At 35.7% G+C, this 72089-nt stretch overlaps 3 protein-coding genes across 9 annotated transcripts in view; all 3 read left to right on the top strand.

Annotated features, from left to right (window-relative positions):
- The first annotated feature begins 14862 nt into the window (after positions 1 to 14862).
- On the top strand, positions 14863 to 48867 carry CROT (Carnitine O-octanoyltransferase). 7 transcript variants are annotated; one of them, XM_067761341.1, is made up of 10 exons: positions 14863 to 14931; positions 16239 to 16430; positions 20282 to 20671; positions 20732 to 20915; positions 25294 to 25499; positions 26651 to 26866; positions 29855 to 30046; positions 30112 to 30242; positions 46690 to 47106; positions 48652 to 48867. In XM_067761341.1, the coding sequence occupies exons 3-10, from the start codon at positions 20294 to 20296 to the stop codon at positions 48779 to 48781; spliced, it is 1854 nt and encodes a 617-aa protein (XP_067617442.1). In that variant the 5' UTR covers positions 14863 to 14931; positions 16239 to 16430; positions 20282 to 20293; the 3' UTR covers positions 48782 to 48867. The 7 variants fall into 7 exon arrangements, with proteins under 7 accessions (XP_067617442.1, XP_067617445.1, XP_067617443.1 ...); XM_067761344.1 differs by having other exon boundaries at positions 14894 to 14996; XM_067761342.1 differs by having other exon boundaries at positions 14903 to 15038.
- LOC137237571 (uncharacterized) lies at positions 41227 to 46682 on the top strand. The gene is made up of 2 exons (XM_067761348.1): positions 41227 to 45611; positions 46241 to 46682. Exon 1 carries the CDS (start codon positions 43126 to 43128, stop codon positions 44422 to 44424), a length of 1299 nt encoding a protein of 432 aa, XP_067617449.1. The 5' UTR covers positions 41227 to 43125; the 3' UTR covers positions 44425 to 45611; positions 46241 to 46682.
- Positions 48868 to 65668: 16801 nt separating the features above from the next.
- TBC1D5 (TBC1 domain family member 5) overlaps positions 65669 to 72089 on the top strand; it is a 22174-nt gene continuing 15753 nt past the window's right edge. Inside the window, exons 1-6 of the mRNA XM_067761339.1 lie at positions 65669 to 66117; positions 67891 to 68070; positions 68146 to 68230; positions 68309 to 68425; positions 68518 to 68669; positions 68727 to 68777. Of these exons, the coding sequence (XP_067617440.1) occupies positions 65981 to 66117; positions 67891 to 68070; positions 68146 to 68230; positions 68309 to 68425; positions 68518 to 68669; positions 68727 to 68777 (722 nt within the window). The 5' untranslated portion in view covers positions 65669 to 65980. The remainder of the gene's footprint in view (positions 66118 to 67890; positions 68071 to 68145; positions 68231 to 68308; positions 68426 to 68517; positions 68670 to 68726; positions 68778 to 72089) is intronic.

Genomic DNA, 72089 nt, shown 5'->3' with positions numbered 1-72089 from the left:
TCCGCATTGCTGCGATTCAAGAGACTAAACTCACAGCACGATCTGCATTGCAGTCCTGCTCTGGGTATTATGTCCACAGAAAAGATCGCGAGAGCGGAAATGGAGGCGGCCTCGCGTTTATAATACACCACTCTGTGCAATATCACATATTTGATCCTGGCATCGACCGCAGGGACAACGTCTTAGAACGTCAAGGCCTATCTGTCCGGTCAGGCGATGCAAACCTAGAAATCATCAACATCTACATCCCCCCTGCCACCTGTTGCCCCGGTGGATACCACCCTAATATTAGAGCCTTACTCACTGGAAACAATCGCATTATTTTAGGCGACTTCAATGCCCATCATGATCTATGGCATTCAAATTTGCGGGCGGACAGTAGGGGCGAGATGTTGGCGGATCAAATAGAAGAAACGACGTTCTGCACAATAAACGGAGACGCCCCCACACGTATGGTAGGAAGCTGTCACAGTTCGCCAGATATCTCAATCGTGAGCGCAGAACTCGTAAACTGCGTCAACTGGCAGCCGATGGTATCATTGGCATCCGACCACCTGCCTATACTTGTTTCGCTCGAGCGTACCGCCGACTTCATCGTCACCGAAAAACGCACTTTCATAAACTTTAAAAAAGGAAAGTGGGGAGAATATAAATCCTTTACAGACAACCTCTTTGCTGCCCTCCCTATCCCGACTGATGCCCGCCAAGGGGAGCGTGCCTTTCGCAAGGTCATTGAATCCGCCTCGGCACGTTTCATTCCCGCCGGGAGAATTCCCGAAATCCGGCCCCACTTCCCGGCGGAGGCCGCAAACTTAGCGAGAGAACGGGACCTTATAAGGCAGCTTGATCCAGGCGACCCCCAAATAAGGGATATAAACCAACGCATCAGATTGCTTGTGGATGAACACAAGCGGGCGAAATGGGAGGAGCACCTAAGAGGTTGTAACCTCTCTACCGGTGTGGGTAAACTTTGGTCCACCGTAAAGTCCCTATCGAATCCGACTAAGCACAAAGACAAAGTTTCCATCGCCTTTGGCGACAAAGTGCTGTCGGATGCGAAAAAATGCGCGAGCGCTTTCTGCCGACAATATATAATGCATTCCACGGTCGACAAAGTTAGACGGAGGGCCAACAGACACGCACATAAACACAAATTCAGCGCGTCACCAATCACCATCACCGCTAAAGAGGTTGAGGACGCCATTGGTCGCGCTAAACCATCCAAAGCAGTGGGCCCAGACGGCATAGCCATGCCGATGCTTAAAAGCCTAGGGAAAGAGGGTTTCAAATATTTAGCGCAGGTCTTCAACCTGTCTCTTTCCACCTTTGTCATACCCGAGAAATGGAGAATGGCCAAGGTGGTCCCGCTACTAAAGCCTGGTAAACCAGCTAACATAGGAGAGTCGTATCGTCCGATATCTCTCCTATCGCCAGTAGCAAAGACGCTCGAAGCCATTTTGCTCCCTTATTTCCAAGCAAATTTGCAACTAGCCTCCCATCAGCATGGCTTCAGAAAACTCCATAGCACTACCTCCGCGCTAAATGCCATTAGTACCCAGATAAATTGCGGTTTAAATCAAAACCCCCACCATAGAACAGTACTCGTAGCGCTAGACCTATCAAAAGCTTTTGATACGGTCAACCACGGCTCGTTACTGCAAGACCTGGAAGGGTCTACCCTTCCCCCATGTCTTAAAAGGTGGACCGCAAATTATCTGGGTGGTCGGCAGGCATCGGTGCTATTTAGAAACGAAACATCAAAGCCAAGGAGAATTAAACAAGGGGTGCCACAGGGTGGTGTCCTATCCCCACTTTTGTTTAATTTCTACATATCTAAACTACCTTCACCACCGGAAGGAGTCACAATCGTTTCCTACGCCGATGACTGCACAGTAATGGCCACAGGCCCAGGCCCACAGATCGATGAGCTATGCAATAAAATAAACGGCTACCTCCCTGATCTCTCCAGTTTTTTCGCCTCGCGAAACCTGGCATTATCACCGACTAAATCTTCCGCGACCTTATTTACAACATGGACGTCCCAAATGTCGACCATTTTGAACATCCACGTCGATGGCTCTACGCTACCGACTGTCCTACACCCCAAAATCTTGGGTGTGACGTTTGATCAGGATCTACATTTTGGTGAGCACGCAGCCGCAATTGTTCCGAGAATTCAGAGCCGTAACAAAATCCTCAAATCCCTTGCTGGCAGTACCTGGGGAAAAGATAAAGAAACGCTCATGACTACATACTAAGCAATTAGCCAGCCGATTACGTGCTACGCGTCACCCATATGGTCGCCAAGCCTAAAAATTACCCACTGGAAGAAGCTACAGGCCTGCCAAAATACTGCTCTCAGAATTGCAACGGGCTGTCTTCTTATGTCCCCAGAACACCATCTACATAATGAGGCGAGAATACTCCCCATCAGGGAAAGAAACGAGATGCTGACCAAACAGTTCCTGTTGAATACCCAGAAACCTGGGCATCCCAACAGACATCTGATTGACGAGCCAGCACCGCCTAGGGGCTTAAGGAGTCATCTCCGTAAGCATTTTGAGGAAATACGGCATCTGAGAACACAGCCGTATGAAGCGAAAAAACACAAGCAGGTCCTTGGTGTACTCCACATACAGGCGTCGGACCTTTATGCCGGGAATTGCCCGGTGAACCCAGTACTCAAAGTAAAGTATCCAAAACTTGCGGAAGAGGAACGCATACTCCCCAGGGAAACGCGTGTCACTCTGGCTCAACTTCGTTCTGGATACTGTAACAGGTTAAACTCTTACATATCCAGAATCAACCCCGACATACAAAATGTATGCCCCGCTTGCAATGTGTCCCCACATGACACCAACCATCTCTTTAATTGTAATGTGGAACCAACGCCTCTAACACCCCTTTCCCTATGGTCCACCCCTGTTGAAACAGCAAGTTTCCTTGGACTCCCGTTAGAGAATATTGATGACAGTTTGTGATCGGTCGCGTCTGTTAGGTGGGGCGAAGCACTGCTACAACAACAACAACAACAGCAGCTACCCCAAGTTCAGTAGACACACAAGAGCCAATCACGCGCCTCCGTGAACGCCTATGATTGTTATTAACATTATTGTTGTTGTTACCGACATTGTTGTTGTTGTTGGCATTCTTGTTATTATTATTATTATTGTCATTAGGCGAGCTAGGTTGGATGTCCAATCCCGACGATGTACTTGATTGCAGCAAATTAGGAATCCCACCACTAGCAGTAATATTTAACTCATCAGGGTTAACAGCAATTGCAGCAGGTTTTTCCTTAAGTGTGCGCTTCTTTGTAGATTTTGACGCTTTAGCATTAGCAGTATCAGCAGCATCTGATTTAACAGGATTCGTAGAAGTATAAATAGCATTGTTATGCGGCAGTTAGCCACCAACGTGTGCCGTACGTACGGACGTTTGTATACGAAGCACGTTTGACCAAACTCTCAAGCCCGTAGGAATCAATGTGTGCGTCTGTGTACATGTACATAACATATTTGTGTGTATTGTTTACAGATAAGCACTGTTACCATTGACCATTTTGCATGCATGCTTATGGAAACATCAACTTTTCAAATTTAATTTTTGATGTTGTAAAAGGCTGGAATTAATATTAAATAAATATAAATAGATCATATTTATAATCTGCACTTTTACATAATTATTTCGAATTATTTTTACAATCTTAACAACTTTAATTAGGTGTTTTTGCATAAAACTGCAAACGGTCAAAAATTAGCGCACAAAAGTTTACTAGGCAACTCTGTCTAGTGAGAGAGCGATCAGCTGACACGTTCTTACGGAAAAAATCAAAATTGTTTTGATTTCTACGTTCCGGGCTACGTACGTACGGGCGTTGCACGTCGGTGAGTTTTCGTTTACATTGCACACTCATAAGATAGGTCGTGTCAGCTGACAGGTTTTTGGTACGTACGTTCGTGAGTAACTGCCGCATTACGATTATAAACATCGTCAGCTGAAGAAGCCAATGCATTCACACTGTTAGCAACAACAGAGGCAAACGTTTGAGCACCAGTCGAAGCAATAACAGTCCCATCGGCAGTAGGTACGTTGCTCACGATATCACGATAGCATTATTAACAGACATTGCATGACCCTTAGTAACATCTGTTAAAGAACATGTATTTTGCCCACTCACAACATTTGACTGTACAAATGGCGAAGTGCCGATGACATTGCAAAAAACAGGTGATAACATCGTAGGTATAGGGTAAACAGAAGATGTAAAAGACAACGGCAAAGACGAAAGCGCAGCTGCAGCAGACCCATGGTTATTGTTGTTTGTATCCTCCCGCACACTAACACAAGATGGACTGACGGCACTATGTAAGAATTGTAGGCCATTGGCATTGTTAAAGTTTTGAGGTTGCTTATCTGATTTGATGAGCGATTTCAGCCTCTCAACTTCCTTCATCAAATCCTCGAATTTAGAGCTGAACAGATCTTTTAAAAAATCTATGCCAAGCCTCTGCGAAGCAACAATAGAGTCCAAAGAAGATATAAAGCGCTCAGGCAAGTTAACACACCCTTGACATAAGTATACGATGTTACGATTAAGCTTAAATAATTTCACATCATATTCTGAAATCTGGCCATCACAACAGTTTCTATGAAATCTTTTTTGGCAAAAACCCGAACATGGCACAACAAGTGAGTCATTTCTCGCAAAGGCTTTATTGCACTTAGCATATAAGCCAATCCATACATAGAAATACACGTCTGCATACAATTATATTGGATGTAGTTATATGTATGAGCAAGCATATATATACCTATAAGTGCACATGTATGCAAGGACATATACATACATGCGTGTATACTTATAGTAAATATAGTTGTAGGTATACATAAGCAGATACATACGTAAAATTACCTGTATGTGTACAGCAACATACAAATACATACTTGGGTGCTTATGTTAAATATAGTTATATACATATATAAGCATATACATACGTAAAATTATCCGTATGTGTACAACAACATACAAATACATACCTAGGTGCTTATATTAAATATAGTTATATACATATGTATATAAGCATATACATACGTAAAATTAGCCGTATGTGCACCACCACATACAAATGCATACTTTGGGCGTATATTAAATATAGTTATATACGTATATAAGCATATACATACGTAAAATTGCACATATGTGTACGCTGACATGAAAATACATACTTAGGAGCTTTTATATTAGATATGGTTATCTATAAGTATATATAAGCAGATACATACGTAAATTTACACATATACATACAGCAACATAGAAATATATACATGTATACTTATATTAGATATAGCTGTATATAAGCAAATACCTACATGGAAATGCACGTATGGATATGCATACCCTTATGTAGAATATAATTATATGGATATATAAGCATATACGTATCTATGAACCCGCCTGTATGCACTGACGTATACATACTTACGTATAGACTTATAGTTAAATATAATTATATACCTATATAATCATTTCAAACATACAAATAATAAATACCAGGGATGCACCTTAACGTTAAGCTAATCGTTTATCAAAAAATTTCCACCGTTTCCGTTGAAACACTTCGAAATATTATCGATAAAGAAATTATCAAGATAAATTGTATCTCGTTTTTAACCGAAACGAAAAGCTTTCGTTAACGTTAAAAACGTTAACGAAAACGTGATACTTTATGTTTGAATTGTGCTGGCAATGCTATAGCCATGGTGAAGCCGTAAGGTGGCAACAACGAGCGCACATACACACACAAACTCTATGTAATTTGTTTGTGTAATTCGTTGGTGGTAATGTCAAAAATACTCTGAGAAATGTTCGTACTGTCAAAATTCATGAGAAAAGTTGAATCAGCTTGGCTAATGCTTTCACCTTTAATGACTCCGCCATCAATCAGCTTTGCCAGCATAGTTTGAAATTAATAATCAACATAAACGATTTGATTTCGTTTTGATATGGCAGAAAACGAAACGAAATCATTTCGTTAATTTGACGATCTTATCGTTAATAAACGAAACGAAATGACTTCGTTTCGTTTATTAACGTTGATTATCGTAACGAAATGATATCGTTTCGTTGGTTCAGCATGCCTGATAAATACATTCAGGCACATATACTTGCATCGAGTACCTATATATATATATATATATATATATATATATGTATAAGCATTCAACTACCTAGAATTAACCGGTCATATACAAGGAAACAATTTTGAATAATGAATTGTAATTAAGATGGGAATGTTGAGATGTCTATTTATTTAGAAGACACTTGGTAGGACAGGTAAGGGGCCACCGAAATACAGGTGAGTCCAGGCATGCTTAACCAACGAACCGATATCATTTCGTTACGATAATTAACGTTAATAAACGAAACAAAGTCATTTCGTTTCGTTTATTTTTGTTAAAAACGTCAAATTAGCGAAATGATTTCGTTTCGTTTTCTGCCATATCAAAACGAAATCAAATCGTTTATGTTGATTATTAATTTAAAACTATGCTGGCAAAGCTGATTGATGGCGGAGTCATTAAAGGTGAAAGCATTCGCCAAGCTGATTGCAACTTTTCTCATGAATTTTGACAGTACGAACATTTCTCAGAGTATTTTTGACATTACCACCAACGAATTACACAAACAAATTACATGGAGTTTGTGTGTGTATGTGCCCTCGTTGTTACCACCTTACGGCTTCACCATGGCTATAGCATTGCCAGCACAATTCAAACATAAAGTATCACGTTTTTGTTAACGTTTTTAACGTAAACGAAAGCTTTTCGTTTCGGTTAAAAACGAGATACAATTTATCTTGATAATTTCTTTATCGATAATATTTCGAAGTGTTTCAACGGAAACGGTGGAAATTTTTTGATAAACGATTAGCTTAACGTTAAGGTGCATCCCTGGGTGAGTCGGTGGCCATGGTTTTGAGGGTGGGACAAGCACCGGGCGTCGCAACAACACCCGCGGCGCCCCTCTATATATTCGGCCTTTTGTATTTATTCCTTTTCAGGTTTTTTATTTTAATTTTCAGCCGTTTTTTTTTTTTATTTTGATTTCAGAGTTAGTAACCGGTCATGTCCGGTTCGGTAATTTTTGTTGCGTTTAGTTTTTTTTTTGAATTTAAATTTTTGAATGTCTAACGGTCTGTCCGTGGCATCCGGTCTACCGGATGTCGTTTTAGTTTGAATTTATAAGCGTTTTGAGTCGGCTCTGCGCTTCTGTCAGTTTTTTTTTGAATTTGACAGCTGTTAGTTTTGAAAGGCATGATAGGAACTTTTTTTTTGTTATGGCGCAGGACAGCAAGGTTGGCAAGAACCCAGCCCAGCCGACATGACTAGCCACTGTGCACCACAATATCATGCCGACTGCCTTCCTTGCTGCTCCCCTTGTAGATGCGATTCCATAACAAAGCATTTGGGCTTGCGTACCATTAGAGCTGTTGTTATTGTTGTAGCGATAAGGTTGCTCCCCGAAGGCTTTGGGAAGTGTAATCGATGTAATGGTCCACAGCACCATTAAGGTGCTAGCCCGGCCATTTCGGGAACGATTTATGTGGCCACATTAAACCTTCAGGCCATTCCCTCCCTCCCCACCACCAAGTTCCATGCGGAGCTTGGGGTCCCCAGAGCGTCGTCTGTTAGTGAAACAGGATTCGCCGCGGAGAGGTGAGGTTGACAATTGGGTTTGGAGAAGTTATATATTGCGCTGGCAACCTGAAGGGTTGCGCTACACAGCCCTTGAATCTGGTATTTTAGTCGCCTCTTACGACAGGCTACCTACCGCGGGAATATTCTGACCCCCTAACCCGCTGGGGTACCATTAGAGCTCATGTTGGTTGATAACTAGGCATACTTCTAAAATCTCAAAAGTTGTTTCGAAACAGTGGCTCAACTCGAGCATCATAGCTTACTCAGCAAAAGAGGGAACTTTTTATAAAGCAAAATATTTATTACTTAAGTTGAAAAAAAGTAATTTACAACTTGCGGTTCTCTAACTGGACTCAAATGTATGATCCAATGATGTTGATGTAGGATTTTCGGTGTGACAGGCCGAGCACGCTACCATAACACTACGGCGGCCGCCTATATAATTTATTCTTGATTAATTACGCTTCATTACTGCTACCAACCAGGTGTTTATTTCTCACAATAAACAGCTGTTGGTTTTGGTGGTCCCACCTTGGAGATTTTTTTCAACTCCACCTCAACTCGATAGATACTGTAAGATATCAACTGGAAAAATGGGTTGAATATTCAGTTGAGAACTGTACATTCCTCAAAATCCCTCGAAATTAGGATAATAATTGGAAAATATTAATGACGTTGGAGATCAACTGGAAAACTTATAATTTAACAAAATTTCTCAAAGGTTGGATAGTGACTGGAGAATGAAGTTGCATATCAACTCGAAAACTATTTGGTTTAAGAATAATTAAATAATGATGTTGGATATCACTTCCAGAACTAGATATATATTTCGCCGGAGAATTTTTTTCCATGTTTGTTGGGTAAACAAACTCCAGCTGTTGCCGTATCTACAAATTATCTACATAGATAATTAAAAAACCAATGTTGCCGCACAAAACAGCATTCCCCAAAGGCGGCCTTAAACTGTGACTGAAAATTGGCTCAGTATTTTAACTGGAATTTAAATTTGACTAGAGCTTAAGCAGGCTTAGTTTAACCCTCTAGCCGGCAAGCCCGCCTTTAGGCGGGGTTAGATTAAACTGGTAAAACATGTGTACCCCCAATTTTTTCGTACAATTTTTAATGCATCATGTTCGCTAATTATTAGATCAATGCGGCTGCCTTGATTTTAAAGCTGTAAGTGTTAGCAGGGTGCCGTTATAATCATTCTAGTTGGAAAAATAGAGTGCACTGACTACAAATATTATTTTTGCAAGAAGTGGTTTTGGTAACTATAATATAAGTGATAAAACATGTTTCGATCGTCAAAAAAAAATTATTGGTAAGTAGACTAATTGTTAAAGATTGAAATATGTGAATATGATGTGGAATTATAAAAAAAGATTATAGTATTATTGGCCAAAACGTATAGTCTGCCTAAAGGCGGAGCTGCCTGTTCCGCTGTTTTTTTTTTATAGCGAAAATCATACTAACCATACGTTTGTTCTTCAGTAGACGAACTTATATTACTGAAATGGATTACTCCAAAAGGCTCAAGTTGTCACAGTTGGCTGATGAAGAAATTGCAGAATTCATGGAAGCTTTAGGTGACGACGATGGCCGTTCTGAAGATGAGATAAGCGAAGACGGGAGTGAAACTGAAGAGTAAGTTATATCAGATAGGGATTTTGAGCGAATTGATAATTACATTCAGGAACTACGAAGTGCTTCTACTAGCGACTTTCTCGCAAAAACTACTAACCGAATGCAGCTCATATAAAGATGATGTGTGCTTTGCGACAATACATGCCAGCTAAACCACACAAATATGGAAAAAAGTTATTTGCCCAGGCGACTCATACGGGTTCGCGTACAGCTTTGAAGTTTGTAAAGGTGCAGGCGACAATGATGTATTTGAAGGCGTCCCTGATTTGGGGGCAACCTCAAATGCCGTTGTTCGTTTGTCACAAACGATCCCTGATTTTAAGAACTACAAATTGTATTTTGATAACTTTTACACATCGCTTCCACTTTTGGGTTACTTGCGAAGTCGAGGAATTCTATCCCTAGGTAGGAAGGTGCCAATCGAATTCCAACCTGCAAGCTGTTTAAGGATAAAGATGTTTGCAAAAAAGATCGAGGTTATTCAGAAGAGTTTCTGGGTACTGCTTATGGTATTGAAATAACTACTGTTGTATGGAAGGACACAAAGCCGTTGTCTTGGCTTCAACATACGCAGGTGTAAAGCAGTTTAGAGAGGCATCTGATGAAACGCCACCAAGAAAGACAATTAGATACGACAGGAAGGATAAGCAATATATTTAAATGGCCTGCCCTAATATTATTACACAACTATCATATGGGGGGAGTTGATCTCATGGGCGCTTTACTAGGACGCTATTCGGATGAAAACGAGGAAGTGGACGCTAAATATATTTTATCATCTTATAGATATGGCAATGGTATAGGCATACCTGCTCTATCGTCGAATTACCGCAAATCATCAGCTTACAAATGTGAAACTCCCGGATTTTCGAGTTGAAGTAGCTAAGATACTTTGTAGCTCTCAAAAACTTTTAAGGAGACCAGTGGGGCGACCAGCTAGTGCTTCTCCAAGTGACCAATGGAAGCCAAATAAAAAAACCAACGCATCACAGATTGATATTCTTTTTGATGGCAGTGATCATATAGCTGATTCTTTGGATCGGAGCAATAAAGGATGTGCAAAATGCCTTGTTGTAAATCAGAAACTGAAATATTTTGCACAAAATGTAATCTTACGTATGCTTATCAGCTAAAAATAAATATTTCCAACTATTCCATAAACAATAATTCAATACTCTTTTAACTTTTTTTGTTAATAAAAATACATAAGAATATTCTTTCTTGTTCATTTCAAGTACCCGTAAACAGGCAGGTCCGCCTAAAGGCGGGGTGGGGTTTTTCAGCCCTGGGGGGAAAATTATTAACTGTTTTGGCAATCTGACATCAAATTTGAGTTTATCGCACTAGAATTAATAGGTATGAATTTTTTCATTGAAAACAAAAATTGGCCGGTTAGAGGGTTAAGCTTAGCTTAACCAACCACTGAAAAACCGGGCCTAAGTTGACCAGTGTTTAAATTGTCACCGTGATTAATAATTAAACCATGATACCTCTACCTTAGACTTCAAGAACGCCTTTATTTGAAGACAATATTTTCTACGTTAGAAATTTAAGACAGCTAAGTTCTCGAGAGGTCTAAATATTTTCCTAACTTGTTCAATTCAAATTTTTTAATCTTCGTTAAGAAATTTGTTTTGCAGAAGTCATCTGAGGGAAGCCATTGAAATCTATATTTGAGAGTGTTGGACGAAAAATGATATTACAAGGGCCGGGTTAAAACTTCGAAAATATGTCCTGATTTCAGGCACGGAGTTAAGAAACTAGGGAAGCATTGATGTATGCTGCTAACTCTGAATAAGCGGTAGTTGAAAAGCGTATAAGTCTTTGCTAAATGAGGTTGACCTATGGCTTCAGCTACTCAAGGATTGACGAAGACCTTTCAGAGCCATTTAGCTCAGATGAGAAGAAGAAAATGTCTGTCTTGCGACGAATGAGGGCAAAATGGAGTAGCTACTATCTGCATATTCACGACTTGGCAGCCACGCCAGTGTTGGAGGATATAAATTCGAGGACTTCGCCTATTTGAGAGCCATAACTCGAGTAAAAGATGGGTATTTATTTATTGCTCAAATTTCAATCAGTTTCTGCAACCCTTCTGTAAATTCATGTTTGTGTTGCCACAATTAAGGGATGCGGCCAACCTTTTCAACTGGGAGGTGTCACACCGCCGTGATATTTTTTTATCTAGCAAAACCATTGCTCGTTTTTATGGATAAGCCTCAATTTCACGCAAGAAATCGAAGAATCACTCGTATCATTCTTGGCGAGTACATTACTTGATATACGTATCCATTGTAAAGTAAAACATAGATAGATAAGAAAACAAATACTTGTTGGAAATTTATTGCTTTATTTAACAGTTTATTTATTACCTAGTATAATGACAAAAAATTAAGATCTACGATAAGATTACAAACAAATATCACTTACATAGCTACATGAATATCTTTTTTTTTTAGCTTAGCGTTTAGTAAAACAAAAAAATATTAAAAGGAGTGTTGAGTTTTACGAACACAAGCGATTGCAAAGAGATTTTACATCTTATACTAGGTTTAAACACACACCAAATTGGCAATTTATACTATTTGGGCAATTTATTACGCAATTTATCATATAATAAATTGTAATAATAAATTGCCAATTTAAAAAAAATTGCGTAATAAATTGTTTCAAACTGCCAATACAACCTTGTAAAGTGTGTTTATTGAGTAGATTTCAACGTCAGTTGCGCATGGCTGAACTATATGGTTGGCTCATCTCATCAGCTGATATTATGTCTTTCATTTCACTGGAGTAGGGTTTGTTAAAAGAAGATGGCAAACTCAAAATGAAACCAAAACATTGAACACATTTTCTTACAACACACAAAATTTTCAAAGTTTTTTTGTTTTCATTCCATTTCATTCGCCTAATACCAACACGCACATTTTGACAGTCTGAACAAAGGTATGTTCTTGCTGTAGAGATGAGCCAACCAGCTATCAAATTACTATTGTGTAAGCTAAATCGAGTTGTATGAACAGCATTCAATTCAAATCGAAATTTCCTCAATTTATTTTTATGTTTGAACATAGTATTAGGTCACTTAGCATCAAACTCAATGCAGAGAGTGCTCCACACTGACCTGAGTTGCTGCTGCCACATGAACAATATCTGTCAGTTGCTTCAGAAACGGGAACGTACTTTTTTCCACCCAGTACTCTAAAAGTTTGTCAACCCTTCGTTTAAGCCTTCCGAATCCTCGTTTGTTGCTTCATCGTCAGAAGATGAGTTAACTTCCAAGTAGGGCTGGGACTATCCGCATATTCGAATATCCGGATATCCATACGGATATCCGTTGAGACGTATAAAATCCGGACGGCATGGATATCCGGTTAATATTCGTTTGAGAAACTATTCGGATATCCGGATTTATGAAGATCCGGTTAAAGCAACAAATTGATGTATATATGTTTATTTAACATTAATAACAAAAACAAAAAAAAACAAAAAAAAAAAAAAGATTTTGATGTTTGTAAAATTGTAGCTTTTTTATTTTTGACGTACATTTAATAATCTACAAACATATTTTGTGAATAATTTTTCGATGTTTACTTCGTTCAATTCATATGCAGATACTCAGCTTTTATATTCCAGTATACGGACATACGGATATCCGGAGTTTCCGTTTACGTATCCGCATATCCGAACAGCTGATATCTGGATTTTCCATTCACGAATCCGGATATCCGGATAGTCGTATTTTTTGCTTAGCTATCCGGTTATTCGAATATCCGGATAGTTGAAAAATCCGGATGAAGTTCACAGCCCTATTTCCAAGTTTCTTATAGTTTGACGAACCAATGAAGATGTGGGCACGTTTTTGTCATAAGTTGGCCTCAATACGACAAGTAAGTCAAAATTATAATGAATAATTGTTAATTTTGTAGACTAATAAATGAATTAATAAACTCCATGAAAAAAAAAACAATATTTTGCGTTTTCCCAAAAATATAAAATTTTGGAAAACATTTAATTACAATAAAACGTGCGATACATAAAAATGTAAAACTAACTACAGAATTTAAAGATTCCAATCGATTCAACGAGCTCGAATATAAGGCACATTTGATGTTATGAAATTGCGGGTATAAGCTAAAAATATGTACGTTGTATTGATACTAATAACAAAAAAAAACAACAAAAATTCGATTTTGTCTACGCAACCAAAAAATGCTTAATTATAACAAAAATAGTTTTGGTTACTATATACTGATTTTGGAAGGCCCATAATGAATTTTGATTGATGTAATGTTTATTTGTCACAAAAAATTTTTTTCTTACGAGAATGGTTCCCAATTCCCTAAAAATGTTAAGGTTGTTTTCTTGCAACCTTTTCAAACATATGAAAAAAATAACCAGCGTTTTCCGTCCCTGTTTAAAACCTATGTTATTTTCACTACGACTATGCGCCATTGACTTTAAGTTGATTGGCGCATATAAGTTATGGGTTGAGTGGAAACGGGTTTCAGTCACTGTTCGTTAACCGTAATATGGGCCCTGATTTCAAACGAAATAGATATTTTTTTATGCGGTCGATCTCCTCATGGTGTGTATTTATAAATGGTGTTTAATATGTTATTGAAAATTTCCCCTATTAGTGTGGGGTCTGAAAGATTTTTTTCAACTGCCTATTATAAAGCTTTTCGATGATACTTTAGATGCTCAAATATTTTTAGGATATTGGAGTTGATTGAACTTTTATAGGAAATATAGGTGTGTTAAAATATACGATGCAAATTCTTTTTTTTTATTCCTTATTTTTTATTTCGTTTAGAAAAAAATTGTAATTGAAAGGCAACATCAAACTAAGCAACATAGTCATAGTTCTGCTCTCTAAATCTGTTTTTGTTTCTCACTTGAAATTTGCTAATGAGCAAGCAGAATAAATTTAGAAGCGATAGAAAAGAAGCCCTAATATTTGTACTGAACTGTTTTTAAAACATTGGACTGAGCTAAATGTCTCTTGTTAAACTACTGTTACGTTACATATTAATTTTCAAAGCTAACAATCTTTGGGTAGCCCGAATATCCCGAAATTCCAGGATCGCGAGAGGTCTTCGGGATTCATTGCCTTACTTAATATTTATAACACACTCTTTAAATCGGAGAATGGATTTTGGCACGCACTTTATCAACCATATTTAAATATATGCGCATTAGGGTGGGTCAAATTTATTGTTGAAAAGGCCAGTTTCTGAATCCGAATTTGACATTTATTTTCATGTATTTTATTTGTGAGAGCCGCTATTCGGATTGGGATATAAAATTTTCTAACAAAATTAGGGAGGCTCGAAATTCATTTCAGACCTATGGTCCCATGGACAATATTACTCAGTCTGACCCATAGATTCTGAAACTGGATGTGCACCTGCAGTTTTTTCCCACATACAATTTGACCCTCCCTAATGTGCATATTAGCAACCACTGAAACCGACTGATGAGTAGGTCAACGCATTTTAAATAAATTCTATATTAAAAAAGTTGATGCGCTTAGTTGTTTGATAACATTTTACTAGAACGGTTGTTTCGCGTAATGTAACAAGTGTATGTTCGGGGGATCGTTTTATATATATATATTTTTTTTGGGTTTTGTTAATAGCCTTATAAGTGTATTTTAACTTTCTGGTTAATTATTGAGCTCAAGGCCGCAAGTATAAATAAAACACCATGTATTTTGTGGTATTATAATTTATATAATTGGTCGATATTTCGGTTTCAATCTCAAACCATCATCAGGACTAAAAAACACAAAATATGATAACAAACATTAGGCACACATAAAAATAGCATGTGGATATTTTACATATGGGCATATTTCATAAACAAATACAACTTACACAAATGAATGTACTTGATCGACTGATCATATGTTCGAACAAATGAATGAACAAAGACAAAACAGGAGAAGAGGTAAACAAAATTAAAGTACAGTAAGTATACATACTTTATACTTACATTATACTTTGTTACGGCAGTAATAATGAGCGAACGAAAATAAAAACAACGCATATCATAACATGCCATTTATTGTGTACATCAAAGTTTTAATATCTATAAGATAACATATGGTATAATAAAGAAAAGGTTTTGGCAAAACTAGAAAACTTACTCTTCGTTTGATTCCTTCGCACGTTCGTTATAAAATGAAATTAAATTTATGGAATACATATGTATAAGTGATGCTTCGTTAAATTTTATACATTAACGAAACTAACTATAGTGATGCCATCTTAAAATAATCAAAGTTTTCAAAGTATACTATCTTAGCAAATATCGATAGAGAAATGTTAATAAAATGTAAATGTAAGTTTAATCGGCAACATACTTACTGTAGTTTAATTTTGTTTACCTTTTCTCCTGTTTTGTCTTTACAACTTACACAAATGAATGTACTTGATCGACTGATCATATATTCGAACAGATGAATGAACAAAGACAAAACAGGAGAAAAGGTAAACAAAATTAAAGTACAGTAAGTATACTTACTTTATACTTACTGTAGTTTAATTTTGTTTACCTTTTCTCCTGTTTTGTCTTTGTTCATTCATCTGTTCGAACATATGATCAGTCGATCAAGTACATTCATTTGTGTAAGTTGTATTTGTTTATGAAATATGCCCATATGTAAAATATCCACCTGCTATTTTTATGTGTGCCTAATGTTTGTTATCATATTTTGTGTTTTTTAGTCCTGATGATGGTTTCATATTGAAACCGAAATATCGACCAAGTATATAAATTATAATACCACAAAATACATGGTGTTTTATTTATCCTTGCGGCCTTGAGCTCAATAATTAACCAGAAAGTTAGTATATATGTATATACATACAATATGTACAATCGATTAGATGCAAAAGCACATATAGCATATCTGCAAACTTCGTTATCAACATCTGCGTCAAACATTTTTTGAGGTTCCAGCCATCAAGATCTCTGAGAGTTTGGAGAGAGTACCTACACGTATATTCAATTTTAACAGAAGTTTGTGCCATAAAATAACTGGTCTTTTTGAAGTTTATAATTTTCAGTCACTAAACCGCGTAAGTAGTGAGCAGTTTGACGATATATGTATATGCATATGTAGTTTATTTTCATCTTTGGTCATATATATATACCACATCCATATGCATCGAACGTACTGTTGTTTTAACAGTCGCTTTCACGCTGCGTTCTACGAGTAGATTTATTCATTTATTAATGTGCCGCTAATCAAAGGTCAACCACGTCTGGATGTGTTTGTGTTAAGAATCGAAATTAATGGTTTTAAACATATAATAAAAGATAAATAGGTATACATCTATATATGAAGATTTACAGCCAATAAATAAAAGTGTGTGCATTTCCTATTCACTAAAAAATGTGGTTTTTCTTAAATAAAAAATAAAAAACAATAAATGTACGAATCCGACCAAATTATAATATTAATATTAAATTATATTAAGAGGCCATTACTCATACATAGCACAGGCTTATGGGCGAGACACAATGAAGTTTTTTATGATGGCTTTAATCTACCTGTGTGCACACATTATAGGGATGTAACGAGAGTGAGTTAAGCTGCAGACATTGGTGCTTTATCGGTAACCTTATAACAGCTGAATCGACCAACCTTATGAGAATCAATGCAATCGATTATTGGTGCCTCTAAGGTCGTAACCGTATCGTAGCCAACCAACCCTGCAAAAATTGTTGGATTACGTGTTCCATTTTCTTCATGTTGGAGTACTCTAACAATACTGCTTTGCAATGCGTTTGCGGACCACCATCAGCCGATTATTGCTCGTTTTTTAGCGACCGTGATCACGAAACGATGACGATCGAACAGAGTTGCCAAAAGTAAAATATTGCATACAAATAACTGATAATAATATTTTACTATGCAACTCTGATAAAATGCAACCGCGCACTGGTTTTATGTATACATACTATAGTATAGAGAAATATTAGTTTCTTTACTCACGCAAATGCTAAATAACATAAGAATATTCGTAGTAAAAAATATAAAAGTTGTATTGCCCCCTTCATTTGCTCTCATTTTAAATTAAATTCACTCCGATAATTCTTTCCCACACAATTCATCTTTAGTACTTTGGCATATGATCCTCTGTCGGTGCTCCATGGAGTACTACAGTCAAAGTACTTTGGAAAGTACTCTCACGTATGTACTCTATGGAATACTCACAAACAAAGCGAGAGGGGGACCACCTACTCCTCTCCTAGGCCATCGCAATGTTAATTGGAGCACACTTTTTGTATGAATACAGATTAGTTTTGGAACACTCCTATACTCCCAAAGGAGTATTCCTTACATTATTTATGGAGTACTCGCGTTTTTTGAAGGGAATTGGTTTTTGGTTTACCGTCGTAACGATAAACATCTGATTACGTTGGGGATGCGACTACAGCGATACGACAAACGGCACCAATGACTACAGCTTTATCCGCCAGCATACGATCGAGGCATTCAGTTTTTTTAACATTGTAATTTTATAAATTCATATTACGAAAATTAGAATTAACAATTTTGCCATTATTTTGATAGTGGTCCAAGTCTGTTCGAGCTCGTGGTCTTAAATGCATTCTTATTCCTTCACTCCGTTTTTTGATGTCGGAAGTAATTTAATGGCTGGTTGGCTCATCTCTACAGTAATAGCATACCTTTGTTCAGACTGTCAAAATGTGCATGTTGGTATTAGGCGAATGGAATGGAATAAAAACATAAAACTTTGAAAATTTTTTATGTTGTTAGAAAATGTGTTCAATGTTTTGGTTTCATTTTGAGTTTGCTATCTTCTTTTGGCAATCCCTACTCCAGTGAAATGAATAAAATAAAATCAACTGATGAGATGAGCCAACATACTCAATAAACACACTTTACAAGGTTGCATTTGCAGTTTGAAGCAATTTATTACGCAATTTTTTTTTTTTAATTGGCAATTTATTATTACAATTTATTATATAATAAATTGCGTAATAAATTGCCCAAATGGTATAAATTTCTAATTTGGTGTGTGTTTGTACATAGTATTAAAAAGCTGCAACTAGGTAAATGCCAAATAAACACCAAACAATGAACTCCGAAAATATATGCACATTTACATATATGTAATACTCCTATATTGCCACTATAGGCTAGGTAACCATCAGAGTGCCGATATATTGCTGTTTAAATGTTTTTGTTTTTGTATTCAATAATCTAATGCCCCTAAATTAAAATTTTTTTGTCGACTTATGCTGCTACAATCACAAAAATTTTGTAGGCTGTCTTGTTTTGATTTCGAATTTAAAACTCATTGTGATCATTTTCTATTAGCAATATAGGAGTATTACATACACATATAGACAAAAGTGTTCGTCATTTAACGTATGTGCTCTTTAATAATATGCCACGCCCATAAATTTATTGAAATATTTTTAATTCAAATCATATTACTTATTACAATGTATTAGCTTTGTTATAGTACCGCAAAGCTTTTAATCAACGCTGCAATATTTTAAATAAATACGATTTAAGTAAAATAGGTACTAAATTATGTGGACAAAAGTGTTCGTCACCTTGAATTTATTAATAAAAATAATGAAATATACTAGTTTCTGATATTTGGTTTTTCTTCCTTTGGACTTTTCGGCTTCTTGAAGCCTATTAGACATTGAGTGTACCAATTTTTTTGTAACATCAGGACCGATTTTTGATTGTTGTTTTTAAGGTGTGGGGAGTGTTATATAAGATCCACAATCGAACAATTTCGGCAGTTTGATTGGGGACGTTGTCGTGCTGAAAGTGATAATCGGATTCTATGCCTAGCTTTCGCACGCTCTTTGCCAAATTTTCTTTAGTATACTCAAGTAGGCATATTTATCCATTGTATAAATACCGAGTTCTCCGAACCCAGCAGACGACATACAACCCCATACCATAACTCCACCGCCACGGTGTTTAACCGTAGTTAGAATATTCTTTGAATGTAATGTGGTATTCTGCCTTCTCCAAACCAAAGTACGCCCATCTGATCGTTAAACACAGAACTCACACTCATCGGAAAATATCACCTTGTCCCAAAACTCAACTTTCTTGCATACATGCTCTTGAGCAAATAAAAGCCGCTTATCTCGTTGGCGGTGGAGTTATGGTATGGGGTTGTATGTCGTCTGCTGGGTTCGGAGAACTCGGTATTTATAGAAAATACAAAGGATAAGTATGCCTACTTGAGTATACTAAAAGAAAATTTGGCAAAGAGCGCGCGAAAGACATAGAATCCGATTATCACTTTCAGCACGACAACGTCCCCAATCAAACTGCCGAAATTGTTCGGTTGTGGATCTTATATAACACTCCCCACACCTTAAAAACAACCCACAATCACCGGACTTAAATCCCATAGAACATCTATGGGATCATCTTGACAGAAAGATCAGAGAACGCCATATAACATCAAATAACTTACTAAAGGAATTTTTTAAGGAAGGATTTGGAAAAATCGGTTCTGATGTTACAAAAAAATTGGTACACTCAATGTCTAATAGGCTTCAAGAAGCCGAAAAGTCCAAAGGAAGACAAGCCAAATATCAGAAACTAGTATATTTCATTATTTTTATTAATTAATTCAAGGTGACGAACACTTTTGCCCACATAATTTAGTGCCTATTTTACTTAAATCGTATTTATTTAAAATATTGCAGCGTTGATTAAAAGCTTTTCAGGACTATAACAAAGCTAATACATTGTAATAACTAATGGGATTTGAATTAAGAATATTTCAATAAATTTATGGGCGTGGCATATTACTAAAGAGCGCATATGTTAAATGACGAACACTTTTGTCTATATGTGTATATGCACATTTATACATAACTTTTTTTTTATCCTTAAAAATTTCTTCTCAAATTGTAGGGTTTTACAGTGATGGACCGAGCTAGTATTTACTTTTTAAAAGATGGTGAGCCGAATACTTATGACTTTGATGAAACATTACCACCATTACCTCTACCAGAGTTACATGATACGCTCCAACGCTATTATGAATCTCTAAAACCATTTGGTACAGCCAAAGAGCTTAATAACTCAAGAAACATTATTTTAAAATTTGAAACGGGAGCAGGGGCTTTGTTGCATGAGAAATTAAAAAATCGTGCTGCAGTTCACAAAAATTGGATAAATGAATGGTGGGATAAATATGGCTATCATATGCTACGATTACCACTTAATCCTTATATTGTAATGGCAATGCCTGCCAATTTCGATATGATCAATATTCCAGAAACACCGGCATATTTGCTGAAGGTTCGTTATCAACTTTTTTATAAGAAATATCTAATTAAATATCTCCTCATGTTTGTACAGAATTTATCACGTATCATATATCATACCCTTGAGTTTTGGGATTTATCTCGTAAGGCAACCATGAAACCGCTATCTTCTAGTGGGGGTAAAGTTAAATACTCATCTGCATTATATAAACGATTCTTTTCTACAACAAGAGTACCTGGCGTGGAATTTGATCACATAAGAAATTACTTTAGAACAGGTAAATTTTTAAAAAATATTTTGGACGTGAACCAGATAAATGGTGTTATAGATAAAAAGAAATTTAAGACATTTGCCGTCTTTCAGTGAGTTTTACAGCTCCGGCTCACGCTCAATTCTCACGGGAATACTCTGGATCATTGAGAGACTTGAGAAGCAGATGTCGTGGAATTTTCGCACACGTGAAATATGATAGGCAGATGTCGCCGCTGTTTTTCATTTAACTCATACGGCGAAAGGCTAAGCAGCGACATCTATTTTTGAAAAAGTAGATTTATTAAAGGCGCGTTGCCAAACTAAAAATAAGTAATTAACAAATTATCTGGCTCACAAATTGAACCAGACTTCTATCTGGATTTATCTGGCTCACATCGTTGTTGTTGCATTGACATGCAAAATTATTTATCTGGCTCAGGATTTTGCCACCGGCTGATAGCTATTGGTACGATAGTAAAGAAAAATTTTGATATGTGTGTTATATAAACAAAATCGCTTGTACTAAAACCCTGTGGTAACTTAACATTTACCTCAATAACTGATGAAACCGAAGCATACAATTGTTTCACTTAATGATTTGATCGTCATGTTAGCCATTTGACATTTTCTGGCATTTTGTCATCTGATACAAAATCGTCTTATTTTGTAGTGCTTTTACAGCATTTTTGCATTCTTCTGGGGATTTCGCCCAACGAACTTTCAAAGACATACATATGTATATAAAAAATTAAAATTGTCTTTGAGGAAAGTAATCATAGTTTTTTAATTTCTACTCAGATAATGGCGTTGGATATCAACTCTATATCTCTCGCAGGCTGGAGAAATATATTTCCGATGTTTATTGGGTTACAACAGAAAATTAAAAAAATCAAACATTTTTAAAAAGGGCGTGGCATCGCGCTTGATGATGTAAAATAGGTTATTATTTCCAAAGATATTGCTTATTATATGTATTTAATTAGCGAGCTTTGCTCATATTGCTTTATACAATGGTTTTTGTAATTGATATTAGAGAAAAATTGTAAGTTTACAAACGGCGATGGTTACAAGGACATGTTTCTGAATTTCACTTCTTCATCAGCTAGCTTTTCGGGAGCTGAGCGTTGAACTCCGAACAAATGTTGCTAAGCTTTCGAAAGCGCGCCTAAAAATCATATCCACACCATTAGGAATAAACTACATACAGAGTGTATGTGCCTACATGGTGATCAAAAGGAATATAAACAAAAAGGCAACTCTTAGAGACCAATTGTACAGCGAACAATGGGACATTCATATGGCTTAGCAGCTAAAGGCTTGCACTGATATGAATGTTGGAGATTCGAGTTCAACGCTCAGCTCACGAAAAGCTAGCTGATGAAGGGGTGATATTGCTTATTGTTTTCATCTACGGCCCTCTTAAAAATATTTTATATACAATGACCTTGACCGGTTTCATTAATTTTTTTCAGTCATATTTCTTATTATGGGAAAAATCTGGTTGACGAGTTTTGTGATGATAGCTTACGGTTATTGATCTGTAAACAATAAAAGTTAGCGAAATAAATTTTTTTATAAGTGGGCGGTGCCACTTCTCTTTTAGAAAATTTTGATTAATCAACTTATGTATGAACTTTGGTTATTGTAGGTGCATTATTTACCAAATGATCAGGTTTTTTTGGCGTTGTCCATAATTATATATATATATAAAATATGAAGGTTGGCGTCTCGAAGAACCTACGTACCGAATTTCTTTAAGATACCTAAAAATTAACTGAAGTTATCGTGTTCACGGATACGGACAGACATGGCTTAGTGAATTTCTATTCTCACCCGGATCATTTTGATATAAGGAGATGTCTATTTATCTCGTTAATTTTTACCGTTATGCTGTGAGTAAAAAAAAAACAAATTAAGAAAAAACAATTGATCTTTTAATACAAATATTTCATATTTAGCTTAGAAAATTTTTCAAAAAACAACTAACTGAAAAAAATGTTCGAGGGAATTTTCTGGAGTGGAAAGTCCCACAGGTATTTATAACGCTAAATGCGAGTATGCGAAACTACATCCATCCTTAGACAACGAAATAAAATAGAGAAATCCCATACTCGTAATAGGATCTCCCTCACACCCGGCACTTGTCGGAAAGAGGTTTATAACTTTGATGGAATAACGGTTGTTTGTAATGGCATAGAAGAATCGAGAAAAATAAAGATTTCCTTATATCAGCATCGAAAAATATTTTGATTGAGCCTTGTCCATCCGTCTGTTCACATAATAACTTGGACAAAAATTGAGATATATTTACGAAATTCGGTATACTGGATTATCTGAAACCAGAGTAGATTGTAGAATTGATATCGTGGAGGAAAGTACAAGAATTAAAAACCTGTTGAAAATGTCCGCCCCCTTTTTCTGTTTATCTGTCTTAATGCCATGAATCGGACAAAAATTTAGCAACCCTAACTAAATTCGGTAAAAGCATTATTTTTACGACAAAAATTGTTTCTCGTAAAAAGAGCGATATCGATTGGAGCCAACGCCTTCTTTTTATACTACACCGTCCGTTTTTCCTTGCGTTTGTCCGCCCGTAAACATTATAGCTTGAGAAAAAATTGAAATATCTTCAGCACAAGAGCTTATATAACTCAAAAGATATTAGTATTCAAAATGGTCGAAATTAGAATATAAGACCATCCATTATTCGATATTGATAACACTGATAAAGCGAGTAGATTAGTTTAACCATGAAAAATAGAAATTTAGAAACATTTTAATAAATGGGCGTGACAACTTCCACATTTAGTAGAAGAAAATCTGAAAGTTTTGCAAGTCATAAATCAAAAGCTGTTAGTATAACTTTGAAATTGGGCAGAAGTATGGTTCTTGGTATTATTTGATACAACTGTGGTTGCTTCACTTCCAAAAAAAAAACTTGGACAAGCAAGCAGGTTCAAGAATACTTGTTTGAATATTTCCCAAAAATATTTACGTGTGAGTTAGCTTGGTGGTTAGAGCACTCGACTATGAAGTTGAGCATCTAAGACTTGAAATCCACAATTTAATGTTTCAATTTTTTTTAAATAAAATTTTCTCCATTCTTAAAAAAATTTTCCCATAACAAAGGAAAAATGTATCTTAATTTTAAGAAAATGACTTGCACAGATTAAGGGAAAGATTTCTATGCCGAAAAACCATCTCTTTTTAAACGGTTTTATTTAGCTTGGCTAGTTGGCTGGCTGGCACGAATTTTGTAATTGAAATTTAAGTAACTTCCCGATAAGGTACAAGCTTGAAACTTGGAATATAGTTCAGAACCCGATGACAATGCAATAATAAGAAAAAAGCTCCGATAGGTGGCACATGGAAAAATCGTATTTGTGGTCCGATTTTTCATATTTGGAACACATAATAAATATGTACATGAATAGAAAGCGACCTATAAAAAATCGTCGCTAGGTGGCGCAAGGATAGAGATATTCAAAAAAATCTTATTTGTGGTCCCATTTGGCTAATATTTGGAACACATAACACATACATGAATAGAAAGCGACCTATGATGTCCGATTTGGCTCATATTTAGAACAAATATTACATATAGTCCGGTAGAAGTGATATCAAAATATTTTGGAGTTCGAGCAGGGACAAGCATACGTGGCGCAGAGTCGAGTAAAGTCTTTGGAACGATTGTGTATTGAGGACTTAAATTGTAACAAATTGTCAGGAAAGAGTCCGTGTAATAATGAGTCACTAAATGAACTAAATAGAATGAGAAATAATAGGCAATTAAATAAAGACTAAAAACTTGAAAATAAAATAATTAAAAAAAAAAATTTTAAGTTAAACGGTTTTATTGAAAACAATACTACATTAAATAATAATAATACTAAAAGCTAGAAAATAATTAGGTAGGTCCTAAGTACTAGTTATCACACTCCTCATCAATCTAGGGCGTTGATCAGACAAATAAAAGCGTTGGACGCGTCAAATTTCTATTGATAGTCATACATATATAAGACAAACTGAGCCTTAATAAGGTTATGCTACGCCTCACATTTTTAGAAATTTCACGCGCCCAACGCTTTTATTTGTCTAATCAACGCCCTAGATTGATGATGAGTGTGATAACTAGTACTTAGGACCTACCTAATTATTTTCTAACTCTTAGTATTATTATTACTTAAGGTAGTATTGTTTGCAATAAAACCGTCTAAATTAAAATTTTTTTTTAAATTATATTTTGTTATTTTAATAGCTGTTTAGCTAATTTTTTAATTTGGCTGTTCAAAAGAAAAAAAGTTAAGTAGTTTCAAAGTCGGCCCACGTTCTTGATAAGCATCCATATTTAAATAAAACAATACTACAGTCGAACATAAAGCCTTCTTTCTACACATTTTTAGTTAAGGATGGTTCATCACCATCTCATGTGATTATTTCCGGTAAAGGCCGTATTTTCGTTTTCGAGTGCTTGCATGCTGATGGAACACTCATTACGCCGGAAGAAATTCACATCGTTTTACAGCGTGTTCGTAGTACTATGGATTATGAACCAATGGGCGATTGCGTTCCTGTGCTAACCCATGATGACCGAACTACTTGGGCGAATGTAATAATACAAATAAAGCTATAGGGGAGTACAGGATTTTGTGCAAAGGGACTAGCAGCATGCATTGCAAACTTGTGTAACATTTTTTTTTACAAACGCACTAACAAAATACATGGATACCTAAAGTATTGCAAGTAAGCATCATCACTTAATCAGCAACTGTCAACATAATACCAAATCTATAAATACAAAATTTTTAATCGAAAAGTTGTTCATTATCCCTAGCTTATATTTGCTTTAGTATAAAATTCCTATATAAATGCACAAAATTCTGAACTTCCTTTTATGTAACATATTCAGAATCATTTTGGGTTATTGGAAATAGTTTTGCAAATGAAAATATTTCTTCATTGAACGGTAATACTCGACTTCCAAGCGAATAATCTGATTCGAGCACTCAACCAAGAATTTTAGGATCTATTACGAAAGCTCCTATTGATTTCAGTTTCCTAAACCAATGGAATTCCACAACCACCCCGTTTGTTTGTGAATATAAATATTCAAGTTTATGGCGAAATAGCCAATGACAAGGGCATGTAGAGGTTATAGGGTTAAACATTTTTCGAACTATGTCGATGTCTGCTCAAAACTCCCTCAGGAAAAAACAAAAAAATCTCACGAGTTCTTTGAATGCCTCTGCACCTTCATTTGTCATCGTTCTCGACTCCGAAGCTTACATGCAATAGAACATCCAGGCAGTTATTATAATTGATTTATATAGCGTGAGGTTTTTTATAGGAAGATGTCTTTACTCTTGTATATATTTTTTTCTAGTAATTGAGACAAAAGTAAAGAAGACATTCAATACATATGGTGCTAGTAGTGAGCTGACAGTTTCACTCCATATAAATCCCATTTCCACTGGCTGAATGGTTCCTCTTAACGAACTGAAACTTTCTTGATAATGGGGTATTAGGTTCATCACTATCTTCCTCGGTATTGGGCAATGCGGTAGGTTCTTTTCTCCATAACTCAATTAATTTCAAGAAGGGCAGCTACAATCTTACACCAGTACAAAGTTGTACTAGATTTAAGGATAGGTACAGTCTTAATGTAAAAAGATCGTTATGAATAACTCCGTCCCCAAAATGATTCTTGCTTTATACTATATTTACTTAAAGTTTAGTTAGTTATAATTCTAATATTTATAGAATTATATGCATCTTCAAGAAATTTCAAAAAATAATGTCGAAACTTTAAGAACAGTTGAGAGTTCCTGTGTTGTTGCTGTTTTCGACGAAAATGAGCCACGAAATTGTGAAGAAGTTTCCCTTATATGTACCAATGGTGATTACCATTCAAAATGGGGAGATCGCAGCAGTACTATAGTTGCGTATAAAAATGGAAGATTTGCATATGTTGGAGAGGTAAGGTGTTTTAGAAAATACAGATGTATACAATGTTTTTAGCTCGTTTTCTCATATTGCATATAATAGCTTGACCGACATACAAACGTAACTACGTACACCTCCACTCCGCTGCAAAATGAAACAAAATTCAAAATTTTATAGTAAAGAATTCGACTCATAGCCAAAACCCTTTTCATAGCAGCTACACAGAATATTCTTTACTGAAAACTAATAAAATTACCGTATTTACAAGTAGCTGCATATTAGAGCGGGTCAAATTGTATGGATGGATTTTTTTTCATCAGAAGTATAGCAAAAACGTAATCTACAGATTATTCTAAGAAAAATTGCTGAAGACACCATAGCTCTAAGTCCGATTTCGAGGTCCCGATTTTTGCAAAATAGATATTTTGGCATATGAATGTAGGGTTTGGCCAAGAAATCTTCTGATAGAATTATAGGAAAAATATCATATTGGGCTTACTTTAAAGGTATTTTACGTACATTTCAGAATCTATAGTGCTTTTGAATTTTAGTAGAGATATGAGGCTTAAATTATGAGAAATTTGCTAAAATGAACTTTTAACTATTATATTATCATTTTTAACAAATTTCTTATTTGAAAATTTTTTTCTTTACAGCTAAAATAAGTTCAAAATATTTCCAAAAACTTTCATTCAGACAGTTTTTCTTTTTTCGAATTCGTTTTAGTAGAAAAAAATTTTCAAAAAAAACTAATTTTTCAAGTAATAAGCAAAAAAACACAATTTTTGTAATTTTAATGTAATTTATTTAAAAAAATTATTTTTTTACGTAGAATTGACCATTTTAACGTATTTTTCAAAATAAAAGTAATGATATGTTATTATTTTTTTAAATCTTTTTTGCTCTCCATTCGTGGGTGTTTTTCACTACTTTCTGCTGTAATAGCCATAACACCTTCACGTGTTTTTTCTATAACACGTTTGGAAACTGGTGTTAACAACTGTACATATCTTTCTGTTCCTTGTACACCTACCCCCCGATTTACACGGAAGATCGGTTCCAGACAAAACCGTGTAAAGTGAAATCTTCGTTTTCCTATACAAAAACCGTGTAAAGTGAAAAAACTACCCAATTCAGTCATTTATTTAAATAAAATAAAACTAAAACATCTTAACGAAGGTTAACGAAAAGATAATTCAATCGATAACTTACCAGCTCAAACCAAAAAAACTTGCAATAATAGTGAAAATTATGGCTTTTTGTTCAAATTTTCATCAAACGATTTTCCTTCCACATGAACTACATATGTACTCTGCATTTGGTTATGTACATACATATTCACAATAAGGGGAATCCCTCAATATTGCAATCAGTGTTGCCAAGGGGACTCAAAAAGGTTTTTAATGATTTGTGAATCTTCGGAGTTTTTCAAATTTTGCTGATTTATGAACCGTGTAACAGCGAAATCGTGTAAAACAAGTACCGTGAAATCGGGGGATAGGTGCATATGCATTGGAATATTAGGATCATCTAGTGTTGGCTCATCATATGCCGGTTCAGATAGTAAATTATCGTCATTCAGATCATTCATATCAGTACAATCTAAAGCATTAAAATTGATATTATATTTTTTATAAAATCTGAGTTTAGTTGGATCAAATATTTTTTCTCTATAATATAATATTCTTTTGATAGCTCTATCACGTATGGCTTTTCTATCATCAAATAACATTGTTAAAAAAATGTTTTCTGGATGAGCGTAATATGAATTATTTTGGATTACACCATCTACAATATTCAGTAAATTACGTGGTAGGTATCGTGTCCAACGAATAAACTTTTATAAAAGTACACTGCCGTATACAACAGAATTATAGTATTTTACATTGAAATACATTGACACATAAATTTTAATAATATAAACTGCTAGAGTTTTCAAATTTTCCGATGGTGTATTAGTTGTTGTATATAGACGTAATACCCTGCTTGCTTTGGTTAGCCATCGAGAATGTACAGTTGTTAACATCTGTTTCCAAACGTGATATAGAAAAAAAAACGTGAAGGTATTATGGCTGTTACAGCAGCAAGTCGGGAAAAACAACCACGAATGGAGAGCAAAAAAGGTTTAAAAAAATAATAACATAGCATTACTTTTATTTTGAAAAATACGTTAAAATGGTTAATTCTAAGTAAAAAAAATAATTTTTAAAATAAATTACATTAAAATTATAAAAATTGTGATTTTTTGCTTATTACTTGAAAATATAGGTTTTTTTTTTTAACTTTTTTTCTACTAAAATGAAGTCGAAAAAAGAAAAACTGTCTGAATGAAAGTTGTTGGAAATGTTCTGAACTTATTTTAGCTGTAAAGAAAAAAATGTCCATAAGAAATTTGTTAAAAATGATAATATAGTAGTTAAAAGTTCATTTTAGGCTAATTTCTCATAATTTAAGCCTGATATCTCTACTAAAATTCAAAAACTCTATAGATATTAATACAGATTCTGAAATGTACGTAAAATACCTTTAAAGTAAGCCCAGTATGATATTTTACCTATAATTCTATCAGAAGCTATAAAGATTTTTTGGCCAAACCATACATTCATATGGCAAAATATCTATTTTGCAAAAATCGGGGCCTCGAAATCGAGCTTAGAGCTATGGTGTCTTCAGCAATTTTTCCTAGAACCATCTGTAGATTACGTGTTTGCTATAATCCTGATGGAAAAAATATTTGACCCGCTCTACTGCATATGTATGTATGTGTTGTCATAGTGTTCGTTTCCACCTGAACTTAGACTTTCTATTTAATTCTTAATTTATTTAAAAACTGCTTTGTATTTCATTTAATGTAATTTTTTTTTAGTTCTATGACGAAAGATTATAATTAATTGAAAGATACACTTAAAATTTTTTTCTCTGCGTTTACGTATACTTTCACAAAACATTCATTAATCGATTTTTTTCAATATCTAGTTAAATTCTACCCTTACATTTTTTGTTAAATAATTGTGTCTTAAGCATTCTGCCTATGATGGTACAATTAGTGTTAGCTATGCACTTTTTGTACAACTCAGCATGCATGAAATTCCCGAACCAGATTGGAGTACTGCTGAAAGCAGACCGATTATTGCATTCAAAGAACTAAAATTTGACCTGGATGACAAACTACGGGCGGAGATAAAACGTGCAATGATCGACTCGGATCAAATGGTGATTATTTGTTATACAATTTTTTATTAATTCTATTCATCTATAAAAATGTTTAATTAAATTAGAGAAATGATATTGTTGTGACCTATGATCGATTTGAGGAATATGGCAAGGATCTTATAAAACAATGGAACTTACACCCTGACTCATTCGTTCAAGTTATTATGCAGTTAGCATATACAGAACTACACAGCGAGTAAGTAATTTGCTTTCAGTTTTATATGTGTGGTCTCAAGAAATAACGATTAAAATCGAGGCGAGATACTCCTCACGTTCTAATGCACAGCGTGATCCATATGGAGCACATTATTGTTGCATTTGCATGTTAAATTTTTATCGGTATCTGGATCACTGTTTATTGGAACGCGAGGATTGCTATTTCTCAACGCCTATTTTTTAAACGTTATTAAACAAAGCATAATATAGCCATAATTAATTGAAATCCCTTTAGCGTGTACACTCCCAAATGTTCAAGTAAACTGCTAAAAATCGGTAAATACGTTTCCACTTTCAATGGTTTCCGATCCTAAATTTTAAACCATTAAGCCGATGAAAAGCAATTTTTAATTTTTTTTTGTACTGAATTGAAAACCTCTCAATTTACTAGTGCGTTTTTAAATTTTAGTAAGCATAAAACCTCAAATCGTAAAAAAAGGCTTTCAAATTCTAAAAATACAACTCCTATTTTAAAACAAAACTACATAGTTTAAATTTACTGCAGAACATCTGGAGGTGAAAAAACTTCATATGTGAAAAGTGCCGTCTGACCCAGAAAACTTTGACTCTAACCTTGCCGACGTGCCGCACAATTTTTTCTTTTTTTAAATATAAATGTGGACTTCTCTGGTTTTAAATTGAAATCAGGTGCTAATCACCCTGTTTTTCGAATAATTGAAGTTTTAGACCAAATTTGGTTTGGTCACTCATGTAGCAACAAAAACTTTTAGATTTAGACTTAAACCTTTAACCATGCGACCTTACCGTGCAACGCATTTGTAACAAGATACTTTTTGTTCTCATGATCAGGAAGTGCAGGACGAACAAATTTCTCTCCCAAACAACATAAAAAAGGTAAATCGGTTTGAATGCAAGAAGGGCGTGGTAGATGTCTTCCAAGACATTGTAGGGGATTTAAGCCAACTGCTAAGACGTATGGGACGTACCATATCACCCCACATTACGCGATCGTTTAAACCATTTAATTTTCAAAATTAAAAATTAACTTTTGAAAGCAAAATCGTCCTACAGAAAAAAAGTTATGAATTGCTAAAAAAATATTGATTATTTTACGAATTTTCGGACTCAAATATTCAGCTATTAACATATAACAATATTGTAACGAATTTACTTGCAAATCCTCTTATTTGCAATCATCTGCTGAGTTCGAATCACTAAATTGTTGAATAAATAACTCCAATATGTAATAATGCAAAATGGCCTTTATTAAAGTACTCCACAATAACACTCAAACTGTGCAACGAATAGCTTGCTTAATAACCAAACTGATTGATAGCTCAAATGAAACTCTACTATTCAAAATAATACTGCTCTTGCTCGCTAGATAGCATCTTAATCGAAATCTCAAATCAAACTGAATTCCAGCGCCTCTACACTTGTTGCCTTTTATACTCTTTGATTTCAACGTTCGCATCTTCTAGGCGCTTCCAGAATATACTAATCCAGCAGCTCTCAAACTTCTCAGCTGTAACAATTGAATGATTTTTTTCTCATTGCATACTTTCAGGAGTATCTTAGATATATGCATGTGTTTGTGTATTGACTCTCCGCTGCTCGTACATGGTACATATGTGTAGACGCAATTATTGTTTCGTTTATGTAGATACTAGTGGTGGGATTATTTTCGAATTATATCCGAATAAACGTTATTCGAATAAACGAATAAATTTATTCGTTTCAAATAATCACTATCCGGATACTTCGAATAGTAAAATAAAAGACACTGCGTTTATGTTACGCTCATCGCTTGTGCAGATGAGCATGCACATATATTTATACGTACATATATTTATGTGTGTATAGATGCATATATGCAAATATTTTTGTTTGTTTGGGGTTGCTTTGTTAATATCAGGCATGCTTAACCAACGAACCGATATCATTTCGTTACGATAATTAACGTCAATAAACGAAACAAAGTCATTTCGTTTCGTTTATTAACGTTAAGAACGTCAAATTAACGAAATGATTTTGTTTCGTTTTCTGCCATATCAAAACGAAATCAAATCGTTTATGTTGATTATTAATTTAAAACTATGCTGGCAAAGCTGATTGATGGCGGAGTCATTAAAGGTGAAAGCATTAGCCAAGCTGATTGCATCTTTTCTCATGAATTTTGACAGTACGAACATTTCTCTGAGTATTTTTGACATTACCACCAACGAATTACACAAACAAATTACATGGAGTTTGTGTGTGTATGTTCGCTCGCTGTTAGCACCTTACGGCTTCACCATGGCTATAGCATTGCCAGCACAATTCAAACATAAAGTATCACGTTTTTGTTAACGTTTTTAACATTAACGAAAGCTTTTCGTTTCGGTTAAAAACGAGATACAATTTATCTTGATAATTTCTTTATCGATAACATTTCGAAGTGTTTCAACGGAAACGGTGGAAATTTTTTGATAAACGATTAGCTTAACGTTAAGGTGCATCCCTGGTTAATATTCATTTATTTAGTTACATATATTTACGTAACCAAAGTTGTGCTTGAGGCTTAAGCTAGAAATAGTTATCGGGGTCGTTTACAACTGTACTGATCATAGAACTTTGTTTATTAGTAAACAGGTGTGGAAATGGTAATATGGTAGGGATTTTTGTTTCCCATATACATACATAAATACATATGTATGTATGTAAGTTGTATGGAAAATTTTTGTTTTGTAATCTTTTGGTTTGTATAAACATCTAATTGGTCACCATTAAAAAAATAATTTTACATGTCATTGTCAACATTTTTTGCGAAGTCTGATGGATCAAAAGTTATTTAAGTTAGATTCAAAGGAATCTGCAAGAATACAACATGTACATATGTTAGAATATGCTTATATGCACATTTGGGTATTTATATTACAGCGTTTAACGCGTTCAAAGACAATCAAAATTTTAAGGAGCGGCAAAAACAGACAGACAGCCGTTTTTGAAACTAGTGACTAATTCCACTAGAATTTTGTTACGTTTAAAATGGATTGCTTCAAACTTTATTTTAGGAAATTTTTTTCCAAAGTTTTCATTAAGTTAACATTGACCTTAAATAACTTTTGATCCATCAGACTTCGCAAACAATTTTGACAATGACATGTAAACTTATTTTTTTAATGGTGACCAATTAGATGTTTATACAAACCAAAAGATATCAAAACAAAAATTTTCCATACAACTTACATACATATGTATATATGTATGTATATGGGAAACAAAAATCCCTACCATATTACCATTTCCACACCTGTTTACTAATAAACAAAGTTCTATGATCAGCACAGTTGTAAACGACCCCGATAACTATTTCTAGCTTAAGCCTCAAGCACAACTTTGGTTACGTAAATATATGTAACTAAATAAATGAATATTAACAAAGCAACCCCAAACAAACAAAAATATTTGCATATATGCATCTATACATACATAAATATATGTACGTATAAATATATGTGCATGCTCATCTGCACAAGCGATGAGCGTAACATAAACGCAATGTCTTTTATTCAGGGATGCACCTTAACGTTAAGCTAATCGTTTATAAAAAAATTTCCACCGTTTCCGTTGAAACACTTCGAAATATTATCGATAAAGAAATTATCAAAATAAATTGTATCTCGTTTTTAACTGAAACGAAAAGCTTTCGTTAACGTTAAAAACGTTAACAAAAACGTGATACTTTATGTTTGAATTGTGCTGGCAATGCTATAGCAATGGTGAAGCCGTAAGGTGGCAACAACGAGCGCACATACACACACATACTCTATGTAATTTGTTTGTGTAATTCGTTGGTAGTAATGTCAAAGAGTATATATTTGTCAAGAGGCGTCACTCGATACTTTTGTTGTTGGCAAAGCAAATTACTCGATGTTTTCTCAAGGTAGTCGTTGGTTTTTTTTATCAGATGTATTTATAAAAACGCCTTCTATACATTTTCGTGGGGTATTTGTGTTTATTTTATTGATTGAATGTTCGTACTGTCAAAATTCATGAGAAAAGTTGCAATCAGCTTGGCTAATGCTTTCACCTTTAATGACTCCGCCATCAATCAGCTTTGCCAGCATAGTTTGAAATTAATAATCAACATAAACGATTTGATTTCGTTTTGATATGGCAGAAAACGAAACGAAATCATTTCGTTAATTTGACGATCTTAACGTTAATAAACGAAACGAAATGACTTCGTTTCGTTTATTAACGTTGATTATCGTAACGAAATGATATCGTTTCGTTGGTTAAGCATGCCTGCTTTTATTTTACTATTCGAAGTATCCGGATAGTACCATCGGAATAAACGAATAAAAAATCCGAATAAATATTATTCGGATTACGAATGCCTGGCGGATAAAAGAGTTTATTATTCGGATAATTTTTATTCGGATAGTCCCACCCCTAGTAGATACATAATGATTGATCTATGGATGTGAATTCACGTCACTGCTTAGCATCGACTTAGAGACGATAGCATCACTCAGTGCTGCTAACATTCGTTACACTGCCCTCCACCTAAGTCTGATCGTCCCGATCAGACAAATCTCCCGATCTAAACGCCGCTAGCATCTCCAAAAGTATCACTCTTCTAATCCGTGGTTTCCCAGTGGTTTGTATGCGGTAGATGGTATCACTGATCTTCTTCACAACTTTGTACGGGCCTTCCCAACTGCACCGAAATTTGGCTGGAACACCTTTCCGCCGGTGAGGGTTGTATAGCAGTACCAAATCTCCCTCCCGGAAACCTTCCGAATTATTTTCCTTGTCGTACCTGTGTTTCATCTTACTACTCATTATCCTTAATCGTTCCCTCGCACTCTGTTGCTTGGCCAATGAAGAACTACTTCGCAGAGCTTGCGCTAGACGGATTTGCTTTGCATAATCAGTATCGTTCCGACGCTTCACAACAGTAGTGTGCCTTGGCTTGAAACCACCCTTGCATCTTTCTGCGAAATCCTTTCCTCCGTTTTAGTACGTCCGTTAGGGCTTTTCAATGCCAGTGTTTCTCTCACAGGTACCTTCGGTTCTGATTTGTTTGGCCCATTTGTTCCATCAACCTTTACCTTTGAATTTCGTGGCCTTCGTCGAGTCTTCTCCACCAGTACCCGATTACTGCTGAACCCTTTTTCCAAACTAAAGTTAAGTGGCACATCTTGGTTCTCATAACGCATCACCCTTCTCTGCATATCGATCTTGATGTCATGGTCAACCAAGAAATCCACTCCCAATATAACTTCATCAACAATCTCCGCCACAACAAATTTGTGTAGAACCATGACCTTCCCAATCAATACTTCACATATCACTTCTCCCTGAACTTGGTTATACTCGCCAGTGACCGTACGCAACTTTGCTCTAGGTAACGGTTTTACTCTCCTGTTGACCAAGTCAGATCGGATCAAGGAATGAGATGCGCCCGTATCTACAGTCAGTACTCGTTCTTTGCCATCCACATTCCCTCTGACGGTAAGACTGCTCGATTTTCTACCAATTTGCGACACAGATATCACAGGGCATTCAATAGCTGGATCTAGCTCTCTACCTCTTACTAGCTCTTGCTCATCTCCGCCAGCTTTGCGTTTACGGCCACCCACATTGTTGGAACTATTAAGACGAAGATCGCAATGACGTGCTATGTGACCGGACTTCCCGCATTTGAAGCATTTGATAACTTTTTCACTCCGCTTTTGCGATCCTTTCAGTGCCTCCAATATTGCGTCTACCCATTCTGGCATTTCTACCTCCACACGGCGTGCTTTGTAAACTGGCTTACACAGAAGCAATGCTGATTCTTGAGTCAGTGCATGGGATAACGTTTCTGCGAATGTATGTTTTGGGTTTGCATATGTCGCTCGCTTCGTTTCTACGTCCCGTATGCCATTTATAAAACTCTTGATTTTTACCCTCTCGGTGTACTCCACGGGTGCGTCCGCATTTGCCAAATGTGCCAACCTTTCAACATCCGAGGCAAACTCCTGCAAAGTCTCATTCGCTCTTTGGTGACGGTTTTGCAACTCAATTTGGAATATCTGTTTTCTATGCTCGCTTCCATAACGTCGTTCTACAGCAGCCATCAATGCTTTATAACTGTTCCGTTCGTACTCTGGAATCATCTGTAAGTTTTCGGCAGCTGGTCCTTTCAATGCAACGAAGAGTGCAGCAACTTTATCTTCAGCATTCCAGTTGTTCACTGTTGCGGTCTTCTCAAATTGTAGCTTAAAGACCTGGAAAGGAACAGAACCGTCAAAGGATGGTGTTTTTACCTTTGGATTACTCGCTGAAACTGCTGGACGATTTAGTTGTTACTGCTCGATACGTCGTCTCAAAGCATCCACCTCGGCCTCGATTTTATCCTGTCGACCACTGAAGCCTTCATGAAACTGGGTTAGTTTTTCTTCCATATGCGCTTCCAGTTTAGATGATATACGGACTTCCTGCTCTTCTAGTTGTGTGGAGATCTCAGATGATATCTGTGCTAAAATTTGTGCCGACATTTCTGAAATACGCGTTTCTTGTGCTTCAATCTTTGATGTTATACGTGTCTCTTGGGATTCCATCTGCGATGTAATCTGTGTCGACATTTCTAACATACGCGTTTCTTGTGCTTCCAAGACAATCACGTTGCATTCCCAGCAGTAGTCAGCCATCATATGCTGATCCCATCGGCCTTGGTACCGCTCTTCCATAGTTTTTAGGTCCTGATGAAACTGTTCGTTGGACTTTGATGGACATGTTACATCCAAAGTTTTTGTAATTCTCTAGCATGTTGTTAACAATATCAGAGTAGTTACTTGACTTGTGATTTCCCAGAAAGTGTTTAGTAACTTCAACAAACGAATTCCATGCAAGCAGTTCCAAACTGGTCATTGAATTTGAAAAATCAGTATCTTTTATCAACATTCTTATCTGTGGGCCATCAAAAATACCCGCTTCTATTTTTTCTATGCTTAGCCTAGGAAATTTTCTCGTTATGTAAAGAAAACATTGTCCCATTTTATCTAACGCCTTCACAAATTGTTTCATTAGACCCAGTTTAATGTGTAAGGGTGGCAAAATAATTGAATCTCTTGTAACTAAAGGTGGGTTTATCACATTCTGCTTTCCCATTTCCAACATCTCACGTACAGGCCAGTCCCTTCCTTTCCAGTGTTGGTGCTTGGCACGACGATCCCACAGGCAATAAAAGCATGGGTATTTTGTGTATCCGTATGCCCTGGGTTCACGCCCCGGGCAAAGCAACATCAAAATTTTTAGAAATAAGGTTTTTAAATTAGAAGACAATTTTTCTAAGCGGGGTCACCCCTCGGCAGGGTTTGGCAAGCGCTCCGGGTGTATTTCTGCCATGAAAAGCTCTCAGTGAAAACTCATCTGTCTTGCAGATGCCGTTCGGAGTCGGCATAAAACATGTAGGTCCCGTCCGGCCAATTTGTAGGGAAAAGCAAGAGGAGCACGGCGCAAATTGGAAGAGAAGCTCGGCCATAGATCTCTTCGGAGGTTATCGCGCCTTACATTTATTTATTTTTTTTTTTATTTGGTGTATTCACTTTGTTGTCCTAACAAAAAGTTAACCATCTTTAGATCTACACAAATACTCCAATTATGTTCATTTTACTTGATTTTGTCTAAAACAAGTGCAATATTTTGATATTCTTCCTTTAATTTAGTTGAATGAGCAATGGGAATTGAACCATATTGGTTGCCATTGTGTAAAAGAACACACTTAAGGCTTCGTTTAGAGCTGTCTATGAAGAGACGCCATTCATTTGGGTGGTATTCTGAAAGACCTATTTTGAGAAGGAGGCCTTGCACATCTGAACAAAAAACTATACCATTTTCCGAATTAAAAAATGACAGCAAGTCTTGCTCTCTTGTACGGTAGAGAGTCACTTTCGTACCTGTAGCCAACAACTTTTTTTTCTTTTAATCTGGAAGCCGACACTTCTGCAGATTCCTTAGATAATTCAAGATCCCTTATTAGATCGTTTAATTCTACTTGGGTAAAAGTTGTTGGCTCAGTAGACGCTTTTTCTTCGATATCGCTAGACACTTCACTATTCGATGATTCACGGGTAGAATAAAATGTTGGAACAGGTGCTTCCTATGAATGTGGTAAAGGTCTCTTAGCGTATTGAACGTTTGGATATATCATTTGTTTAACACTAACACCACGCAAATCGACACAGCAGAAGTAACAGTCATCGAAGTGATTTGTTTGTTCTCCCCATTGCATAGGCACCCCGAATCTCATATGGCTTCTTTTACCATTGACCGACTGTCTCAAGTATTCACAGCACATTTTGCAAACTATTCGAGGTATTCACGGCTTGTTTTTGTCTACAACTTGCAATTTAAAGTACAAAAAATAAATACTTTTTATAAAATCTGTTATACTTTTCCTGAATTTTTGGACTGTGTATTCCCCACAAATGTAGCAAAACACATTTGGGTCATTGACACAACCACCTCGTGAAGAAGACATGATATTGAAATTTTTTATTTATTTATTGAAAGGCACTAACACTTGAAACCGCTCTCCAGAAAGTACTAATTACAGAAAATTTAAAAAATAAAGGGGAAGGAACACATTTTTATAAAATATAATTTTTTTTTTACAGTAGAAATGCACTAAAGTAGAAAACCCCAGGAAGATCTACGCGGATATAAAAAAGCTAAATATCTTTGAAAACAGAATTAAAATAATTTACATATGCACTGGTTGACAAATTATTTGAGAAAACCGTGATTAAAAATGAAAAAATTTAACAAAAAATTTAATTTTTCACATTATTTTGGCAATTTATCTGACGTTTGTGAAGACATATTAACAAGTTGTATATTGATAGAAGCGGCGTAATGTACTCTTTTCAACGACATTAAAACTGTGTTGATAGAATAAACAGAAACAAAGTTATGGGGCCATACATGCCTTAACCTCTTAAAAACGGAGTTCTTGACCCTATCTAGAAAACTGTACGTAGCATTAAAAAGGTAAGTATACAGTTTTTATCAGGGTACCGAGTACTACCAAATTTGGTTACAAGTAGAGCTGCACCAAACCAAAACTCTTATTTTGTTGACCTGTGTAATCAGCTTAGTAGGATAAGTGAATTGCTAATTATTAAGAGGAAATAAAAAATTGTTTAATGCTAAAAAGTGATTCCGAACTATCAATTATGCTTGACTGAGAGTTACATTCTTGACACAGACAGCGGAAGGGCTCATTTAATTCAAAATTGGTTTTACTTTATTTCAAGAAATGGGGCTTAAAATGTCTAGTTCACTGAGAAAGCATGAACCAATGTCTAAAGATCTCGTAATGCCACAACCGTGTATTTGTGATTTAATTTAGTTAAAAAGTTACTGTCAAATGACGTAACGCTTTTGAAGTTTTTCGGTTTCCTTAATTATCATTTTTCTTTAAATTTTGACGTGTTTTCTAAAAGGTCACAAATTTAAATTTCGAAAAATTGATTTTTTCATTGCGATTGTTATTTTCGAATCTGTTCTTGTTAAAAAAAATGAAGTGCTTTATGAAGGGATGTGTAAATTCCTATGAAAAGGACAGTTAGACAGATTATACATCCACCTCGATGGCATTACGCTTCTAACTGTCCCACGCCCGAAATTTTGGAGTGTGACTTCGATAATGACCTACATATAGGCGACCATGTAGCCGCAATTGTATCTCATGTTCACAGCCATAGCAAAGTACTCAAGACCCTCGATGACGGCACTTGGAACAAAGACAAAGAAATTCTGTAGGTACCTTTGAAGGAATTGGCCAGCCGTTTGTATGCTACGCGTCTCCAATATGGACACCGAGCGTAAAAGAAACACACTGGAGGCAGGCCCGTCAAAAAAGGAGAGAAACGAAACAAGGAACAAATAATTTCTGTTAAAGCTCAGAAACTGGGCCATCCTAACAGACAATTCATGGAAGAGCCCCGCCTCCCAGGTACGTAAGAAGTCACTTCTGCAAGCACTACGAAGAAATCCCTCACACAAGAAGCCTTATGAACCAAAAGAGCAAGGCCCTCAGAGTCATCTTCAAACAATTGGTAAGTCTTATGACGATAAATGCCCGCAGAATCTAGTTCTCAGAGTCCAATAACCGAAACTTGCAGTTGAGGAAAGCAGAATCTCCAGAGAGTAACTCTGGCACAACTTCGATCTGGATACGTGAATCATATTGACGACTGACGGCGCCCAATACTGACGACTCCTACTGTGGAGGAAAGGATATTGTGACGAATATTAGTAACACTAAGTGATACTCACATCACTGATCTGATACTAAGTAAATAAAGCCACAACAACAATAAAGCAAGCTGCCACACTTGTATGTACGTAAACAAATTAATCATCATGTACACACATACATACAAGCAGCAGAGAGATACTCACAAACGCATGTCATCATCAGCTACTACTTCGCTCACATATACACACGAATATGGTTACACACTACAAATACACGCGCGTATGGCTGATGACCAGGTAGAGGATTCTAGAAGAATAAACGTCTAGACATTTGGGCAGAGAGTATAAAAGCAGCAGAAGCTGAGTAGTCCGTAATCAGTTTGATTTAAGCACGCTATTGGTCGCGAAGTGCTTTAAGTACTTTTAAAGTAGTCTAATAAAGACCATTTTGTAATACAGAATATTTGAGTTATTTATTCAATAGTTTAGCGATTCGAACGTTAGCCGAAGATTTGGACTAAGAAATATTAATAAAAATGTAAGTCAAATACATTTGTTTTTTGTTGTCCTCTTTTATTACATTTTACTTCATTTGAAACATACTTCAAAAGCGTGACGTCACAGCAGAAGTTTTACTTTTTGTTGTTGTCTTTAAAGTGGGATCTGTTACTTGGATCATGCTGAGAAAGACTACGACTTGCAGGGGTAGGAAGATTATTAAGTTTTAGCCGATTGGTATGTGGGGGTATATTATACAAGAAATTTCTTTGAAAATCTCTTAAGACAAAAAGTAAAAACTGTTTTTGAATTGATTCTTACGTATCTGTATGAATTGATAAGGCGGATTCCAGACTATCGATCCATATTCTATTGGTCTAACCTTTGTTGTAAAGAGGGTTTTCGTTTTGACTGACGCTTTACGAACGCTAACACACCTATAGCCACTTGCTCAAGGTATTAATTGTTAATTGTATAGGAAGCTTTCTGCGACGTTCTACGTGAAGAGCACGTTCTTTAACTGAATTCTGAGAGAGGACGTTCTTGAAACAACTCCTGAAAAAGGGCGTTATTCAAACTTTTTCTGAGATAGGGCGTTTTTGAAACGGCAGCCGCGGTAGGTTGATATTGGAGATGTTCCTTCTCCTTCGCCGAGGTCCAATTGAATGTCTCCCATCTGCCATCTGTTGTTGGCTTTTAGTAGGAACGTATGTATGTGTGCAGTTAAGAAATTTGAAATGGTTTTCATTGCGGAAAAACGTCAACAACACCTGGGAGGTGTTTTTATCATGTAATAACCATTCTCTCCTCTGGCCAGCCATGGTGTTTTTTTGAAGTATTTTCGCAATTTTTTTTTTTTTTTGAACTTTAAATCAGTGGCAGAGAAACTAAGTCTCCATGAACCAAATGTATTCCAAGAATGTTGTATTCAATTCCAAATAATTATAGATAAATGAATCCAAGTATATATGTATTCCAGAAATGTTGTATTCCAATCCAAGTAATTATAGGTAATGAAATCCGAGTATAACTGATATAATCCCTCCAACAAAAAAATGTATATCCTCTTAACATCCAAAAAAAAGAGCTTGGTGGTATCGGAATAAAACAAATCAAACAATTGAAATATAAAACAATATCAAAAGTTAAATAAGTGGCTGCTTAAAAAGAATAAAAAAAATTTATATTAATTTAATATTTAAAAATCAATCTCCGAACAAAAAAAAAAATCAAAAAATAAACAAAGTAAAATATTCAAATTTTATTCATGATAAAAACACTTACAAGGTTTAACCGTTCTGTATTCTGTTAGGCCATGATTTTGTTTTAAGTTGTTGCGCATAATAATATTTTAAAATCAATCTCAGAACAAAAGGAATTAAAACAATAAGCAAAGTAAAATATTGAAATTTGTTGAATGAGTGATCTACTCAGCGACAGAAAGGTATATAAAACTATAAGAAAGGATCCAACCAAACAACTTATGCGAAAGAATAACGCAATTGTTAATGAGTTGTTCAAAGAAAACAAAATCAACATTAGAGAAAATTTTCAACTAGCTAGTACAGCAGCCGTCGCGCCTAGATTATACGGTCTTCCAAAAATCCATAAGGAAAATATGCCACTAAGACCAATATCATCTTCTACGAGGGTACCTTGTTACAAGTTGTCCAAACATATTGGTGCTATACTCAAAAACATAATATCAGAAGATTTCAACATAAAAAATGCATTTCAACTAAAGGAGAGATTAAAGAATATTAACATAGAAGATGATGAAGTACTCATATCGTTCGACGTAATTTCACTATTCACAAATATTCCAACACACCTAGCAATACAGACGATAATGAAACAATGGCCGCAATTGGAAAAACACACAAACATCTCAAGAAAACAGTTCCAAAATATATTAGAGTTTTGTTAACGAGAAAATAATTATTTTATGCACAACTCGAGGTTGTACCAACAAACATACGCGATGCCTATCTCCTACTATAGCGGATATAGTATTGGACAAAATACTTGACGACAGCATAGCTGAATTAAAAGAAAAGGACATATACATCAACAAGTATGAAGATGATGTATTCGCAATCATAAAAACCAAGGACGCGGAAGACATCTTAAAAATATTAAATGCGCAACATACAAGCATAAAATTCACTATGGAAAAAGAAAAGGAAAATAAAATAGCCTTCCTAGATGTAGAAATAATTAGAAAAAACAAACAGTTATTAATGAATTGGTACACTAAATCCATCGCATCGGGCCGATTAATTAACTATCATTCAAACCACCCTTGGAAGCAAAAAATTAACACCGCAACAAGTATGATAAGAAAAGTAGCGCTACTCAGTGAGAAAGAGTATATTGAAGAAAACATGAAGAAAACAAAGAATATACTGTTCAAAAATTGCTATCCAAGCACCTTTATTGATAGACTAATTAATAACACAATAAACAGAATTAGTCAAAACCCCGACAATTTACCGCCGGATAACACTAATAAAAAGTACATCGGTGTAACATACATACCGGGTCTTACTGACAATCAAATACTACATAAAATAATAAACAACAAAAATATTAACTACGCGCACAAGCCGAACAACACACTTAATTATATTTTTACAAAAATCAAAGATCCAATTCCAAAAGATCAACAAAATGATGTGGTGTATAAAATAACATGCAATGGTCGCGATGATGATAAATGTGGAAAATGGTATATTGGAACAACCAAACGACAACTGGGTATACGTATCTATGAACACCAAAAAGACGCAGCAAACAAAACAACGAACACCGGTTTAGCTCATCACTTAACAAAGAGCAACCATATAGCGGACTTCTCAAATGTCGAAATATTAGATATTGAAAAAAGAGAAAAAACGAGAATGTCTCTAGAAAGCATAAGAATACAACAACAAATATCCAACACACTAAATTTTAAAGAATACTTTGACAACATCAGCAGAAAGGTATATAAAACTATAAGAAAGGATCCAACCCAACAACTTATGCGAAAGAATAACGCAATTGTTAATGAGTTGTTCAAAGAAAACAAAATCAACATTAGAGAAAAATTTCAACTAGCTAGTACAGCAGCCGTCGCGCCTAGATTATACGGTCTTCCAAAAATCCATAAGGAAAGTATGCCACTAAGACCAATCTCATCTTCTACGAGGGTACCTTGTTGCAAGTTGTCCAAACATATTGGTGCTATACTCAAAAACATAATATCAGAAGATTTCAACATAAAAAATGCATTTCAACTAAAGGAGAGATTAAAGAATATTAACATAGAAGATGATGAAGTACTCATATCGTTCGACGTAATTTCACTATTCACAAATATTCCAACACACCTAGCAATACAGACGATAATGAAACAATGGTCGCAATTGGAAAAACACACAAACATCTCAAGAAAACAGTTCCAAAATATATTAGAGTTTTGTTAACGAGAAAATAATTATTTTATGTACAACTCGAGGTTGTACCAACAAACATACGCGATGCCAATGGGCAATCCACTATCTCCTACTATAGCGGATATAGAATTGGACAAAATACTTGACGACAGCATAGCTGAATTAAAAAAAAAAGGACATATACATCAACAAGTATGTAGATGATGTATTCGCAATCATAAAAACCAAGGGCGCGGAAGACATCTTAAAAATATTAAATGCGCAACATACAAGCATAAAATTCACTATGGAAAAAGAAAAGGAAAATAAAATAGCCTTCCTAGATGTAGAAATAATTAGAAAAAACAAACAGTTATTAATGAATTGGTACACTAAATCCATCGCATCGGGCCGATTAATTAACTATCATTCAAACCACCCTTGGAAGCAAAAAATTAACACCGCAACAAGTATGATAAGAAAAGTAGCGCTACTCAGTGAGAAAGAGTATATTGAAGAAAACATGAAGAAAACAAAGAATATACTATTCAAAAATTTCTATCCAAGCACCTTTATTGATAGACTAATTAATAACACAATAAACAGAATTAGTCAAAACCCCGACAATTTACCGCCGGATAACACTAATAAAAAGTACATCGGTGTAACATACATACCGGGTCTTACTGACAATCAAATACTACATAAAATAATAAACAACAAAAATATTAACTACGCGCACAAGCCGAACAACACACTTAATTATATTTTTACAAAAATCAAAGATCCAATTCCAAAAGATCAACAAAATGATGTGGTGTATAAAATAACATGCAATGGTCGCGATGATGATAAATGTGGAAAATGGTATATTGGAACAACCAAACGACAACTGGGTATACGTATCTATGAACACCAAAAAGACGCAGCAAACAAAACAACGAACACTGGTTTAGCTCATCACTTAACAAAGAGCAACCATATAGCGGACTTCTCAAATGTCGAAATATTAGATATTGAAAAAAGAGAAAAAAACGAGAATGTCTCTAGAAAGCATAAGAATACAACAACAAATAGCCAACACTAAATTTTAAAGAATACTTTGACAACATCAGCAGCGTCTACTCAGCTGTTATTCAGAGATGCAAATCAAAGTAAACAAAAAAATGCAAGTGCCAACTCTTTATGTTTGTTTAAAAATAAAGTGCAATTTGTAATTTAATTGTAATATAATTAATGTAAGTAAAAGAAAAAAAAAAATTGTGTGAAGTGTTAGTTTCATGTTTATTGTTAGAAAAAAGGGTAATAGTCTAGTTGAGGGGTCGACTGCTAATACGCTACCAAAAATATCGAGAGAGGTGTCAAACGACGCGTCTTGACATCAGTATTAATAATCCGAAGGCGAAAAATAAAAATTTTAACGCGTTCAAAAGATATTAACGAAAAACCGAAAAAAGACCCGCGGGTACCTCCGAAATCGGGGGTCGGATCCATAGTATTTTTGCGCAGAACACCTTTCTGCGTTGGCGGCCTTCGGCCGCGATTATAAAAAATAACCCTGGGCTACGCCATGCCAAGTCCGAGTGTGTGGTATAACCGTGGCTACCGCCACGGTGATGCACAATTTTTTTTGGGGGTACAAACACAACAACAACCACATGGAAATCGCCAACTTCAAATGCAAATATCTCCGGACAGAGATAAAATTTTTCTTTTCCGCCATCGGATTATTGTTCTCGAGATTAATACGCGTCGTTTGACACCTCTCTCGATATTTTTGGTAGCGTATTAGCAGTCGACCCCTCAACTAGACTATTACCGAAAAAAGTATCAAATGTTAATATGTATATTATTTTTACATATTTAGCATTAAAGAAAATCCCCAGAAGATGACGAGAGAAAAAAGAACGTCGAAACGCGTCGGGAAAACAACAACTGTGTTTTAATTTTTTGACCATATGTGCTCAACCCAGCAAACATAAATATCAGAAATTGGTCCATATATAAATATGAAATTTGTTTTTGGTTGAGAAAAAAAAGATATGCCGTTGAGAAACCTCGAATTTTTTTATTGCGGAAAACGTCAATAATGTTAGAAACGGTTATAACTGGTAGGTGTTTTTATCATGGAATAAATCCACCGCTCACTTTTTTTTGGACCATTGCAAAAAAATAACATAAACTGATTAAGGTCACAGCGATTTATTGGAAGCCGATTTGTAGTTAGCTTCTTTTCTTGCTGGGCGATCTGAAGAGCTTGTATTTTAAATTTGGTTTCAACACGTACTGCAATATTGTACTTCAATATATTTGCAGGATTCCTTCGACATATGAGACAGCTCTAATGCGCCATTTCTACAATGGTCGTACCGAAACTTTACGGTCTTTCACCACCGAAGTACACAAGTTTATTCAAATCATAAAAGATTCAAAATCTTCTGCTTCAGAAATAGCCAACGCCTTTCGTAATGCTGTTAAAAATCATAATCATATGATGAATGAGGCGCGAAAAGGAAACGGTATAGATAGACATCTTTTCGGATTGTGGTGTTTAGCTTATGGAAACAATATAAATGTATCTGAATTTTACGACGATCCTTTATACCGTAGAAGTGGCGGTGGCGGAAATTTTATTTTATCTACAAGTACATTGGGATATTCGTCTAATGTAGGTTTCGTGGCTCCGATGATATTAGACGGTTATGGTGTTTTTTATAGCATAACCGCAGACACGTAAGTTCAAAGCATAATGGAACCATACAGGTGATGACCAGAAATCAGATTATTGGTACTTTTTTATGTGATTTGACATTTCAAACTCTGGCGCAGCACGATTTTAAGGGCGGATTAATGGTGACTTATAACCATAAAGCCATAACCAGATAAAACAGCTGATCACACCTACCTTATGGATATCAATGTAATTGAGTTAGCGTTATGGTATGTCACCATTAATCGATTACATTGAATCCAATAAGGCAGGTTCGATCAGCTGTTTTATCTGATTATGGCTTTATGGTTATAAGTCATCATAGTACAGGTCTACAAGTAGGATATGTAGCAGCACGCACATACACAGCCGCGCTCACCTGATAAAATGCTTGTTCTTGTTCCTTTTTTTGTGGATGCTATTTCGCACTGTTGTACTTCTTAGGTCCAAGAAAAGTGTAGTAGCTGCTAACGAAAACCGCCTAAAATTTTGATCGCAATATTACAAAGAAATGCCCTTATTTACTTTCAAATGAGCACTTAATTACATCTCTCTTTAAAATCCATATGTTTTGGAGAAATTTAATTAACAAATTGTGATACTTTATTACCGGGGACGATTGCTAAAACACGACCAAAACCGTCGGGGAAGGTATTAATATACGAGTTTTTGCCTAGCTTCCAATAATTCGAATACTTTTTCGCCTTTGTACTATTGATAACAGGACAAAACGCGTCTTTTCATTTCTCTTTCCACATTTTTGGACGGGTTATTGCAGTCAACCTCGGTTTCAAACTGTTTTTCGCGGAGAACTTTTGAACGGGTAGAAAAACTTAGCACCCGTGTTTGTATTCTTAATACTGGAATAACTACGCGTCCTCAGATATCCCAATTCAAGACTTTTGTGTAATTTTCTGTAGGACCCATATAGGTGCACTACATTTTCATACTCAATTCGTTCATAAAATTTACCATCACAGCAACCCATATCTGATATTCCGCTCCTTTTTTTGTTTCCCTGCGTTTCTTCCAACGACCGCAAGCCCGGTAATATTGACACTTCGTTCAGTGTCAAACGCATGTTCCACGCAGGTTCCACTGAGTTCCACAATAGTTTGACACTGACCGAAGTGTCAAACTGCAATGTGTTAGAAAAGGAAAGGAATTACTTCCTTCTCATGCATATCATACTTGTAAACCTGTACTATGATAAGTCATCATTTAAGCATAAAGCGTTACCATGGCGCAACGATACAAGGTGGCAGCATGGAACAGCTGATTACAAACTTTTTTTATATGATTTGATACATCAACTTCCGGCGGAGTACGATTTTAACATTTGTCCATCGAATTTACAAAAACAAAGTACATGAAATTTTTATTTATGTTTGTAGGTATGTCACCATGCTGCCACCTGTATCATTCCGTTATGAGCGTTACACACGAAATATTTTTGTGTTATGTATGACGCTCTGTCGTCAACGTGTATGGTTCCGCCGTGGTTTAAAATCTAAATATGTTATTTAATACGTATTTATATAAACAATAACGTCATGTCCTTCAATCAGGCTTTTCATACATATCACAGCTTTTCGTGGGAGCAAAAAAACAAGTGCTTACAAATTTAATGAAATATTTAAGCAAACATTTTGTAAAATAAGAAATATTTTGGAGGATGCCTCTCACTCTAAATTGTAAATTATTTTGTGTTATTTCGTTTAGTTGTATCTAATTTTAAGTGTACTGTCAAAACATGTTATTAAACGGTGGTAAAAGACTTTTAATTACTTAATTTGTTTTACACATAGCATAGTTTGTAATTTTTTAGGTATTTTTTTTTTTTAGATTATCACACATTTAGATTAAGGCACCAATAATCGATTCCAATATCTTATTACTTTAAACGAGCAATTCTTGTATATTTGTATATTGGTATGTTTGTATAGCCGAACGATCTCGGGAACGGCTCAACCGATTTAAATGAAATTTGGCACAGAGATAATGTATCACCTTCTATGACGATCTACCTAGGTTTTGCCACTCAGAATGTTTCACAAGGTTGCCACCTATTCCAAATTTAAAAAAAAATTGCATGAGATATGCCGATATGGGTATCAAACGAAAGGTATTTCACTCGGCATTACAATAGGGACATTTATGAGTAGGGTTGCCATTTAGGGTTGGGGTAGTTAGACAAAATAGTCCTCGACTTACTCATATTCTATTAAAGCTTTAAAGGAGAACATTGAAGTTAAAAATCTTCCTAAAAAAATCTTACACATGATTCGACATAATTTTCTTAATTTCACACACGCTAATAAAATTGAAATGCAATATCAAGGCACCGTGGCAAATTCTAGTAAAATACAATTAAATGAATATTTTTGGCAAATATGAAATGAATAATTGCAATTTCTCACAGATTATTATTAGAAAGATTTCTCACCATGGCAAAAAGATATCTCACCATGGTAGTTTGCTACCGTGGAACACTAGGGGCATATGTTCAATTTGAAAACGACATCTAACCATTTAACTACTTACCAATAGATGGCGCTTCAAATTTAATTAAACTAGCTGATAGTTGTCATTCGTGAAATTTACAAGTTTTTGGAATGTAATAAAATTGCGAGACTCATAGTGTATAACTAAAAATGGTTGAAATTAATAATCCTATCTTAAAGGAAATCAAATATTGGTAAGTAAAAATATGTAACATATGTATATATAAAAAAAGTAGAGTTTGATTAATGATGACATGTAGAACAAAGTATGTTATGCGGCATACTCGAAGCTTGCCGAGCAAAGCTTGGTCGCCCAGGTACTATATTTTTAACTACAAATATGGTGCCTTGACCTAAAAAAATATGATAACTTCATAAAAAAATAAATGGCCAAAAATCGTAGAAAATTGCACTATTAATAAGTCACTTAGGCTAAACGTATCCGAAACCAAAAATAAAATATACAAAAAGTTAGTAAATTCAACTGTGTACTTCAAAAAGTTTTAAGGGAAAATCATGACGGAACGATACAAGGTGGCAGCATGGGACAGCTGATTATAAACTTTTTTTATTAGATTTGATACCTCAACTTCCGGCGCGTACGATTTTGACATTTGTCCATCGAATTTACAAAAACAAAGTACATGGAATTTTCATTTATGTTTGTAGGTATGTCACCATGCTGCCATGTATCGTTCCGCCTTGGGGAAAATGGAAAATAAATTTAATTTTGAATTATTTTGCTAAAATTTTAGTTCTAACCGAACCGAACCATTTTTCTAGGTGGTTTTGTGTTCGGTTTCAATAATCGCAATGCATGGTACAATTACCAGGTAGAAGCATTAGCGAAAATGTAACCCTCCCGTGTATTTTGTTGTTGCCGATTGTACATAAACTGTCAGTCGTTCTTTCAGTTTCTTCTGTCAAAAGTGATGGAAGAAGAAAAATTTCACATGTAATTTTCGTCAACAAAGCCAAAACAAAAAAAGAAAAAAGTTGGTTTGCTGATGAAGCTGGAGAAAAAAGACATTTTAAATGGAAAATAAAGGTAATTAGCTGATTTTTAAATGATATATATTTAATTTATTGTTATTATTTATTTACATATAGCAGCTGAATCACTTCTTCAACATTTCCAGCGCATCAACTCTTGGTAATTCTATACGACAGCATGACACTGATAATATGCGTCCATAAATATCGAGAGAGGTGTTAAAAGACGTGCATTGACCTCGACAACAGTAATCAGAAGGCGGAGGTAAAATATTTTGTGTTAGACAAGAGAGATTTGCAAAAGAAGTTGAAAATGTTCAATTGAAAATTTTCATGTTCGCGTTGTAATGTTGATGATATTTGTACCCACAAAAAAAATTGTGGACATAAGTGTTTTGCGCAGATATAGTTTTGGTCTCCAAACCGGTGTTGGACGCACCCATATTAATTTTTTATAAGCGCGGCCGAAGGCCGCGGGCGCAAAGATACTATGAATCCCACCCCGGTCTCGAAGCACTCCGGGGTCATTTTTCGGTTTTTTTGGGAATATCTTTTGAACGAGCTAAAATTTTTCTTTTCCGCCTTCGGATTATTGTTATTGGATTTGGCGTGCATATTATCTTGCACTCAAAGAAATGGGATATGATAAGAAATTTATAGATTTTCTGTCGAAACCATATAAACGTCGCATCACTTCAAGATTATCACATGGTATATGTAATGGTGATCCAGAGCAAAGATATAGTGGTTTATTAAATTTATTGTTACTTATGGCCTTAAAAGATGTGGCGTTATCTAGTGCCTCAGCATGTACTTCTGCATCACTGGAACCTACGTGCGATTGGAACTGATGAGGATTTGGCACATAGTTCAATAAGGTATACGAGTTTACCGTACTGACTTCAATTAAGGTTCCGGGTTTTCCTTCTGGCTCTAGCCAGGAGGCTTTGTAGCAATTTCGGCTTTAGGTTGGATCTGGTATCGGTACCTGCTACGGTAAAAGTTCGGCTTGGAATATTTCCGTTTTCAACTCCAGTATCGGTTATACTCCAGTTTTTTCTAGTCATCATATGGATGATATAAATAATCCAAAAGTAAATCTATAGCATGTAAAACATAATTGTCTAGCAATACTTTCTCTTCGCAAACTGTTTGTGGCCCTGATAAGGGCAGCTTTTCGTAGGTATTGTCACGGATATTAGCATCACTAAATTATCCCATCACTAAGGCGATGCTAAGGCCATGCCAAGCAGTATTTACGTTAATAATTAAATCAAGTATACACATATATAAGGCAGCCAAGAGAGATGTCACACACAGATGCATTTACTTATATGCCTATGTGCGCAAACTACAAACATTCACATCAATAATTCAATCTTTATGTATCTACATAAACGAATAAATAATTGCGTCTACACATATGTACGTATACGAGCAGCGGAGCGGCAATGCACAAACACGTGCATATATCTTATCTGAGTTGTCACAAGAGAGAGCAATAATTTGTGCACGTAGTTGTGGCTGGCGATTTTGTAGCCGAAACAACTAGTAAGTTCTGGAAATCGAAGAGCCTAGAAGTATGCAGTGTAAACTATAAAAGCGGGGCAAGCGAGAAAGAAGTAATTCAGTTTGATTTGAGTTGTCAAGCAGTTTGATTAAGACGATATCTAGCGAGCAATAGCAGTGTTATTTTGGATAGTAGAGTTTCATTGAGCTATCAATCAGTGTGGTTATTAAGCAAGCTATTCGTTGCACAGTTTGTTATTGTGAAGTACTTTAATAAAGGCCATTTTGCATTATTACAAATTTGAGTTATTTATTCAACAGTTTAGTGATTCGAACTTAGCAGAGGACTGCAAATAAGAGGATTTACAAGCAAATTCGTTACAGTATAATTGTTTAGCATTTTTTTCTCTTTGTTTAGTGGTGGCCCTGATAAGGGCCGTTTTGCGTATACTTGTATAGCATATTTTCGCTCTTTGTAAACTAATGGTGGCCCTGAAACTAGGGGAGGTTACTGCGTCTGGGTTTCACGGCTTATTCGTGGTACATCATGCATATCCGTTTGTGTGCTGCAGCTGTTCCGTGCGAAGTATTGACCTTTCGCTCCAACGGTGTCACTTAAAAAAAGCGAACATGTAGAAGGGACTTTATTATTTATCCTTCGTCCTTCCTTCACGTTGTAGCGGCGAAAGTATTGTCCGATATTTTGGTAGATAACTGTAGGAATGACCGTTGGGGACGATGAGACAACTTCCGTTTTTTACAAACTCTTGATTAGCAATGCTAAGTCATACATAAAATTATATTATATTTTTTATCTTACAACATTCGGGAAACAATATTTACATCAAAGACGGTAAATATAGCGAAGTGGAGTTGGGCATCAAATTTACTCTGTGAGCTCCCACAATAAGGTCACAGGCCTGAAAATGGAGCGAAAAAGTTAAGCCATTTTAGGGAAGCTAACGCCAAAAGCTTTTTCCCAATTTTTCCTCTTCCTTGATCTTGCGGGGTAATTCTTTACTTTAGCTCACAACTGCAAAACCTCGTGCAAAAATATCGGGAGGTGTCAAAAGAATGCGTTTTGGACTCAGGACGACGAATCCGAAACCGAAAATTAAAAATTTTATTTCTGTAAAAAAATATTCCCAAAAACTGAAAAATGGCACCGGAGCTCCGAAACCGGGGGTGGAATCCATAGTATTTTTGCGCAGGTAATAGTCTAGTTGAGGGGTCGACTGCTAATACGCTACCAAATATCGAAAGAGGTGTCAAACGACGCGTCTTGACATCAGTATTAATAATCCGAAAGCGGAAAGTAAAAATTTTAATTCGTTCCAAAGATTTTAACGAAAAACCAAAAAACCGGGGGTGGGATCCATAGTAATTTTGCGCAGAACACCTTTTTGCGTTGGCGGCCTTCGGCCGCGCTTATAAAAAATTACCATGGGAAACCAAATCTATATCCACGCAAAACACTTTTACCCACAGTTTTTTTGTGGGTACCCAACACCATCAAAATTACAACAGCCACATGAAAATTTTCAACTTTTTAAATATATCTGGAAAGAAATAAAATTTTCAATTTCCGTTTTCGGATTCGTGGTCCTGGGTCCAAAGCGCGTCTTTTGACACCTCTCCCGATATTTTTGGACGAGTTTTAGTAGTTGTGAGCTAAAGTAAAGAATTACCTAATAAATTTTCACATCAAAAGTAAATAAACAAACAATGTAAAGATAAACAAAGTTTGACATTTTATGACCACCTTCGAATGAAAAAACATGTAAAATGCAACTCTGATGCTTTTACCTGGTTATTGTACCATGATCGCAATGTAACTGTTTTGTAACTTTTAAACAAATTTTTTTTTATGATTTTAATAATCGGGGATTGCCCATATTGCTTTTTTAAATGTATGAAAACATTTATTTGAAGCAATTTTTTTTTTAAATTTTTATAATTTATTTAATAATTTGGGAAAAATTTAAACAACGTGGCAACAGCTGTCGCCTTGTCCGTCCTGATGTCACGTTGTTTAAATTTTTCCCAAATTATTAAATAAATTATAAAAATTTGTTTTTATTTTAATTAAAAAACCGTAATTTTATCCTTCAGGCAGGTAATTTGGTCCATTGCCTATAAGCGGTTTGACACCTTGCACTCAAATTCATTGTTGGTCATTATTTAAGCTTAAAAAAGTATGTTATCTACTTTTTAGACAGGAAGATTAATAAAGCTCCAGGCAGGAGCAAAGACAAATCAATATAGCTGTAGAGCTATATATGGTTGTCGGACGACCAATTCTTATAAATGAAGCTATAGAATGGTGGTCGGCCATGGGTAAACAATACAATATTAAAAATATGAATACAGTACAGCGATCAGCATTCGGAGGGTTTACAGATTCACTAAGGATGTGTCCAACTGTGCTCTTAAACTTTCGTGAGTGTGACTTTTGGAACTTGAAGCAGTATGGCTAAGAGAGGAGGGCAAAAGAAGAACCCAATTTCATTTTACACCGATGGCTTGTACTGCGTTTGAGCTGGGGTCTTTTCTTAGCAACTTAAGTTGTCTACCAACTGGGCTAGTTGGAATTTCCAGCGGAAGTTCTGGGTATAGAGGGGCAATCAAGTACTCCATGTGCGAATGTCCAGCAAACTATGGGCATCTTCATACTGTCGGAATGTAAGGATGCTGCAAAATGCTCCGTGGAAGATATATGAAGGTTTATTAACCGAAACAAATGGTTTGAACGGGGCACCTAATAGTTTTACTAAAAACAGCGCCAATTGGTGCCAGGAGGCATCAAAAGGATGCCCCGCTCGCTACTTGGCCGCGGATCCCTGAACGCGGTGTGTGGTCCATAGTAATTTTGCGCAGAACACCTTCCTGGATTGGCGTCCTTCGGCTGCGCTTATAAAAAGTTACCGTGGGTGGGTCCAACACCGGTTTGGAGCTATTGTTTTACAATACAAAATCATCAAAATTACAACAACTTCAAGAAAATGTTTAAAATAAAATTTTAAGTTTTTGTGGTCCCAACTCCAAAACGCGTCTTTGACACCTCTCCCGATATTTTTGAACGAATTTGACAGTTGTGAGCTTAAGAAAAAAAATACCAATCAACATTATTACAAATTGCGTTTTTAATCGTTACTTACCTTAAATTTGCAGCAAAAATAATTATATTTTGACAACTGTTATTAAAAGAACTTAAACTTTTTTTTTGTGAATATTAAAACTTTAAGTACTATTTAAAAATTTTGTTCGTTGTTTCAGAACGGAATTTTAGGAGAAATAACCTTTTCATACATGATTCAATTACTAGAGGTTTGTTCTTCAATGATGGCAGATCTTTGACACTCCCAAATTAAAAAATCCGGACGGGGTGCTTTTACGAAGTAATACGCCAATTACACGGCTCAAGTATCCTTGTGCCAATTACCAATTTGCACAAGTATTTGCCCGGTGTGTGCACTGGTTGCGCTATTTGCGCATAGAACTGCGCTAAAATCAAAACGATTTTGATATTTACGCATGTCTGCAAATATTGCACATGCTTTTTTCTTCGTGTGTGGTGAATCTTACACAGTTTACCTGTGGTTCCTGATAATAGCCGTGTTTTTTAACACGCGTATATCCGTTTACGCTTAAACTTTATATTGACTGCTAAGAGACAAACTATAAATACACCTCTGAAATTGCTGCGCATAAATTTTGTCCTACTAAATTTCAATACGCATTATACTCAGATGTAACTGAAATATGTGTCTTTGTTTCACCCTGTACACTAATTCTATGTATTATATGTGTGTCCACAATTCATCGCAACTGATTCAGCTATATGTTATACCCTATGGCCATCAGAGCGTTGCGTCTCCGCTTTTCGGTACACCCTGTTGCTGTAGCTAGTTGTTTTACCACATCCGCTAGATGGGTCTCCTAAGCATTATCTAAGCGAAGATAGGCGTTTTTTAACACGCGCAAACGAAACGTATACGCGCGTGTTAAAAAACACGGCTAATATAACATCAGAAATTATTGCTTAAAAATGTTAATATCGAAGGCGTGAGGACCATCTCTAGCTTGTAACACGAATTCATATAAATTCAATAATAAATAATAATTTTTTATACAATTAGAACACATGTTTCATTTGTTGCGCTAGTTGAAAAATGAATATTGCGCAGTGCTGCAATGAGTTGAGCTGGTATTGCAATTAAAATATATATTTTATAAATACAATGGAAAATAAACGCTTCTGTGCGCGTGAATTACCAGCACTGTGGAAAATAGTAATTTTTTATACAATTAGTGCCTTTTTTATATAATTCAAATACATGTTTCATTAGTTGCGCTACTTTAAAAATGAATATTGCGCAGTGTTTTTGAGCCGTGTATGTCAAACTTTTCATTTGCACAAATTTCGTCGTTGTTATGGTAACGCATCTACAGTGGAAGCAGTAAGGAAGGCGGTCGGCATGATGTGTTGGTGCACAGTGGCTAGTCATTGTCGGCTGGGGCGGGTCCTTGCCAACCTTACTGTTCCTGCGCCATAAACAGAAAAATGTTCCTATCATGCCTGTCAAAACGAGCAGCTGTCAAATTCAAAAAACCTGGCAGAAGCGCAGAGACCGACTCAAAACTCTTATCAATACAAAATAAAACAACATCCGGCTGAACCGGATGTCACGGACAGACCGTTAACATTCCAAAATTTAAATTCAAATTCAAAAAAAAATTAAAAAAAAACTGACGCAAGAAAAAATTACCGAACCGGACATGACCGGTTACTACTCTGAAATCAAATATCAAAAAAAAGCTGAAAAGTAAAATAACAAAAACTGAAAGGAAAATAAAAAGGCCGAATACACAGAGGGGCGCCGCGGGTGTTGTTGCGACGCCCGGTGCTTAGTCCCACCCTCAAATAACCATGGCCACCGACGCACCTAAATTTCGGTGGCCCCTTACCTGTCTTACCTTATGCCTTCTAAATAATTGGCGACGCCAGCATTCCCATTTCAATTACAAATTTATTTATAATTCATTTTCATTACGGCTTATTACTTAGGATTATGATTAAATTTATATAAGTTTACAGCTAGGTACATTAAAGTGAGCGAAATGATGCCGTACAAAAAGGAGGTTCACTAGGAGTGATTAGTAAGAAAAAAAGGTATGTACATATATTCATTCCTTTTGATATAAACTTGATTTAGATCCAGGTCATATTTACTTTGGTACTGAATTCAAAAAAAAAGTAGACCATCCCAATTGGAGGGTAGGCAGGGGTATACATGGAAGCTTCCTTATACCTGCTCACTTTGTTGTGGGCATATGTCGAATAGCATTGTTTTAAATGAATATGCTTAGTTATACGTAAAGACAGACCTATTTGTTCTTACAAATCTCTTGTTTTAAACTACGAACTTTCTTCAAAATACCCTGAAACATATGCAGGTTAGAATTGACCAATAAACGTTTAGCGTTTGACGCAATACTTCAACGTCTGTACTTAAAATTTACATTTTTATTTAGGTGTACGGTGTAAATTAGGCTTTTATTTAAAAATTAAAATATATAAAAAATAAATAAATACTAGGCGCGCTATACCCTCGGGGGGGGATACAGACCGACTTATCTAAATTAATTATCTAAAACATGTTTACTTGCGAAGTTGAAAAATAAAGAAAACTCCAATATACATATGTATGTATGAATATACTAATTTTCAATAAGAACAAATAAAAATAATCTGACACTTTTTAAATATTATATTTAACTTTTACATTTCAAGTATGTGTATATAACATACAAATTGGCATGTCTAGTCCTTTAAGGCTAAATATACATACATAGTCAAGGTATTTATCATCATGCGTATGCATCTGATATCAAATCTTTAATTGTATTTATTTTGATTTTAAATTTAATAATCCGAAATTTTCCAAATTGGGTATGCCTTCTTGTTTGTCTTTCGTTAATGCAAACCTTACCTAATCTTAGTCAGAAAATTCTATAAGAAATTGGCATAGCCAGGACATATGCGAAATTTTATTTAGGGTTAACACAAGGCATAGAATTAGTTTTGCGTATTTAACGCAAAGGTACAATAGTGGGGGAATTCAAACGTAATACAACGGCTGGCATTCTCCAGCTGACTAAACTTAGGCAAGTATTTCACAAGGGGGGGGGGGGGTTGCATACATATGTGCAACCTAAGTGGTCATATGCTTATATGTACATATACCCCTACTCACTACGCACCTGGGTATATTTTCTAGGTGGCTGCACTCAACGCGCACTCTAATTGGGTATATGTCTATATATGCATATAACTATACCCAATTTAGGTAGCTAATCATACGTGTAAATGGGTGGCGATTAGATGTAAATAGTGTTAGTGTCGTATATTATGTTTCGTGTGCCTACCCTTATGTACGTGTACCTAGGAGTGTATGTAAGCTCCACTCAAGGGGCTTTGGAACGGACTCACCCCTTTATGTGGTTATTGCGGTAGTTGTTCTGGTTGAGGTGGCCGGCTCTGGGTGTGCCCGGCTTATTTCGTTGGGCCTATAGGTAGCGGCCTTTGCTGCTGCGGTTGAACTTGCTGTTGTTGATGTTGCTGATACTGCCGATTCAATTCATTGGCTGTTGTTGTTGAATCTTACCATTTGTTATTTGTGCCAATACGTTCATGTTGCCAAAGACCGTGTTACGTATTTAATACAAAATCGATTTTATATAGTTGCAATTAATTTAAAAAAATTTCCCCGGTTTGTTGTTGTTGCCGTTTCACGGGCACCTGAGCATATAACGTGGCTGCAACAGGTGGTTGTAACTTTACTGCCTCCACCTTCAGGTACACATAACCGCTTCAATTTGTTGATCTAAATTTGGCCTTCACGAGTTCCATTCTTCCAAGTTCAGCTGCATGTATTTTAAAGTCACTTTCAGATATGTGTGACGATTAAAATTTACATAAGCATGTTTCGAAAAAGTATTCCTCTTTAGACCCAGCTGCTTCATTAGGAAATTTCATTATGATTTCATTAGAATTCATGATTATAGATTTTTAATTGTATTTATGTACATAAAAGTTCAAGTTTATATTTTTTTTTCTATTAAACTTGTATGATGTTGATTATTAATTTAAAATACACTTTGATGCCAAGTATGTATTTACATTGAGAGAAATTCATTTTTTTTTCTAAAATTTTGTTCTACTCATTCACTGTGCGCATTAGCTAGACACAATACAATTTACGGGCTGTTTTTTTGCTCAGCTCCGCCTGAAAATCTTCCGCAACTGTCGAATTTTTAACAAAATCATGTGCTTTATTTTAAAATTTTTCCACTGCAACAAATCCAATTCGTTTTTTTTTTTCAATCCTCCATTCTTTCTTTTTTTTTCAGTCCTGGAAAAATATGTATCTCTCGCACAAAATTCTTTCTTTTTTTTCTTTACTGCGACTGCGCAGTGGAACGGCGCCGTAATATCGCGTGATTTAACTGTTCTTGCCATGGCGGAACCACACCAGGTGGTAGCCACGGTGACAATACTGCAGCCGTCATTACGAGTTCGATATATTTCGTGTTGACGAACCGATGGACTAATGTCAAAATCGTACTGCGCTGAAAGGTAAGGTGTCAATTCGCATGAAACTATGAGTCAGCTGTCCCTTGTATGTTTACGCCATGGTGGTGGTAGTCATTGGGAATTTTCCCACATCATTGGATTAATCAGCGATGCCACCTTCTTCCATATCCTCGCCCTTAGGGCGTTCGCACGTCGACTCTCTCAAGTAGACCGTAATAGCAGACCATAACCGCAGACCGTAACATCGTTTTATATTTGCGCATGGTTTTTGTGTCATGTATGGGCCGTATAAGGAAAACGGGGAATAATTCAATCCCATTCAGTGAAATTGTAGTAGTCGAGTATCTTTGGTAGTATATTAGTAGTGATAATAAATTTGTAAATGCAAAAGGTTTTGGAGAAATAATTCATTGTCTACTAAATGTTTCGTGAATTGATAAAGTTATGTTCGTTTGGTCATTCTTTCAGAAACTGTTTGAAGAATGCCGTACGTTAGAATTTTATTCAAAAATGCACTATCTCAAAATTTGTTTCCAAAACTCCCTACATGAGCATAAGTTCAATGCATTTTGTCATAAGAGGGAGTTAACGAAAAGCATTCTGAGATGAAGAGTTCTTCAATCTAACTCTAATATAGGGCGGTTTTGTGACATTTTTGAAAAATATTTTGAGATAGCATGATTTTGAACAGGCAGCCGACATGGGGTGATACGTTACTCAGCAGCCGCAATGAAATGACAAAAACAAAAATATAGAAAATGGCTTATTGTCTTAGAACTTTATATTCCTACCTTGACTTTGACAGAAGAGTTAAGCTTTTGTGCGGTCCTGCTACACAGGGAGTTTTCACCGTTTTATTCTGAAATTTCGGAAAGCTCTTTTCCGTTAAGTATTTATGGAAGCGTTCCGGATAAACCCTTAATTTAGAATATTCGGAATACGTTCATTTGATACTACCTCACGAGGTCCGAATATGCATAATATTCCAAATATAAACTGATTCTCCAAATTCTTAAATGGAGACGAATGTTCCGAATATACGGAATTAATAGAACTTTTAATACGCGCCCAAAAATATCGAGAGAATTGTTAAAAACGCGTATTGATCTCGATAACAATAATTCGAAGGCGGAAATAAAAAATTTAGCTCGTTCAAAAGATATTGACGAAAACCTGAAAAATGGCCCCGGGTTGCGTTGGCCGCCTTAGAGTTTATAAAAAATAGCCTGGCCGGTCCACCAATGAGGTGGGATCAAAATTAAATGCGCGCAAAATCCTTTTGTACACAAAATCTTTTTCAGTGCACAAAAACATTACAACAACGACATGAAAATTGCCAAATTCCACTCCAAATATCTCCGGACAGAGAGACAATTTTTCTTTTCAGCCTTAGGATTATTGTTGTCTTGGTCACCTCTCTCGATAGTTTTGGACGCGTATTAGTAGTAGACTCCTGTTCTATATATTTCTTTATGGAATCTCCATTATTTACTAATGACATTTTTACGTGAATAGATTTAATAGTCGAGGTTTCGACGTTGAACGATGAATTTTGAATTGGTTTAGGTTTCGTATGTTCATATGTAGGTTTACGAAAGTGCGCGATTCCTTGGTGTCCGTACTTTTCATAAAACCTATGTTCAGCTACACTAATAGATCATGGCATAGTTAATAAATTCATCATAAAATTAAAATAAGTGTTCTAAGAAATTATGCAGTTAAGGACTTATCGGTAAACTGATTGCTTCTTATTTCTATTACTAATATTTTTCGAAAATTCGCAAAGAAACAACACAGGTAACGGATGTCAATTCGATTTGGGAGCAAAATGGCTGCAATTGTCAAAAAATGTGTCTGTCGAGAGACCCATCTAGCGGCAGTGGTTAAATAACTAGCTACAGCACAGGGTGTACCGAAAAGCGGATACACAACCCTCTGATGGCCATAGTGCATAATATATAGCTGAATCAGTTGCGATGAATTGTGGACTCGCACCATTTTAAGAGGTGATACGTATAATTCGTGTAGAGATGAAACATAGACACATATTTCAGTTAGATCTGAGTATAATGCGTATTGAAATTTAGTAGTACTAATTTTATGCGCAACAATTTCAGAGGTGTATTTAAAGTTGACGCTCAGCAGTGCATATAAAATTTAAGCGAAACGTCTGTAGATGTAAAAAAACACATCTATTTTGTTATCTCTAATTAGAAGCAGAGATACGTGAAAATTTTACAGAAAATAATATAGTTCCCAGGGATGTAACATATGTAAATATGTATTTTATCTTTTGGCGATTTATTGTAGATTAAGGCGTATGTAAACGTTATCTTAGGGGGTTCACATAATGTGAAGTGATAAAATGAAAACAAAAATACATATATAGAAATTTGTTCAAATGTATGTAGCGGCAGCCTGTGGGTTAATGCGATGGTAAGGATGTTCAAACATCTACGTATGCATCTATGTGCATATACCAGCCATGGTTCAACTATATACAGGTTGGCTCATCTGTAAAGCAACAAAATATGTCTGTTCAAATTGTCAAAATCTGTGTATTGGTGTTGGTGCGAATGGTATGGAATGGAAACATAAAACTTAGCAGTTTTTGTATGTGTAAGTAAAATGTTGCCAATGTGTTGGTTTCATTTTGAGTTTGCCATCTCCTTTTGACAATCCCTTCGACCATGCAATGACATAAATAAAATCAGCTGATGAGATGAGCTAACCTGTACATAATTGAACCATGATACCAGCATAGCTACGTTTACATGGGTTAGTAACTGATAGCTGATAGAAAGCAAATGTATATATGTTCGAACATGTATCTCTTAGTATGCGTGAAGTTAGTCCGTGAAAGTTTGTCTGTCGATTCCCGCCAAAATAGGATCGTATGTATTGGTGTCTTTCGTTCTTGAGTGAAAGTGGTGAGAAAGAAAGGCTTTTGATTTATCGGGTACGACCGCCAAACGATTGCAGAGCATGTCTCAAAAGAAAAGTTGGCTTACGTGAGTGCGGAGGCAAGTCCTAATTATATATTTTTTTGCGATAAAAAAGTTCGCGATTTTTATAAAACCGTGCTAACGGGTACTTTAACGGAATTCCAAGGACGAACCGGGATCCCATATCCTGGTTGACAACAGCCCCAATTATAGGTGAGTCCAGTGAAACCCCCTTCCCCAGTCCATGGTGCATGAACTAATAGTAAAGATAAAAAAAAAATGTTAAAAATGCAAATTAACTTAAATAAAATTTCATATCTAAAATAAATAAAATTTAGTAAAATAAATAAAATTATATACAAAGATAAAATTCAGTAATAAAATTAAATAAAATAATGAAAGTTAAAAATAAAATTAAATTAAAATAAATTAACTAAAATTATAAAATAAAATAAACTATAAAGCTAATTTAAATAAATAAAATTACAAACATAAATAAATAAATCGAGATATTTAATAAAAATCTAATGGATAAAATTAAGTAAAATAAATAAAACCAAATGAATAAATAAAATGACATAAATAGGTAAAATGCAGGCATGCTTAACCAACGAAACGATATCATTTCGTTACGATAATCAACGTTAATAAACGAAACGAAGTCATTTCGTTTCGTTTATTAACGTTAAGATCGTCAAATTAACCAAATGATTTCGTTTCGTTTTCTGCCACATCAAAACGAAATCAAATCGTTTATGTTGATTATTAATTTCAAACTATGCTGGCAAAGCTGATTGATGGCGGAGTCATTAAAGGTGAAAGCATTAGCCAAGCTGATTGCAACTTTTCTCATGAATTTTGACAGTACGAACATTTCTCAAAGTATTTTTGACATTACCACCAACGAATTACACAAACAAATTACATAGAGTTTGTTTGTGTATGTGCGCTCGTTGTTGCCACCTTACGGCTTCACCATTGCTATAGCATTGCCAGCACAATTCAAACATAAAGTATCACGTTTTTGTTAACGTTTTTAACGTTAACGAAAGCTTTTCGTTTCAGTTAAAAACGAGATACAATTTATTTTGATAATTTCTTTATCGATAATATTTCGAAGTGTTTCAACGGAAACGGTGGAAATTTTTTGATAAACGATTAGCTTAACGTTAAGGTGCATCCCTGGTAAAATGAAATAAATAGATAAAAGCAAGTAAATAAATAAAATAACATAACTAGATAAAATTCAATAAATATAATAAGTTCACATTCACCCTAATGTGTCTTTCTCTGCCGCCATGACCCTAGTCCCTAATATTCTTCCCCTCTACACATTTAGATTGCTTGCGCAAAAATTTAAAGTTGCCACCATCAAGAGTCACAAAAGCACAAAAAAAAGCGGGGTTGTTAAATTAAAGGAACTTGCCACACTAGCCACCAACACAGTCCCAAACACACAAAAGCGGGGTAGTATTTAATATCGAGGAAGGGGAAGCATAGAGACGGTGCCAGGCTATACGTCAAAGGAGTAGAGGAGCATCTTGGCGCTCCTGTCCTGGCATTGGGGCATAGCTGCGTATACAAACATTAATTAACGAGAAAAGCAAACCCGAGGAGAGAGGCCAAGAAGGGAGCAAAGTTATCCGTGCGCCGCTGCCGGAATTTATATTGTTTTTTTTTATATTTCATTTGAATTTTGTTGAACTTATTTGAGATTTTTTTTGTTATTTTCAATCACGATTTCATTACGTTGAGTTTGATTATGGCGTTAGCGTTATAGTATGGCACCATTAATCGATTACATTGATTTCCATAAGGTAGGTTCGATCAACTGTTTTATCTGGTTATGTTTATAAGTCACCATTAATTGGCCCTTAAGGAAGTTTAATTTGGCTTTTAATCGGATACACAGATTTCGATAAGGTAGGTTCGATCAGCTGTTTTATCTGGTTATGGTTTTATGGTTATAAGTCACCATTAATTGGCCCTTTATACAGGTTATGGCTAACAGAGGTGCGTGTCTCCGCTATTCGGTACAACCCATTTTGTAGCTAGTTATTTAACCACTGCCGCTAGGTGGCTCTCCTAAAAATTATCTAAGTGATGATAAGCGTTTTTTTACCCGCAAAAGTAGATTTATATACATTAAAATAAAAAACGGCTAATATTAGCCGTCATCCAGTGAGTTTTACAGCTCAGGAACACGCTCAATTTTCACGGAATGCTCTGGATTATTGAGAGACTTAAGGTTCATGCACATTATACGACGCGACATGTAGCGACAAAATATTCTTTGCATGTATTCTTATGGAACCATACACATTTAGCGACAGTCGTACGACACGACACGACCAAATTAGGCAAAAATAACGCGAATATTTTGTCGGAACGTGTCGCTAAATGTCGCATCGTATAATGTGCATGAACCTTTAAGAAGCAGAGGTCGTGATATTTTCGCACACGTGAACTGTGTTAGGCAGATGTCGCCGCTGTTTTTCATTTAACTCATACGGCGAAATGCTAAGCAACGACATCTATTTTCGAAAAAGTAGGTTAATTAAAGGCAGCGTTGCCAAACTAAAGACAAGTAATTAACGAATTATCTGGGTCACAAATTGAACCAAACTTCGTTCTGGATTTATCTGGCTCAAATCGTTGTTGTTAAAATTTTCTATCTGGCTCAGGATCTTTGCCACCGGATGATGGCTATTGTTCCCGATGCATATGGTACATGATGGAAATATAGAAGGTAGCGCATTGCGCATGTAAACATTGGTTCAGCTGTTTTTTACGGGCAATTTTTACGACATTTTCCTTCAACTCTTGTTTTTTCTCTCTTTCTTTCATTCGCTGAAGCAGTCAAGTGTGACGTAGATGCGCAGAACGAAGCAATTTTGAACTCGTAACACACTCGTGCACAATCTTCTGTATGTGAATTGTGCATGTGGTATTCATTTCCGGCAAGGACTGTGACATCGATGCTCGATACATTTATTTAAGAAACGATTGAAAGAAAAATCGATATATCATCTGGAACGCTATTTACAAAACAATTGCAAATTGATAAAAACACAAAAATCACACAGAAGCTTGTGGATTCACGAGTTCATAATTGCCTGCTTCAGCTAATGAAAGAAAGAGAAAAATACAAGAGCTAAAAGAAAATGACGTAAAACTTGCTCATAAAAAACAGCTGAACTAATGTTTACATGCGCAATGCGCCACCTTCTATATTTCCATCATGATAAAAACAAGTTTACGAGAACGAAAATTTTACATATAGCACATTAGTAAGATGATGAACATCCGAAATGCTTTGTTTTAATATAGAGCTACAATTTAATTGAAAATGTACGTGCAAGGCATTGAAGCTATTAAACAATATATGCCAGTACATAACTCCCAAATATCAGCAAATATAAAGGAAGAAAGAGGACAGGAAGTAGTGCCACCGACCGATACAATGTCATCTGCCGAACGTTACAGGTAACTCCCAAAGGATTTTTTGTATAATATTCATTTGTACTTAACCTATATGTAAATTTTCTTAACATAATAAAAAATTGCAGAGTATGTAGAAATATAAGTACATTCTTCCTTATCAAGCATTCCTTAGTATGTATCATGATGGTGAGAAATTGGTTGCGGATAATTTTACTCACTTTGCACTTTGTGTGAGTGATGAATATGTTTACTAAAGATATGGTAACATTTTCCATTAGTGCACCACACTTTGAGAATAAACATAAATAAGAGTTGGTGGAGGGATCATCCTAGATTCTAGAGGAATACTTGAGTACTCTATATAATAGTTTAACGGGAGTGATAATTCTCCTAGAAGAAACCGTACACTAATTTCTCCATCAAATTTCAATTAAACATATTTTATCCGTAATCGGTAATGGCGCTCTAATGGAACTTACAGCCAAAACTATATCATAAAGACTCCTCTAAGTTATATATTTTTAATTGTGCAATCTGTATAAAGCGTTGATTGAAGGCCGTTTACTCGAACAATGTTTCTTATTCGCTATGACCGTGTTTTTGCGGTCTCCTTATAGCGACAAGCAGACTCCGAAAGTATTGGAGGATTTTTATCTATGTTGATAGACCTTTGCCGGATAATTATCCGGCACGTTCCTGAAAAGAGCACCATAAAGTTCATTGTGGAACGATTTGATATGACTCAAGGTCATCCGACCCCCTTCTCTTGACGGAACTTGGGGTCGCCAGAGCCTCGCACTGTTAACTCGATTAGATTGTTGCGCTTCACAACCCCTTGAATCACGTGCGCTTTTTTTTCGGGCTCTTTAGTATTTGTGTTCGTCCGTATATATAAGGTCGTCTAAATGCCTTTCATGCAGTAATAAGTTCTGCCTGGTAATACATTGCATCGCGTAGCCCCCGTTGGATCTGCTCTGATCTGGAGGTTGAGAGCTTTCAATAAGATCGAATTATCTAAAGCCTTCGGCGCTGATAACATTGTCGTATTATCAGCGTAAAAACTCCTTTATTGGTGTGAACGAGTTAGCTACATAGTCCTAATAGTTCCTATCTGTTTCTGATATACACTGCTGTAAAGGGTGGTATGGTGTCTGAAACTTAAGCCCTCTAATCAAGGAGAATGTGTGTGTTCTACTTGCAGTTGTTGACGTCATGCTACTTTTAATGGCAGAGCTTCACGTTCTTCGGCACCTACAGTCTACTCAGTTTAATGATAAGATTAAATGTGTAAGTCTATGGTTCTGATCTTCGACATTTTTCAGCCCGGCGTTTGGCTCCACCCCTTTCCTGCTTGGTCGATCATGTGCAACTCTCGCCAACTCTTATTAGAACGTCTACGGTGCAAGCTTCGAGTGATACCTTTTGCTAGCTAATCCATTTTTTCATTCCCATTCATTCCCATGTGTCCTGGGACCCAATATATATAGATGTATGCTTTGCCATATTCCAATTCTTTCCAGCGGTTATTACATTCTAACAGACGGCTGCAGTTTAGCTATTCGCTCCCAGTGTTTCTATTGCTTTCGTTGCGGCTACCACTTTCGCTTGAAAAACACTAGAGTGATCTGGCAGCTTGTTTGATCTGTTTATTTCGAGATCAGCAGAGTATACCGCAGACCCTACTTCTTCCATTACTTTGGAATCATTGATGTTCACGTGTATCTCCTTACTTCAGGAATTTCGTCAGCCCTATGACCCGCTCGGTTTTGTTGCAGGTTTTGAGCTTTTTATTTATTTTTTTAAACTTATTTGCAGAGAAGAATGGCAATCATTGCTTAAATATTTAGATGAAGACCCCGAACATATACGTGAACAAGCATTCCAAGGAGATTTAAAAGTCTCAAAATTTCGTAGTATATATTGGTCATTGCTATTGCGTGTTTTGAATACAGACTATCGTAGTTGGAAGGAGCAACGCGAGAAGCAACGAAAACGGTTGGTAAAATGATGTTGTTGTAAAATAAATAGCCAACACTGAACCGTAACAATTTTAACTTCTTTGCTACATAGTTATGAAAAGCTAAAAGATGAATTTATAAAAGATCCTCATGATATTCAAATACCTGACGATAATCCACTTTCACAATCGGAAGAGGTACGTGCAAATAGCTGAATAAATACAAATGTGTGCATAGAACAAATACAAACAACTGATTTAATTTCAATATATTAGAGCGTGTGGAACCAATATTTTAGTGATCAGGAACTTTTTGCAGTTATAAGCCAAGATGTGGTTAGGACCTTTCCAGGTGTAGATTTCTTTCGCAAGAAAATTATACAAAATGCCATGGTTCGTTTAATCTTGTTTACTATTATTATTTTCTATGAGAGAAAACCCGCTATTATATATATAACTGTTTTTCGTTTTTCGTTTATATGCAGTGTAATATTCTATTCTATTATGCTCGTGAACATCCTTATATGTGCTATCGTCAGGGCATGCATGAAATTCTCGCTCCTATATTATTTGTTTTATATGGAGATCAGCAGTCATTGCTGCATTTTTTGGAAATATCTAAACATCCTTCCGCGAGGTAATTAAAGCTTATGGTATATTAAAATCTGTGATAAATTTAAGTTTCCTCTTTCAGCGATCTTCTTTTGAATGCGCTTGACTCGAATTTCTTAGAAGCTGATGCGTAGTAAGTAGTTATTCTTCACGTATATATATATGTATCTAAGATTTGTGAAAGCTTATTCGAGGGTAGTTTGGAACAAGTTGTTACTGATTAGTTCGGTAGTAACGTGCAAGTAGGAACTTTTCCTTTTAATAAAATATATAAAGCGCGACATACCTGCAGGGAGAACTAGGCCGTGACTATCTGCCAATTTGAGTGCTGCTCCGTTTCGATATTACCTCCAAACAATAACTGTAATAATGCTAAAGTGGTATTTAATTGATGGAATGTTGCTGATACTCAAGCTAGATAATAGCCATGTTTTTTTTACACGCGTATACGTGTACGTTTGCGCGTTAAAAAAACGTTTATCCTCGCTTAGATAATTCTTAGGAGACCCATCTAGCGGCAGTGGTTAAATAACTAGCTACAGAACAGGGTGTACCTAAAATCGGAGACAAAAACTTCTGGTGGCCATAATGTATAACATATAGCTGAATCGGTTGCGATGAATTGTGGGTGTACACCATTTTTAGAGGTGAAACATAGAATTAGTGCTGAGGTGAAACATAGACACATATATCAGTTACATCTGAGTATAATGCGTATTGAAATTTAGTAGTAATAATTTTATGCGCAACAATTTCAGAGATGTATTTAAAGTTTGACGCTTAGCAGTCCATATAAAGTTTAAGCGTAAACGTCTATAGATGTAAAAAAACACAGCTAATGTGCTGCAATAGCGCAGTAAAATTCTTATGTTGCGTTTGCATATCCAGTAATGGTAGATTGTCAACATTTCATTCAACGAACGCGCAATGTGGCCACAACTGGTCAAATTGCCGAAGAACGTGATACTCTGTCATAAAAAGTAACACTACTGCAACAGCTGTTTTTGTTTTGTTGTTGTAGGCCATTTTTGTTGTTGTAAAAGTGCAGTAGCAGAGCAGTGTACTCACAAATTGTCATCAATATCCTCTAACCCTTTCGCTATATAGTATCCATATGGATACATTCAACTTTGCGGGGAGCTGACAGTCTCCACCCTAAAAAAGTAACTTAGTTTTCAACTGTTTATTATATTTTAAGCTTTAAAAAAACACTTTCAATAAAAGCATTTTAGGTTCACTTTTAAGTGATAGTAATATAGCGTTTTAAAAAGGCCATCTCTTTTTTTTTTTTGTTTTTTGGAGTAAAATGGGTTTTGTTAGGTAGAAATCACATATATATGTGAGCATATATCTGGTTCTGAACGCATCAAGTACGTAGAAAATCGTTTAATTCAACATATTGCATAATTATTTTTAAAATTTATTATGTGCAAAAGCTTCGCCGATTTTTTAAACAATCCTTGTATCCATATGGATACAAACGCACGTTTTGGTTGTAAACGGTGTACACACAGACGTTTGTTTTTAGCTCTACTGACAGCAAAATAATTTAAAAAAAGTCTAGAAGATTAAAAGGTAAAAAATAAATTAAAAAACTTTTAACTACTTTTGTCGACTGCGATATTTCTGATTTAGATTATGAATCGGACGAAGATAACCTGGCTAACAACTTATTAGATGCCTTTCAGGACAATGAAACCTTTTACTAGAAGAGCTTTCTGGAGAAGGGCCGTATGAAATAAATATACAGGATATAGATGTTGCTAATTACGAGGGTTCTGGGGAAATTGATATAGTAGCTAGCCATTCAGTTGATGGGACAGTTCAAAAGAGCAGTGTTTTCCAAACTCCACAGGTGCCATTGAAAAAGGCCGACCGATTTCGTTGGAAAAAGCTTCTTGGACCAGTCCAGAGAATACTTTATTGAATTACCCATAGAGTATTTTTAGGAATATTTTACAGGAAAATTTCTTCAGGAAGTGGTATCTTCAACAAACCAGACGTCAATAATAAAAAAATGGGAAATCTTTAAATTTGTCTACTCAAGAACATTTAAAATTTATTTCTCTAGAAATAATGATTGGTACAATCGGTTATCCGCTTTTGGAAATGTACTGGATAATGGGTACCGTAATACCATCATTCCCCGAAAATATGTCGAGACAAAAGTTCCATTCTTTGCGAAATGGTTTAAAGTTTACAACTAGTTCACTACATAGCGATAAACTGCATCTTATTCGCCCTCTTTTAAATAAAAAATAAAAAAAATAAATGTAAGGCGCGATAACCTCCGAAGAGATCTAAGGCCGAGCTCTCTTCCAATTTGCGTCGTGCTCCTCCTGATTTTCCCTACAAATTGGCCAGATGGGACCTACATGTTTTATGCCTCTGGCATCTGCAAGGCAGATGAGTTTTCACTGATAGCTTTTCATGGCAGAAATACACTCGGAGCGCTTGCCAAACACTGCCGAGGGGCGACCCCGCTTAGAAAAATTTGCTTCTAATTGAAAAACCTTATTTCTAAAATTTTGATGTTGCTTTGCCCGGGGTGCGAACCCAGGGCATACGGTGTGGTAGGCGTAGCACGCTACTATCACACCACGGTGGCCGCTTTTAAATATATTTATACAAAAGACATACACTATTCCAAAAGATGAAAACCTTTATGTGGATGAGATGATTGTTCCATTTAAAGCAAGGACTTTTTTGAGGCAATATATGCCCAAGAAACCTATCAAATGGGGAATGAGACTGTTTTGCCTATGCAGCGCAAAAGGCATACTATATCATTTTGAGATATACCAAGGATATAATTTTTATATCATATATTAATACTAGCAAACCCGGCAGACGTTGTTCTGCCCTAAATTTGGCCATCTGCATACATTTAAAAAGCTTTTTCCGTCTAACTCTTCCCTCGCTCTCTTCACTTTTTCCTAATCCTTTTATCCTCCCTCCGTCTTTTTCGTTTCATCTATCTCCATCTTCGTCTCATTCTATCTATCTCTCAGTCTATCTCTTTTGTTGCAGTCCCAGTCCCACTCCGGGTCTCAGTCCCGGCCCTAGTCCTAATCCCAGTCCCAGTCCGTCTCTGGTCTACTTCTCGGAAAAAATGATCGTAAATACTAATATAGGCAAATTTATATACCAAATTTCAGGCAAATCGAATAGGACATATGTAAATAGGTATGTGGGTATTATTAATTCATGTCTCTATTTCGGCTTCGCATGCATATTTATCAGTTTCGCCAGGTTGATGCGACTAAATCGTATATCACAATGAAAATTACTTTAGGGCTCTCATTTGATATCCATATTACCCACCCATTTGATATCCATATTACCCATACATTCTAGGGGTATCCGGGTCCACGTTTTGGCCTATATCTCGAGACCCCAGTCACCCAGCGGTATAATCTTTCATTTGTTATCCATATTCTATAAA

This window comes from Eurosta solidaginis, chromosome 1 (assembly GCF_040869045.1).
Source record: "Eurosta solidaginis isolate ZX-2024a chromosome 1, ASM4086904v1, whole genome shotgun sequence".
Classification (NCBI taxonomy): domain Eukaryota; kingdom Metazoa; phylum Arthropoda; class Insecta; order Diptera; family Tephritidae; genus Eurosta; species Eurosta solidaginis.
This window is presented reverse-complemented; position numbering and strand designations above follow the sequence as displayed.

Excerpts from the sequence above, each read along its gene's own strand:
- CROT (XM_067761341.1), top strand. The coding sequence starts at position 20,294 with ATGGACCGAGCTAGTATTTACTTTTTAAAAGATGGTGAGCCGAATACT. Across the intron at positions 26,867-29,854 it reads GATTTGCATATGTTGGAGAG|CATTCTGCCTATGATGGTAC; the intron begins GTAAGGTGTTTT and ends TTGTGTCTTAAG. Across the intron at positions 47,107-48,651 it reads TATAGCATAACCGCAGACAC|GCTTTTCATACATATCACAG; the intron begins GTAAGTTCAAAG and ends TCCTTCAATCAG.
- LOC137237571 (XM_067761348.1), top strand. The coding sequence starts at position 43,126 with ATGGAAAAAGAAAAGGAAAATAAAATAGCCTTCCTAGATGTAGAAATA.